The sequence below is a fragment of the Anomaloglossus baeobatrachus genome, chromosome 11, assembly GCF_048569485.1.
Source record: "Anomaloglossus baeobatrachus isolate aAnoBae1 chromosome 11, aAnoBae1.hap1, whole genome shotgun sequence".
Classification (NCBI taxonomy): Eukaryota; Metazoa; Chordata; class Amphibia; order Anura; family Aromobatidae; genus Anomaloglossus; species Anomaloglossus baeobatrachus.
In genome coordinates this window covers 24153307-24225138 of record NC_134363.1, presented here as the reverse complement: position 1 = coordinate 24225138, position 71832 = coordinate 24153307, and the positions used below count along the sequence as shown (strand labels likewise).

At 41.9% G+C, this 71832-nt stretch overlaps 1 protein-coding gene across 2 annotated transcripts; it reads left to right on the top strand.

The window, feature by feature from the left end:
- The first annotated feature begins 45685 nt into the window (after positions 1 to 45685).
- Positions 45686 to 55935, top strand: LOC142256511 (formyl peptide receptor 2-like). 2 transcript variants are annotated; one of them, XM_075328236.1, is made up of 5 exons: positions 45686 to 45777; positions 46009 to 46079; positions 46485 to 46638; positions 46831 to 46899; positions 52178 to 55935. In XM_075328236.1, exons 4-5 carry the CDS (start codon positions 46844 to 46846, stop codon positions 53154 to 53156), a joined length of 1035 nt encoding a protein of 344 aa, XP_075184351.1. In that variant the 5' UTR covers positions 45686 to 45777; positions 46009 to 46079; positions 46485 to 46638; positions 46831 to 46843; the 3' UTR covers positions 53157 to 55935. The 2 variants fall into 2 exon arrangements, with proteins under 2 accessions (XP_075184351.1, XP_075184349.1); XM_075328234.1 differs by lacking the exon at positions 46485 to 46638.
- Positions 55936 to 71832: the final 15897 nt, after the last annotated feature.

Genomic DNA, 71832 nt, shown 5'->3' with positions numbered 1-71832 from the left:
TTAATAGTTTTTTTGCACACATGCAATAACTATACATTTGATCTCCGTGATTTTCCTTTGCTGTCTGCCAACTTTTTATTGAAATATATATTTTTTTGTTTCTGAATCTTATCTTTAACTATCTGGAACATTGATAGAAGCTTCATTCCTCTCTTCAATCACCCATATCTGCATGGCTTAGTGGGAATTTAGAGAGTTACACAAAATGGACAATTCCCTAGGGGAACTGAATGTATTAAACTCCTTGGCATGTTATGCCCTGTTGCTTATCCTACCATTTTTTTTTTTTTTTAAAATAAGCTGTTGGGAGCTGTTGGGAATAACTTCTGATGCTGTGCTACATGGTCTTTGAACCATCCCCCCTGGGAAAACTGAATTTTTGGAAATCCTTGGACTAAAGCCTAAGTTTTAAAGTGAAACAACTGCCACTTCCACGGTGCTGCATGCTTCACAAACTGTGTTCTATTCTGCAGGCGATGATGCCTCCTGCCCCCAACCTGCTTTTGGTCAGATGCAATCATCATCAATGACATCAGCTTCGATGTCCCAGCGTGGAGTTCGTTTGTCCATAAAACATGCATTTCTGAATCATTTGAATAGAATTTGAATAGAGGGCCTGTGGTGTGGGAGCCGGTGGTGTTGGTGGAGGAGGAGGAGGAGGGCAAGGCCAACACCCAAATGGCCACATTGGCAATAGCACTGTAAAGTGTTATGGAGTACGTATTCCAACTTTCACACTAATGATATACGGGACGCAGAAAACTGGAAATGACTGCCATCCCTCCCCAATGTACGTTACTGGGCCCACCTGAGAGCCCTAAGAAGTCTGAGATTTTAGGACAGCCAGTGGCCCTTTCTGCATTTGAGTAGAAGGCCACTGGAGCCGGAGGTGCTGGTGGAGGAGGAGGAGGGCAAGGTCAACATCCCAATGGGCACATTGTAGCTGACCTTTTAAAGTGCTGTCACATATGTCCCAAAAAAGGAGGTGTGAGACAGACACCAATATAATGTATGAGTTACAGCCCTTTCTAATCAAAAAAGGAAAAATGTAAAAAAGAAATGTGTGAACATATGCTAAAGTGTTTTGTTTTTTTGGGAGGTCGGGGCTTGATTTGACATTTTATTACATTTATTAGGCCCTAGAAACTGTTTCTTAGCAGTTTCCCCTCTTTTACTTTGGATTGAGAGATGTTCTGGTGACTACGTAAACGCCACGTGCTGCTCTGACCACATTATTCAAAGACACCAGAAATGCAGTCAGGCACCTTCTACAGGCTGTGCCCGCACTGTGCAGCCTTTTCCTATCCATTTCAGCTTTTTTCTCAGTCCTCACAGGGCTCCGACAGGTTTAACGTAAAATTATTTGAGTTTCTCATAGACTTACATTGGGGGACGAATATTCCTGAATATTCGAATAGCGGCGAGGTAATCGCCAGATATCCGTCGAAGCAAATAATAGGGTATTCGATCATCCCTATTAATTAGTACTAAAGCATTGTAATGTCTTATTGTGTGGCATATCCCGCGCTATATGGTATAAAACGTAAACTTAGTACTGGCCACACACACTACTATGCGTATTCTGTAATTGAGGAGTGTGATAGCAGTATAATTCAGAGTTTCTGTTTAAGAAACTTACAAACTCGGTGGGAAAAAGTACAGTGACTGCTGAGAACCCATAACTATCAAACAATACTGCCTTCTTATCATCGCAGAGTATCACTAACATCCAATGGCAACCGGTTTGACTCTCGGCATCTGTATTCACGATGTATACAGCAGGTCTCTGAGCCACTCTATATGATAAAAAATCACAAGGATATACACAAGAAAATATAGGTTCTGTATAAGGATTGGACTGTAACAAGTTTGTGAGTTACAGGGTATCCATAATTAGATTTAATCAAATAATTCTTCCCTTCTGTGATTGATTTCAAGTATAGTTGACTTGAGGGCATATACGGTCATATTTACAATGTGTGGCATAGAAGAAAAAACAAAAAGCCAGCACTAAATGTGCACTTCAGCACTAAAAATTCCAAACTGTACTTATTATAAAAAGTTTTGAGATTTTTGGCAAAAAATTGCAATTTCTTGAGCTGCCTCGCCACGTCACGGCAAATCTCATTTGAGGCAGTACTACACTAAAATATTTTTATAAAATGTGCCATACGGCCTCACATATGAATAGTAGAACTGCTGTTAGCAGCACTCACCTGGTCTATTTCAATCCCGTACCCATGACTGAGTCATGGCTGTGGGCGGGACAGGTCCAAGCAAATGCTGCATGAAGTAAATAGCCTGTGGACAGGGCCTGATGACAATGTGAACAGTCACCAACCGCCAAAATCTAGACAGATGGAATACATCCCAAATTGGGGTGCATAGCAAGGTGGGGGTCAGCCACCGACCATTTCAATGAAGAAAAACAAAAAGCCAGCACTAGATGTGCACTTCAGCACTAAAAATTCCAAACTGTACTTATTATAACATTTTTTAAGACATCACATCACATCACATCACTTATCACATTACAATACATTGTAGACCCGTTGATGTGACAAAACTTAACTTGCTACAAATTTGGAGAAATATTTTACACTTCTAGTATCACTGCTAAGCCTATTAAACCTTCTTTAAAAATTGGTGATGATGTGAGAGTGTCACGATATAAAGCACCCATAGCAGTTCAGTCCACCAATTCCCGGATCACGCATACTACACGTCTGTCAGGACCCAGTTTCAAGCTCGCTGCTTGAAACTGGGTCCTGACACACGTTTAGTATGCGTGATCCGGGCATTGGTGGACTGAACTGCTATGGGTGATTCCCAGTGACAGTTCATATTTCTATCCCACCTGGACTCCCCTGATGATCTACACACCATGAAATGCATCGGGAGTGGGAATATGTGCTATTTTGTCACCATAAAAAGGAATTGTTGCTAAGGGGTATGAACAAATATATGAGGATCAGATATTTGTTATTATACTATCAACACCAATATTTCAAAAAGCTCTACAAAATTGCTGATTTGAGCGGAGATGTACGGGGTCATTTTATAAAGAAGAGCTGCAGAAAATAGGTGTGGATGGGAATCACATCTATCGAGTCGAAAAAATTTTGAGACAAAAATGTGTCAGCGGTGAGACAGTGTACTTGATATAAATGGCTCGTATCCATCAAAATTTAACAGCTTATTAAAGAAATTCATGTGATGGATGTACAAATCAAGGAGGAGGGATCATTATATGTTACTTTACCGTGACATGCATCTTCTAAAATATACCCCTTTGATGTCTAAACAAAAGACTCTCCCAATTCTACAATCAATGTGGCTCAGTATGTCATTTCTCAAAAATTATTATGCAATTTTTTTATATTATTCTGTAATAATTGTAAATTAGTTTTAATGCTCTAAATTATTATGTAATCACTGAAATGTATATGTGTATATTATTACATTCAGATTGGTGTATATAGTTGTAATACTTTTATATTGTTCGGTAATATTTGTTAATTAAAAAAATAATAATTTATTTTTGATCTAAAATATAATTGATTTTTGGTCTCAATAAACCTTTTAAAACTTATAATGTGTCTTTAATTTTTTACAAACAGTATAAAACACAGACTTTATACTCGGGAGTTATAAAAGGGGATTAATAACAGGGCAGTGGGTAATAGTATAATTGGCCGTATCCATAATATACCCAATCAAAATATTGAAATAATTGGGTATATACATAATATGCCCAAACAAAATCAATCATACAGTGTGAATAATATTATATTATAATCAAATTATTATATTAAACTATCAGAATTAAATGTAGATATCAAAGGTCAATAAAAAAAAAAAAACTTTGATAGCTAGGGTCATTGCACATGACAGTTTGATTTACTTTGATGAGAGTGAGGAACCTGTTAGATTACTTTTTATGAATCTTCTTGCTTCCACACTACTCATGTATAATAATATTGGTGATTCTACTGTGTGCCCAATGGCTAATACTGTAATCATGTAAGGTAGAGAGGACTCGGTGGCATTTTTCAGCGACTACAGCAAGCAAGATGAATTACAAATTATTAGTACCATATCTTTGAAAGGAAAACCTACAAACTTGGCCGAAAAAGAGGACAGGATATTCTGGACTACAAATCCATTAAAATCACACATAGAGAGCAATTGGGTTTCCTCTGGTTTCAGATTTTTGAAAATATTTCTTAATTCCATGATGACAAGAAATAATCTGCATCATGGGAAAAAAAACCATCACGAATACGCAATTAATTTGATTAAGATGATCTTAGAATAAAATGAAAAAGAACATATGAAAGTGAATTTAAAGCTGTAAAAAGTTAAAATTTGATTATTATCAAGCGTAACTGGGCAAACAAGAGACATCATTTCTCAATAAACTGGACAAAAAAGTAACTTCTTTAAAAAATGAAAAATTCTTGCGAGACAAAAAAGAGACTATGAAATGGGACAAGTGTTTAATTTGAATAATAATCATCATCATCATCATGGAAATATTAAATGCAGAGGAATAGAAGAAATACCACAAACCACAGACTAAATTTCGAGTGCCTCTGAGGAATGCCCTAGACCTTTGGCTTTGAGGATTAGTAAGGATTTTTCTCTGGATCCAATCTTTTTAGGAGATGGATCATGAGGGGCATAAGGAAGAATAAATACAATAAGAGGAAGAAAACAGAAGCAAATCACGTAGAGAAATTAACTTGGGAATCAGCAAAAAATAATTGATAAGTAATTTTACTACACACAGTCTGGATGATGGCGTAATTCAGGTCTAAAAAATTAACTGAACTTTTGTATAGCAGAAGATTTTGACTTTGTCGATTTCAGGATCAACATTTTCAAAGCTACACACAAAATGCATTCATGTAAAATCTTTCAAAGTAAAGTTAATGAGAGTAAAACATGATTTACTGGATGCGTTTGTAACATCTTGTAAGATGATAGAGTCCAATAATACTAATGAAAAGGTAAATGTAAATTTGATAGGAGATTAGGATTATTTTGAGTTTTCTGAAATTAGTTTCATAAATGATGAGAATTATTTCAACATACCTAAAATTAGTTTAACAAAAGACTAGAACCATCTCAATATACTTCAAATTAGTCTGGAAAAGGGAACTAGATTTTGAGACTAAGAACATTCAAAGCTACCTGGAATCAGTCTCAGGGAATCCATGGTGACCCCAAATAGCAAAGACGTGTCGTATAGTATTATGACTACATGTACATCAATGGATATAGTGAGGGGTAAAATTAGCACAAAGGCCTTAAAAATCATTTATATCCCAAAATATCTCTGACTAATTGTAGTGCATGAAAAACTCAGAACATGGAGGCTCTATAATAGAGAGACACAGGAACCCAAGGACGTAAGGCTCTGGAAACTGAGAACAAGAAAACTGTTGTGAGATCAGCTACGGATATAAGTGTGAAGGAAGGATGGTGAGCATGACAATAAAAAGGAATGCGTATTTTTCATGATATTCCCTTTTTGTGTTTTTTATCATAGTTTCTTTTTTCAGATTAACGGGCGCTGTAGTTGTTACAGAAGCCGGCAGATAACCCTCCTTGTGGAGCTTGTTTCTCGGATGACTTACAAGCTCCCGATCTTAAATTTTTGACATGCGCACTTCTATTTTTTCCCACGCTCTGAACTCTCTTCACCCCATCTCCGGCGCTTTACGCTGGCACTCCCACATCTTTGTTATACAGTCACTTGCACTGGTATTTTGACGTATCCTCCCTCACGGCTGCACTCAATAGTTTCTCTTTTCTCTGGTCACTTGGTTTTCAGCGGTGATTTCACTACATCTTTGGTGGAGACATGGTCTTTGCTCTCCCTTGATGTATTACTCTTATAAGAAATAAAAAAATACTCTAGTGGTTCGAGGCCGCCTTTGATTTGTGCTGAAATTATAGTGTTTTACCTCCCGCACCTTGGTTTTGTTCAAGACACATTAATTCACACATTTTTTTGTCCCAAAATTCCGTTTATTGCAATTCATTATTTTATGATACAATACGGTTATATTATTATATGTATTTTTGTTCAATTCTTGTCCACACTTTTGTACCACGTCATGTCCACAGTCATGTGTATGTTTTTTTTGTTTTGCTTTTCCCGCCGATTTTTTTAAGAAAGAGGTTGGTTTCTGACGTCACCATGACGGAATGTATATAGATCTTGCAGTCCTCGTGTTCTAGCAGATTTGATGTACTTTTTTCCTGTGTGTCCTGAGGAAGGGAGCAGAGACTCCAGAAACGCGTCGACCTAAAGATGAAATAAAGGAACATTAACTCTCTATGGTCAGATTGGTCACTGGCGCGGCCGTGCAAGCCCTACTTCATCACTCTCTGTTATCAGCCATCCTGGGTGCTGCTGCCTTTGGCCTGGAATCTATGCCTGCATAGTAGTTGTGACTTTCACAACTCCTTTTGGTGAGTGCAATTTATTTTTAGCACCCTAATATTACTCGGGTAAGACCCTATTGCGCTTCTCTTTTCCACAGTATTCACTTCGTTCTGTCATTTGGTTCTGGCGTGATCAGTTCCTTTCTTCTTGTGGATAACAGCAGCAGAGGGTCAGATACATGGATTACTTTAACCAGCGACTTACGTCCAGAGAAAAATTGATCCTACAGACTGTAGGATCTAATGAAAATCATAATATTGACTGGGATCTCGACCTACCCAATATTTACACTGAAGAGGATACGGTGACTTTGAATAAACTCTTTCTACGATTGGAGGACCTACTTAAGGAGGAACTAAGGTTTGGGCTTGATGCCAGATTTCTATCTATTTATATGGAGGAGAAATTATGCCCTAGGGGCTTAAGGGTTACGCATGACTCTCCTTTTCCCGCAGACCCCATTTTTTCATCAGAATGGGATGGGATTCTTAAGAATTGTATGCAGGCTATGTTACAATGCCTATATAAAAAAAGGACTTTGATTGCCAATGAGGCTACGGGTAATACTAATGAACTGTATAAGGAGCTTACTCGTTATGAGCTCCATCCTGAATACAGAATTTTGAACTCTGACATTAACACTAAGCTTACACAAATGGAACAGGACACCATATTCAGGAAGTCTAAGAAACTCCAGCGTGACAGGCAAGACATGATTACCAAAAAACCCTTGACTTCCAATACTAATACTACAGATAAGGGTCCCATGAATCAAAGACCTAGATTGAACAGCCAACATAGAAATTTCTATAATAGCAAATTCCATAATAAGAGATCTAAGTCTTTTTCCACAAATAAGCCCGTGTCTCACTCTAATGAGAGTAATTTGGTGGAAAAAACACAATCTGTCCATCAGGTGTCCACCCCTACTCTAGAAACACCTGTTTCCATCACCTCTGAAAAGGTTTTTCCCACTGTTTTGGATACAGAGGCTCCCGTGTTCATCAGTCCAGGAGAGGCGACTCTTGACCCTCTGGTCAAGGAGACCCCCTGTGTGGGCAGAGTGAGCATTGAATCCCGGAATTTTACTGAAACAAGATTGCAATTAGAGGCCCTAAGGCTACAGATTGAAAGGATCCAAAAAAATAGGATTCTGGACCTAGAACAGGACCTTCCTGATCCCATATTGGATAATAATGGAGGGTCTGATAAAGAGTTTATTGACCTGTTGGAACTTTCTACACACGATGAGTATGTCCTCTTACCTACCCCTCAGGGGTCTGAAGGGGTATCCACTCCTCTACTGCCAATTGCTCCCTCCTGTGTCAACCCTGGAAAAAATACTATTATAGTCGATAATTCCCTAAAAATTGATGCTTGTGTACCTTTTTTACCTGTGGCAAAAAACACCCAGGTTCATATAACCAATTTCCTGACTCCAAGGGGGGAGAAAAGAAAAAACATTTTAGAGGAACCAGAGCAGGGATTAGGGTCAAACAAAAAAGAGAAGAAAAGTCTAAATTAGTAAATAAAAATGATAACCTGGGAATCTTCAATTTATCTAGTCATTCTCTGTCCAATGGAGAACGTGATGTTCTCAGTAAAGGGCTTTCTTTTTGCCCTGTTTCTAATTCCAATGATTTTAATATATTTATAGACTTTCAAAAATTCATTAGAAAATTAACATTGACACGACATTTTCAGATTAATAAATTCAACCCCAGTAATAAGAGTACTATGATACCTGATAACTTTCTTCATACAGATCTAAAGTTGAAATCTAACTTCTACCCACTACATAGCAAAGGACACCACTTGAAAACTTTCAATGACCTAGTACTAGAGGACCTAAAAAATCTCAATTTGAGAGAGATTCCACTCAAGCCGAATCTGACCAGGGAGGAGAAAAAAGCCCTCTTGTCCCTTAAAACCAACCCCCACCTGATAATTAGGAATGCAGATAAAGGAGGGGGTATTGTACTACAAGACAGGACTGTATATATTCAGGAGGCTCTCAGAAATCTTTCTAACCCTGTACACTATGAGGTTGTTAATATTAAATCATATGAACAAGCAGTCCTTAATTATCGATCACTTATCCAAAGGGCAGCATCGTTAGGAATTCTTAATAAGGAAGAATTCAAGTTTCTAGATGTAAGAGATCCGAAAATGGCATTCTACTATCATTTACCGAAAATACACAAGTGCCTTGTTAATCCCCCTGGAAGACCGATCATCTCGGGTATCGGCTCTTTGACTGAAAATTTAGCAGATTATTTGGACCGTGTTATGAGGGTTCATGTGTTGAGTTTGAGAAGTTATTTGAGAGATTCCACACATCTCATAAATCTCATAAAAGACATTGGATGGAAAGAATCCTTTTTGTTTGTGTCACTTGATATAGCCTCTTTGTATACCAATATTGCTCATGACTTAGGTCTTGAATGCTTTAAACAGTTCCTATATATTGATGATAGGCTACCTTTTGAGCAGAAAAACTTCTTGTACGATGGGATGAAATTTATATTAGAGAACAATTATTTCACTTTTCAGGATGCTGTGTACCATCAATGCTGTGGCACAGCGATGGGCTCTAAAGTAGCACCAACTTTTGCTAACCTGTTTATGGGTCTTTTTGAACTATTATTTATATATAATTCTGAATATTTCAAGCATGTGATTATATACAAGAGATATATCGATGACTTATTCATAATCTGGGACAATTCAGAAAACAACTTACATTCTTTTTTGGAACGCATTAAAAACAATAATTGGGGTCTCACATTTTCGCCCACAATTAAGTCAGATAAGATAGATTTCCTGGATTTGACGATCATGCAAGAAAGAGGGTCGATCTACACTAAGGCTTTTTTTAAAAAGGTTGACAGTAACGGCTACATTAATTTTACCAGTAGTCACTACAATAAATGGTTGATAAATGTTCCTAAAAATCAGTTTCAGAGGGTGCGGAGGAACTGCACCCGGGATTCAGATTTCCAGGAACAAGCAGTTATCCTGAAAGGTAGATTTCAGGATAAAAAATATCCTTTGTCTGTGATCAAAAAAGCATATAATGTAAATAGAACGCTTAAACAGGTTGATCTCATTACAAAGACTAAAAATCCCGAGAATGAGGAGAAGAATTTGTCGTTTTCCTCCAACTTCTTAATGACATACAGTGATGACAGCAGTAAAGTGAAAGATATTATTTTTAAACACTGGAAAGTCCTTCTTAATGATCCTTTTTTAAAGGATATTATACCTTTGAAGCCTGGAATCACCTACCGTAGGGCCTCGAGTTTGAAAAATCATTTGGCCCCTAGTAGACTTAAAAATAATGATATGGTTATCACTACCAATAAATCCCTGGGGGCATATAAGTGCCTAGTAAAAAACTGCCTTTGTTGCAATATTATCCAGCATAGAAGGGTCTCTTTTGGGTCAGTTCCAGGGGGGACGGAGTTCCCTATCAAAAGCCATCTCACATGCCAATCGGATTTTGTGATTTATTTAATAGAGTGTGAGTGCAACAAGCGTTATGTGGGTAGAACGACACAGCCTCTCCATAACAGACTCAACTCACACAGACACAATATTAAAATAGGGTTTCTGTTACATGGTCTTTCTAGACATGTAACCCTGGTACATAAAGGTAAATCACGTTTAAGTATCACTCCCATTGAACAGATACCCCCCTTTGCCAATAATCGTATTGAATTATTGAACAAAAAAGAGACATTTTGGATCTACAAACTCAACACGTTGAAACCGCTGGGGTTAAATGAGGTGACTGATTTATTTATGAAAGGATAAAGCATCATACCCCTTTTCATATAATTGTAATTGTTTTTATGGTTTTTATTCTGGTTCAATTTTTATTTCTTATTTTTATCGGTATTTGGTTTTATGTGAGATGCATACATCCACTTTTGTACATATATCAAACCTCCTTGTTTTGTTATGATTTATTTTTCATACTTTAGAATTATCACTAGATTAGTGCACAACGCACTTTGAATACTTGTTCTCTAGATCCCTTCACTGACTTTTTGGGGCTATATGGCTCACTGTCATATTTTCTTCGGCCAGGTCTTGGGTCCACAGACCTGCTGCATATCTTTTTCTTTGTACTTGCGCACCACAAATTTTTCCCACGCTTTGAACTTGTTTCACCTCACCAGCTACTTATCTTTTTCATTAACATCAGCGCTGTGATAGTCTTTGGTTTCACTTACTGTTCGTGCACTCTAGTATGGAATTGTTGGGAGTATAGATATACATATGTGCATATGTGTATATTTGATATCTCTTCTTTTCTGAGTGTTCCGTTTTTCTAATATTCACCATTGGATTATAATTCCCCTTTTTTTCCCTTACACTCTGCATCAGATTGCTCCATATTGTGGAGGTTAGAGCCTTAGTCGTACAGACCTTTGTCTGTGGTTGAGATTGGAGGTTTGGATTTTATGGAACAACAGTTCGGGACTGTTTTAATGGCTTGTTACATATATATTTATTTTATTTTATATCTAGATATAGAATATTTGAAATACTTGATGTGGTGTTGATGCCATTCTCATATCTAATTAAATCCCTATAAATATAGATTAATAAATGATATTGAAATAATAATGTAATAATATAAAATTGAAATAATTGTTGGTTTGGGCCCTTCCCATTACAGTATTCTGCACAAAAACCCCCCATTTTTCTATCCACCTTTGGATAAGAATTTTTAATTATGTTTTTTGGATATTAATATTAAAAAACATTTCAGTCAGTTTTTTATCTTGTCTTAATTTTTTTATTATTTTTTTTATCTGGTCAGAATTTTGGGATGTTTTTATATCTCTTAATTTTATGCCAAAGTTTCCTATGAGCGATTATTTTTATTAGTTTTATATTGATGCATATCTAAAGATACATTTTTGTCTAGCGAGAATGCGTATTTTTCATGATATTCCCTTTTTGTGTTTTTTATCTTAGTTTCTTTTTTCAGATTAACGGGCGCTGTAGTTGTTACAGAAGCCGGCAGATAACCCTCCTTGTGGAGCTTGTTTCTCGGATGACTTACAAGCTCCCGATCTTAAATTTTTGACATGCGCACTTCTATTTTTTCCCACGCTCTGAACTCTCTTCACCCCATCTCCGGCGCTTTACGCTGGCACTCCCACATCTTTGTTATACAGTCACTTGCACTGGTATTTTGACATATCCTCCCTCACGGCTGCACTCAATAGTTTCTCTTTTCTCTGGTCACTTGGTTTTCAGCGGTGATTTCACTACATCTTTGGTGGAGACATGGTCTTTGCTCTCCCTTGATGTATTACTCTTATAAAAAATAAAAAAATACTCTAGTGGTTCGAGGCCGCCTTTGATTTGTGCTGAAATTATAGTGTTTTACCCCCCGCACCTTGGTTTTGTTCAAGACACATTAATTCACACATTTTTTGTCCCAAAATTCCGTTTATTGCAATTCATTATTTTATGATACAATACGGTTATATTATTATATGTATTTTTGTTCAATTCTTGTCCACACTTTTGTACCACGTCATGTCCACAGTCATGTGTATGTTTTTTTTGTTTTGCTTTTCCCGCCGATTTTTTTAAGAAAGAGGTTGGTTTCTGACGTCACCATGACGGAATGTATATAGATCTTGCAGTCCTCGTGTTTTAGCAGATTTGATGTACTTTTTTCCTGTGTGTCCTGAGGAAGGGAGCAGAGACTCCAGAAACGCGTCGACCTAAAGATGAAATAAAGGAACATTAACTCTCTATGGTCAGAGTGGTCACTGGCGCGGCCGTGCAAGCCCTACTTCATAACTCTCTAATAAAAAGGTAGTGGCAGGGGAGAGAAAGGCAAGAGAAAAAGGAACTGGAGAAGAAAGGAAACCACAAAAACTGGTGTTACTGAGAGGATGAGGACAAGGATAGGAGGAAAAGAATATAGGAAAGCCCAAAGAGAGACAAGTGTTCCTCTAGATTTCCATCTTTCCTAAGTCAGATGTGCGCTCATTTTTGCTCAAGAATTTTTCCTCAGTTTGTGTTTGTGACAGAGTAGTTTAGTGTTATCAACTGTTATTAATAAAGTCAGTTAAAGGACAAAACATGAAGCTAGAAGGAAAAATAAACTAACATGTACAGAAAATATACAATAAAGTTATATTGTGGTTACCATGAAAGTCAGAAACCGCTCCTGTCCTCATGTGAGGCACAAAATGAAGTCACTCGCTGCTGTCTGTACAATGGTGGAAGATCACACAGGAAATATCTGTACTGACTCCAGGTATGCTTTTGGAGTGGCACATGACTTTTCTGGAAGAGCAGATATTTCATTGGATACTCAGATAAGCCCATACACCAGCGGTCACCAACTTTTCTTACATCGACAGCCACATTTTAATTTGAGACATGGTCACGGACCATATTCTGACAAGAAACCCCAGAGAAGTGACACTCATAGTAAACCATTATAGGTATGATGACTAGAGATGAGCGAACCGGTCGCGGTTCGGCTCGAGGTTGGTTCGCCGAACGGACCTCCCGTTCGAGTTCGGTTCGTCGAACGTTCGACGAACCGAACTCGAACTGCATAGGAAACAATGGCAGGCAATCACAAACACAGAAAAACACCTAGAAAACACCCTCAAAGGTGTCCTAAAGGTGACAAACAACTCAAACACATTGGAAAGTGACAAGGACATATACTCATGCGAAAACAAAACAGCTGGACAAGGAAAAAGAGGAGGACACACAGATATAGGCATGGCACGCCCTTCTAAAATCATGTAAAACACCGCAAGGTGACTCCAAGCGGAGTCTCCCTTTTTTCCAAAAATTGGGCCACACACACACCCACCCCTTCAGTGGCAGCACTTGTGCCCCAGTTGTACACTTCACAGCTACATTTGCATCAAGCACATTCAAAAATACGCCATTCTTATCCGTCCCCAGGATGACACCAGGGTAGGTAGCAAAGTCTTTCCTGATCCCAGCTCTGTTCATCTTGGCTTCTTTTAAAAACACAGCAAGCAAGGGTTACTCCAAGCGGAGTCTCCCTTTTTTCCAAAAATTGGGCCACACAGACACCCACCCCATCAGTGGCAGCACTTGGGCCCTAGTTGCAAACAGGATGTTTTGATTTGCATCAAGCACATTCAAAAATACGCCATTCTTATCCGTCCCCAGGATGACACCGGGGTACGTAGATAAAGTCTTTGCTGATCCATGACTTGTTCATCTTGGCTTCTTTTAAAAACAATGTAAGCAAGGGTTACTCCAAGCGGAGTCTCCCTTTTTTTCCAAAAATTGGGCCACACAGACACCCACCCCATCAGTGGCAGCACTTGGGCCCTAGTTGCAAACAGGATGTTTTGATTTGCATCAAGCACATTCAAAAATACGCCATTCTTATCCGTCCCCAGGATGACACCGGGGTAGGTAGCAAAGTCTTTCCTGATCCCAGCTCTGTTCATCTTGGCTTCTTTTAAAAACACAGCAAGCAAGGGTTACTCCAAGCGGAGTCTCCCTTTTTTCCAAAAATTGGGCCACACAGACACCCACCCCATCAGTGGCAGCACTTGGGCCCTAGTTGCAAACAGGATGTTTTGATTTGCATCAAGCACATTCAAAAATACGCCATTCTTATCCGTCCCCAGGATGACACCGGGGTACGTAGATAAAGTCTTTGCTGATCCATGACTTGTTCATCTTGGCTTCTTTTAAAAACAATGTAAGCAAGGGTTACTCCAAGCGGAGTCTCCCTTTTTTTCCAAAAATTGGGCCACACAGACACCCACCCCATCAGTGGCAGCACTTGGGCCCTAGTTGCAAACAGGATGTTTTGATTTGCATCAAGCACATTCAAAAATACGCCATTCTTATCCGTCCCCAGGATGACACCGGGGTAGGTAGCAAAGTCTTTCCTGATCCCAGCTCTGTTCATCTTGGCTTCTTTTAAAAACACAGCAAGCAAGGGTTACTCCAAGCGGAGTCTCCCTTTTTTCCAAAAATTGGGCCCACACACACCCACCCCTTCAGTGGCAGCAGTTGTGCCCCAGTTGTACACTTCACAGCTAGATTTGCATCAAGCACATTCAAAAATACGCCATTCTTATCCGTCCCCAGGATGACAACGGGGTAGGTAGCAATGTCTTTCCTGATCCCAGCTCTGTTCATCTTGGCTTCTTTTAAAAACACAGCAAGCAAGGGTTACTCCAAGCGGAGTCTCCCTTTTTTCCAAAAATTGGGCCACACAGACACCCACCCCATCAGTGGCAGCACTTGGGCCCTAGTTGCAAACAGGATGTTTTGATTTGCATCAAGCACATTCAAAAATACGCCATTCTTATCCGTCCCCAGGATGACACCGGGGTACGTAGATAAAGTCTTTGCTGATCCATGACTTGTTCATCTTGGCTTCTTTTAAAAACAATGTAAGCAAGGGTTACTCCAAGCGGAGTCTCCCTTTTTTTCCAAAAATTGGGCCACACAGACACCCACCCCATCAGTGGCAGCACTTGGGCCCTAGTTGCAAACAGGATGTTTTGATTTGCATCAAGCACATTCAAAAATACGCCATTCTTATCCGTCCCCAGGATGACACCGGGGTAGGTAGCAAAGTCTTTCCTGATCCCAGCTCTGTTCATCTTGGCTTCTTTTAAAAACACAGCAAGCAAGGGTTACTCCAAGCGGAGTCTCCCTTTTTTCCAAAAATTGGGCCCACACACACCCACCCCTTCAGTGGCAGCAGTTGTGCCCCAGTTGTACACTTCACAGCTAGATTTGCATCAAGCACATTCAAAAATACGCCATTCTTATCCGTCCCCAGGATGACACCGGGGTAGGTAGCAAAGTCTTTCCTGATCCCAGCTCTGTTCATCTTGGCTTCTTTTAAAAACACAGCAAGCAAGGGTTACTCCAAGCGGAGTCTCCCTTTTTTCCAAAAATTGGGCCACACAGACACCCACCCCATCAGTGGCAGCACTTGGGCCCTAGTTGCAAACAGGATGTTTTGATTTGCATCAAGCACATTCAAAAATACGCCATTCTTATCCGTCCCCAGGATGACACCGGGGTACGTAGATAAAGTCTTTGCTGATCCATGACTTGTTCATCTTGGCTTCTTTTAAAAACAATGTAAGCAAGGGTTACTCCAAGCGGAGTCTCCCTTTTTTTCCAAAAATTGGGCCACACAGACACCCACCCCATCAGTGGCAGCACTTGGGCCCTAGTTGCAAACAGGATGTTTTGATTTGCATCAAGCACATTCAAAAATACGCCATTCTTATCCGTCCCCAGGATGACACTGGGGTAGGTAGCAAAGTCTTTCCTGATCCCAGCTCTGTTCATCTTGGCTTCTTTTAAAAACACAGCAAGCAAGGGTTACTCCAAGCGGAGTCTCCCTTTTTTCCAAAAATTGGGCCCACACACACCCACCCCTTCAGTGGCAGCAGTTGTGCCCCAGTTGTACACTTCACAGCTAGATTTGCATCAAGCACATTCAAAAATACGCCATTCTTATCCGTCCCCAGGATGACACCGGGGTAGGTAGCAAAGTCTTTCCTGATCCCAGCTCTGTTCATCTTGGCTTCTTTTAAAAACACAGCAAGCAAGGGTTACTCCAAGCGGAGTCTCCCTTTTTTCCAAAAATTGGGCCACACAGACACCCACCCCATCAGTGGCAGCACTTGGGCCCTAGTTGCAAACAGGATGTTTTGATTTGCATCAAGCACATTCCAAATCCACAAGCATTTACTCTCCCCAGGATGACACAGGGGTAGTAAATTCCTTCTGGATCCATGACTTGTTCATTTTGATGAACGTCAGTCTGTCCACATTGTCACTGGACAGACGCGTGCGCTTATCTGTCAGCACACACCCAGCAGCACTGAATACACGTTCAGAGACAACGCTGGCAGCTGGACACGACAAAATCTCCAAGGCGTAAATGGAGAGCTCTGGCCATTTTTCTATGTTTGAAGCCCAAAAGGAGCAAGGCTCCAGTTGCACAGTCATGGCATCGATGTTCATTTGGAGATACTCCTGTATCATCCTCTCCAGCCGTTGAGTATGTGTCAGACTTGTTGTCTCTGGTGGCCTTGCAAAAGAGGGTCTAAAAAAATTATGAAAAGATTCCATAAAATTGCTGTTACCGGCACCAGATACGGTCCTACTGGTACGGGTAGACTGGTGAAGATGACGAGACCGTCCCATGTTTGTCAAGTTACAACTGGGAGATTCCCTCCCTGCACCTGCACGGTTGTTTGGTGGAAAAGCCTAGCTAAGATCGAGTAACAGCTTCTGCTGATACTCCTGCATACGTGCGTCCCTTTCTATGGCTGGAATTATGTCACAAAATTTGGACTTGTACCGGGGATCTAATAGTGTGGCAATCCAGTAGTCATCATCACTTCTAATTTTGACAATACGACTGTCATGTTGGAGGTAGTGCAACAAGAAGGCACTCATGTGTCTTGCGCAGCCATGCGGACCAAGTCCACGCTGTGTTTGTGGCATAGAGGTGCTAACCGTTCTTTCTTCCTCTGACATCTCCCCCCAACCTCTTTCAACTGAAATTTGACCAAGGTCTCCCTCATCCGCTGAGTCTTCCATGTCCATGGACAGTTCGTCCTCCATTTCTTCATGTTCTCCTGCACCTTGCTCAACATTTCGCCTGCTACTATGCGCCCTTGTCGATCCCTGTTCCCCATGGTCCCATGCCTGCTGCGTTGGTGATGATGAACGTCTGGATCTTGGTGATGTTGTTGTCCCTTGCACATATGAATCCTCCTGTAGTTCCTCCCCTTCATGTTGTCCCACCCCCTGACTCCGAATAGTGTTTAGCGTGTGCTCCAGCATGTAAATGACTGGAATCGTCATGCTGATAATGGCATTGTCAGAGCTAAACATATTCGTCGCCATGTCGAAACTGTGCAGAAGGGTGCATAGGTCCTTGATCTGAGACCACTCCATCAGGGTGATCTGCCCCACCTCTGCATCTCGTTGGCCCAGGCTATACGTCATGACGTATTGCACCAGGGCTCTGCGGTGCTGCCACAGTCGCTGTAACATGTGTAGAGTTGAATTCCAGCGTGTCGCCACATCGCATTTCAGGCGATGAACCGGCAGGCCGAAAGACTTCTGGAGCGATGCAAGTCGCTCAGCTGCGGCGCTTGAACGCCGGAAGTGAGCAGACAGTTTTCGTGCCCTGTTCAGAAGGCCATCTAGGCCGGGATAGTGTGTTAAAAATTGCTGCACGACAAGGTTCAACACGTGAGCCATACAAGGTACGTGTGTCACCTTGCCCAGGCGAAGGGCCGCACCCAGGTTTGCAGCATTGTCGCACACGGCCTTACCAGGCTGCAGGTTGAGTGGAGACAACCATTTATTAAACTCGGACCGCAGAGCTGACCACAACTCCTCAGCTGTGTGACTCTTATTACCAAGACATGTCAAGCTAAAGACCGCCTGATGCCGTTGCGCTCGGCTGCCAGCATAGTAATGAGGCGTGCGTGATTCCTTCTGCGCAGTGAGAACGCTGGTGGCCTGACCAGGCAGGCTTGGGGCGGAGGTGGAGGACCCAGATGAGGTGGAGGATGCAGAAGCTGTGGCGGAACTTGGACAGACAGAGGATTGACACACAAGTCGTGGGGACGGCAAGACTTGTGCAGCAGACCCTTCACCATCTATCACCATAGTTACCCAGTGCCCAGTCAGCGACATGTAACGTCCCTGTCCATGCTTACTGGTCCAAGTATCGGTGGTGAAATGCACCCGTTCACACACAGAGTTTCTCAAGGAAGCGGTGATGTTGTGTGCGACATGCTGGTGTAGCGCGGGCACACCTTTCTTAGAGAAGTAGTGGCGACTAGGCATCTGGTACTGGGGCACAGCGACAGACATAAGGTCTCTAAAATCCTGTGTGTCCACTAGGCGGAAAGGTAGCATTTCGGTAGCCAACAGCTTACAGAGGGATAGAGTCAACCTCTTAGCTTTGTCATGGGTCGGAGGAAGTGGCCTTTTATTTGACCACATCTGAGGGACAGAGATCTGGCTGCTGTGTGTAGACGGTGTTGAGTAGGGTGTCCCTGGAAAAATGCAGGTTTGTGAGGAAAGTGCAGGCGGAGACATGATGTTGCCTTCATCCAACGTTGGTGCTATCGATGTCTGAGAGAGCTGTACACACTCACTTGTTTCCCCTTCCAAACCAACTGACGACCTTACAAGCAAACTGCCTGTTGCGGTTACAGTGGTGGAAGTTTTGCGTGGAAAAACAGGTGTGACAGCTGTCCCCACAGTCCTAGAAGATGAAGAGCGCGCGGATGCACTGGAAGGGGCGGGCGGTGGATGGTTCGCTCCGCTAGCCGGCATTGCAGCACGGTGAGCTTCCCACCGGGACTTATGATATTTATTCATGTGACGATTCATGGAAGAAGTTGTCAAACTGCTGAGGTTTTGACCTCTACTAACAGAATCATGACAAATGTTACATATCACATGAGTTGGGCGATCTTTTTCGATGTGAAAAAAGGCCCAGGCTAGGCAAGGCTTAGAGGCCATGCGACCTGTTGATCCACCCCGAATAATGCTCATAGGCAGAGTTGTGGCTGAGGATGCAGTTGTAGACGTGCTACCAGTGCTCCGACTCTGTCCAGGAAGGCGCAAGGTAACTTCGTCGTCGGTTGCATCCTCCTCCACCGCCTCTGTTGACCTCCTCGAGTGCCTGACTGGGGGTTGACAGTAGGTGGGATCTAGAACGTCATCATCAATTGTTGTGTTTGCACTCCCCTCCCCCTCAGACCAAGCCTCTTCTTGCCCTGACCGAATATTTAAGTTGTCATCCCAATCGGGTATCTGCGTCTCATCTTCATCAGTATGTTCCTCATTGTCTATAACCACAGGTGTTACAGTTTGTGACAAAGGGTCAACATTATGCTCAGAAACTTGGTCCTCACGGCCTGAATCTGAGTCACAAAGGTTCTGGGCATCACTGCAGACCATTTCCTGTTCTGTACTCACTGTAGCTTGGGAGCAGACCTCTGATTCCCAGGCTATAGTGTGACTGAACAGCTCTGCAGACTCAGCCATCTCAGTTCCACCATACTGTGCAGGGCTGATGGAGACTTCAGAGCTGGGAGAAATCAAGTGTGATTGGGATGACAACTCAGAGGAATGGTGTTTTTTGGATGCGGTACTTGAAGTGGCTGAGAGGGCACTTGTTGGACCACTTGAGATCCATTCAAGCATTTTCCTTTTTTGCCCATCATCTACCTTTGTTCCTCTTGTTCGTGTCCGTAAAAAAGGGAGCACATCGGATTGTCCACAATAAGTAGTAGACATCTTACTTTTGCTAGTAGATGGTCTATCTTCAGCAGATGATAATGGAGCTTTGCCACCTTCCCCACTGACAAAACATTTTTTGCCTTTTCCACCACGCCTCTTCCCCTTTCCACCAGCATCTGTCATTTTGCCACTCATGTTGATTGCGACAAGATTGTGGACTGAAAATGTGGTAGTAAAAATTGAGAGGTGGTGAAGATTGCAGTGGTGGTCTAGCTTTATTAACAGCAGAATAATAAAGAATAAATATCCCTGACAATGTAACTTAGTTATAATTCGTTGGAGTGTGCAACGCAGGCAGACGTGCTGCAAATGTCTTGGCACTAGTGGGACTATAGCAAAGTCCAATAGCCACGTATAGGATGCCACTAGGTACACTGAGTGTTTGCTAGTATAATGGCTTCGTTATAATTTGTTGTAGTGTGCAACGCAGGCAGATGCGCTCTGCAAATGTCTTGGCACTAGTGGGACTATAGCAAAGTCCAATAGCCACGTATAGGATGCCACTAGGTACACTGAGTGTGTGCTAGTATAATGGCTTCGTTATAATTAGTTGGAGTGTGCAACGCAGGCAGATGCGCTCTGCAAATGTCTTGGCACTAGTGGGACTATAGCAAAGTCCAATAGCCACGTATAGGATGCCACTAGGTACACTGAGTGTTTGCTAGTATAATGGCTTCGTTATAATTTGTTGTAGTGTGCAACGCAGGCAGATGCGCTCTGCAAATGTCTTGGCACTAGTGGGACTATAGCAAAGTCCAATAGCCACGTATAGGATGCCACTAGGTACACTGAGTGTGTGCTAGTATAATGGCTTCGTTATAATTAGTTGGAGTGTGCAACGCAGGCAGATGCGCTCTGCAAATGTCTTGGCACTAGTGGGACTATAGCAAAGTCCAATAGCCACGTATAGGATGCCACTAGGTACACTGAGTGTTTGCTAGTATAATGGCTTCGTTATAATTAGTTGGAGTGTGCAACGCAGGCAGATGCGCTCTGCAAATGTCTTGGCACTAGTGGGACTATAGCAAAGTCCAATAGCCACGTATAGGATGCCACTAGGTACACTGAGTGTTTGCTAGTATAATGGCTTCGTTATAATTAGTTGGAGTGTGCAACGCAGGCAGATGCGCTCTGCAAATGTCTTGGCACTAGTGGGACTATAGCAAAGTCCAATAGCCACGTATAGGATGCCACTAGGTACACTGAGTGTTTGCTAGTATAATGGCTTCGTTATAATTTGTTGTAGTGTGCAACGCAGGCAGATGCGCTCTGCAAATGTCTTGGCACTAGTGGGACTATTGCAAAGTCCAATAGCCACGTATAGGATGCCACTAGGTACACTGAGTGTGTGCTAGTATAATGGCTTCGTTATAATTAGTTGGAGTGTGCAACGCAGGCAGATGCGCCCTGCAAATTTCTTGGCACTAGTGGGACTATAGCAAAGTCCAATAGCCACGTATAGGATGCCACTAGGTACACTGTGTGTTTGCTAGTATAATGGCTGAGTTTAAAAAACTTGGAGTGTGCAATGCAGGCAGATGTGCTCTGCTAATGTCTTTGCACTAGTGGGACTATAGCAAAGTCCAATAGCCACGTATAGGATGCCACTAGGTACACTGAGTGTTTGCTAGTATAATGGCTTCGTTATAATTAGTTGGAGTGTGCAACGCAGGCAGATGCGCTCTGCAAATGTCTTGGCACTAGAGGGACTATAGCAAAGTCCAATAGCCACGTATAGGATGCCACTAGGTACACTGAGTGTTTGCTAGTATAATGGCTTCGTTATAATTAGTTGGAGTGTGCAACGCAGGCAGATGCGCTCTGCAAATGTCTTGGCACTAGAGGGACTATAGCAAAGTCCAATAGCCACGTATAGGATGCCACTAGGTACACTGAGTGTGTGCTAGTATAATGGCTTCGTTATAATTAGTTGGAGTGTGCAACGCAGGCAGATGCGCTCTGCAAATGTCTTGGCACTAGAGGGACTATAGCAAAGTCCAATAGCCACGTATAGGATGCCACTAGGTACACTGAGTGTGTGCTAGTATAATGGCTTCGTTATAATTAGTTGGAGTGTGCAACGCAGGCAGATGCGCTCTGCAAATGTCTTGGCACTAGAGGGACTATAGCAAAGTCCAATAGCCACGTATAGGATGCCACTAGGTACACTGAGTGTGTGCTAGTATAATGGCTTCGTTATAATTAGTTGGAGTGTGCAACGCAGGCAGATGCGCTCTGCAAATGTCTTGGCACTAGTGGGACTATAGCAAAGTCCAATAGCCACGTATAGGATGCCACTAGGTACACTGAGTGTTTGCTAGTATAATGGCTTCGTTATAATTAGTTGGAGTGTGCAACGCAGGCAGATGCGCTCTGCAAATGTCTTGGCACTAGTGGGACTATAGCAAAGTCCAATAGCCACGTATAGGATGCCACTAGGTACACTGAGTGTTTGCTAGTATAATGGCTTCGTTATAATTAGTTGGAGTGTGCAACGCAGGCAGATGCGCTCTGCAAATGTCTTGGCACTAGTGGGACTATAGCAAAGTCCAATAGCCACGTATAGGATGCCACTAGGTACACTGAGTGTTTGCTAGTATAATGGCTTCGTTATAATTTGTTGTAGTGTGCAACGCAGGCAGATGCGCTCTGCAAATGTCTTGGCACTAGTGGGACTATAGCAAAGTCCAATAGCCACGTATAGGATGCCACTAGGTACACTGAGTGTGTGCTAGTATAATGGCTTCGTTATAATTAGTTGGAGTGTGCAACGCAGGCAGATGCGCTCTGCAAATGTCTTGGCACTAGTGGGACTATAGCAAAGTCCAATAGCCACGTATAGGATGCCACTAGGTACACTGAGTGTTTGCTAGTATAATGGCTTCGTTATAATTAGTTGGAGTGTGCAACGCAGGCAGATGCGCTCTGCAAATGTCTTGGCACTAGTGGGACTATAGCAAAGTCCAATAGCCACGTATAGGATGCCACTAGGTACACTGAGTGTTTGCTAGTATAATGGCTGAGTTTAAAAAACTTGGAGTGTGCAATGCAGGCAGATGTGCTCTGCTAATGTCTTTGCACTAGTGGGACTATAGCAAAGTCCAATAGCCACGTATAGGATGCCACTAGGTACACTGAGTGTTTGCTAGTATAATGGCTGAGTTTAAAAAACTTGGAGTGTGCAATGCAGGCAGATGTGCTCTGCTAATGTCTTTGCACTAGTGGGACTATAGCAAAGTCCAATAGCCACGTATAGGATGCCACTAGGTACACTGAGTGTTTGCTAGTAAAATTGCTTAGTTTAAAAAACTTGGAGTGTGCAATGCAGGCAGATGTGCTCTGCAAATGTCTTGGCCCTAGTGGGACTATAGCAAAGTCCAATAGCCACGTATAGGATGCCACTAGGTACACTGAGTGTGTGCTAGTATAATGGCTTCGTTATAATTAGTTGGAGTGTGCAACGCAGGCAGATGCGCTCTGCAAATGTCTTGGCACTAGTGGGACTATAGCAAAGTCCAATAGCCACGTATAGGATGCCACTAGGTACACTGAGTGTTTGCTAGTATAATGGCTTCGTTATAATTTGTTGTAGTGTGCAACGCAGGCAGATGCGCTCTGCAAATGTCTTGGCACTAGTGGGACTATAGCAAAGTCCAATAGCCACGTATAGGATGCCACTAGGTACACTGAGTGTGTGCTAGTATAATGGCTTCGTTATAATTAGTTGGAGTGTGCAACGCAGGCAGATGCGCTCTGCAAATGTCTTGGCACTAGTGGGACTATAGCAAAGTCCAATAGCCACGTATAGGATGCCACTAGGTACACTGAGTGTTTGCTAGTATAATGGCTTCGTTATAATTAGTTGGAGTGTGCAACGCAGGCAGATGCGCTCTGCAAATGTCTTGGCACTAGTGGGACTATAGCAAAGTCCAATAGCCACGTATAGGATGCCACTAGGTACACTGAGTGTTTGCTAGTATAATGGCTTCGTTATAATTTGTTGTAGTGTGCAACGCAGGCAGATGCGCTCTGCAAATGTCTTGGCACTAGTGGGACTATAGCAAAGTCCAATAGCCACGTATAGGATGCCACTAGGTACACTGAGTGTGTGCTAGTATAATGGCTTCGTTATAATTAGTTGGAGTGTGCAACGCAGGCAGATGCGCTCTGCAAATGTCTTGGCACTAGTGGGACTATAGCAAAGTCCAATAGCCACGTATAGGATGCCACTAGGTACACTGAGTATTTGCTAGTATAATGGCTTCATTATAATTAGTTGGAGTGTGCAACGCAGGCAGATGCGCTCTGCAAATGTCTTGGCACTAGTGGGACTATAGCAAAGTCCAATAGCCACGTATAGGATGCCAATAGGTACACTGTGTGTTTGCTAGTATAATGGCTGAGTTTAAAAAACTTGGAGTGTGCAATGCAGGCAGATGTGCTCTGCTAATGTCTTTGCACTAGTGGGACTATAGCAAAGTCCAATAGCCACGTATAGGATGCCACTAGGTACACTGAGTGTTTGCTAGTAAAATTGCTTAGTTTAAAAAACTTGGAGTGTGCAATGCAGGCAGATGTGCTCTGCAAATGTCTTGGCACTAGTGGGACTATAGCAAAGTCCAATAGCCACGTATAGGATGCCACTAGGTACACTGAGTGTTTGCTAGTATAATGGCTTCGTTATAATTTGTTGGAGTGTGCAACGCAGGCAGATGCGCTCTGCAAATGTCTTGGCCCTAGTGGGACTATAGCAAAGTCCAATAGCCACGTATAGGATGCCACTAGGTACAGAGTGTTTGCTAGTATAATGGCTGAGTTTAAAAAACTTGGAGTGTGCAATGCAGGCAGATGTGCTCTGCTAATGTCTTTGCACTAGTGGGACTATAGCAAAGTCCAATAGCCACAGATAGGATGCCACTAGGTACACTGAGTGTTTGCTAGTATAATGGCTTAGTTTAAAAAACTTGGAGTGTGCAATGCAGGCAGACGCGCTCTGCAAATGTCTTTGCACTAGTGGGACTATAGCAAAGTCCAATAGCCACAGATAGGATGCCACTAGGTACACTGAGTGTTTGCTAGTATAATGGCTTAGTTATAATGAGTTGGAGTGTGCAGAGGACAAGAGGGTACAGTGCCAGGATTGTGGGGCTCTGGGTAGAGGAATGGAAGCCTGCCTTTCTATTCCCTCCTAATGGTGAAATGCAGGGAGGAAATCCCTGACCTGGGCTACACAGACGCTGTTGCTGTTTGCAGGACCTGTCACCTATGGCTCTCTGACCCTGCCGGTACGAGCCCTTAAAAGGACTGCTAGAATGTGCTCTCCCTAAGCTGTCTAACGCTGTGTATGCAGCGCATACAGCTGTATCGGCGATAGGACAAAGGACGGAACTGCGACAGTGATGTCTGACACCAAAGACGCAGAAGGCAGATAATGGCGATCGTGAAGAAAATGTCCGGTTTTATAATGCAGGGACATGTGACATGCAGATCCTATCACACATGCCGTTGCTTCTCTGCCTCAAAGTCCACTTAGGTGTGTGTGTGTCTGTGATTGGCTGACATGCTGGCCAGCCCCACAAGACGCGCGCGCTTAGGGAAGGAAGACAAGAAAAAAAAAAAAAAAATGGCGATCGCCATTATAGAAACAGCAGTGATCTGAAGGCGCTGTTCACGCACACTATACACTGAAATGTGATAATAGTTTGATTCACAGAGTGACTTACACTATTACAGCAGAAACCAAGCTAAGATTTAGCTGTTTTTTGGCTGCTAGAACCGTTCTCGAACGTTTCTAGAACTATCGAGCTTTTGCAAAAAGCTCGAGTTCTAGTTCGATCTAGAACATGCCCCAAAATCACTCGAGCCTAGAACTGGAGAACCACGAACCACGAACCGCGCTCAACTCTAATGATGACAGTCAAAACATTCCCCACAGAAATTACGCTGAGTTCTTGTGCCTATACTGTATAGGCAGGATAATGAAATCCAATTGTTCCAACTTTAATCTGATTTGGTATTCTTCAAGATTCCCTCTAACAGTATCATTCTATCTTATTCTTCTATTTTTATTTCTCTACCTCATAATCCAGTAAGAATATGCACAACCATATTTTCTATACTATGAGGGACTACTCTTATATGTCACCCTGTGGAGATCTCTTAATTTTTAGATGCTAGACTAAGTGTTACGGTTGCTGTGGCTCTGGAGACTATGTCCGGATTTCTTGCTACTGCACATGTGCAAGCGCTGGAGACTAAGTCCTATCTTGGAGCCATTGCATATGTGCGGGTGACATCATCGCTGACATGAAGTCACATGTCTCTGACACCTTCTAAGCTGATTGGCCACTGGTCATGTGCTTGTGACACGTGGTCACATGTCTCTGACACCTTCTATGCCGATTGGTCGCTGGTCATGTGCTTGTGACGCTTTGCTCGGTGATAGGCCAGTGAGACGTCATTGCTGTCATTCTGGCAGCGGATTGGCTCTGGTGTCCTCCATCTTGGATGAGGCACAGAGTCTATATAAGACCCTGACGCACGCTGCCCGGCGCTCAGTCCTCTTGGTTCATGCATGCGAGTAGACGCTCTGTGCACGTTCCTCTAGCCATCTCTCTGTCTATGTTAGGTGAGCGCTACCGGCAGGGTAGTGTTCTTATACCTTACAGCTTCGGCTGCAGTCCGTATCCTTACCTCTTAGTGGAGCGGACATAGGCAGGTGCCTGAGGCACATGGTCCGGCTGGGCCTTGTGATTCTACTCATAGGTGGACGTTGCCGCTAGGGTAACGTTCCTTATACTGCGTCTGGCAGTTGTTTGTATCCTCGCACACTAGGGGAGTGAACAGAGGTAGGAGCTTTGTGCGGCTTATGCTGCTGTCCGTCTCTTTTGCACCACTAGAAGAGCGGACCTAGGCAGGTGCCATATCTAGTGGTTCGTGTCCTCGCACACTAGTGGAGCGAACGCAGGTAGGAGCTTTGTGCGGCTTACGCTGCTGTCCGTCTCCTGGCACCGCTAGAGGAACGGACCTAGGTAGGTGCCATTTCACACTCACTGCTTTTGTCTCTGTGATCTTTAACAGAGACCACTCCACACACCCTTCAAGTAAGGGAGGAATTGCTTTTTTTTCTAATTATATTCCTCTGTGAGTATAACAGAGGTATTGCACTCTGCACTTGTGCTATCATTATTTACAGTGGCACACTTATATACCCCTTATCCTCTACCATAGTCTGCAGCAGAGTCCTTGCACGGTGGACCCTGACTGTCTGACATTCCATTAGGTTTTATTATCAGACAGCCCCCCGTAACATTAGGACAGAGCCTAGGGTCTGGCAGTTATGGCAGAATATCAGCAGTTACATCGTTACATACAAGTACTTGAGTCGCGGCTCCAGAGTATAGAGGATAAACCTCAGACCATGGTGACATCTGCACATGATCCTCAACTTGCTCTGCCAAACAGATAGTCTGGCGATGCCAGATCATGTCGTGGTTTCATTAGTCAGTGTCAGATACACCTAGAGGTCAATTCTTCTCGCTTCTCTACGGAGAGGTCCAGAGTAGGCTTTATCATCTCCTTACTTCAGGACAAAGCCTTAGATTGGGCGACTCCCTTATGGGAGCGATTTGATGTGGTTACTCTGAGACATCAAGACTTTCTTAAAGATCTTAAAGCGGTATTCATGGGTCTGCAGTAGAGCTGAGCGCGGTTCGAGGTTCTCCAGTTCGCGGTTCGAGTGATTTTGGGGGCTGTTCTAGATAGAACTAGAACTCGAGCTTTTTGCTAAAGCTCGATAGTTCTAGATACGTTCGAGAACGGTTCTAGCAGCAAAAAGCAGGGCTTTTTACAGCTACAGTGTGCAGGAGCCATCGCTGGCAGCCTGCCAGAAGCTGGTAACCAAGATAAACATCGGGTATCCAAGCAAAGCGCTTTGGTTAGTAACCCGATGTTTATCCTAGTTACGTGCAGGAAGCCCACACTTCCCCGCTCAGCTCACTCCGCCCCCTCCTGCACGCGGCATGTACACACACACTCACACTCACACACACACTCACACTCACACTCACCTGTCCCCAGCCATGCAGTCCACGACACTGACGTCCTCAGCGCCACATGACCCCGCTAGGCTCCACCCACTTCGCACTCTGCCGCCAGCACACATGGCTCCGCCCACCTGGCACTCTGCACGCACGGTCCCGCTAGGCTCTGCCCGCCTGTCACTCTGCACGCATAGTCCCGCTAGGCTCCACCCACCTGGCACTCTGCACGCACGGTCCCGCTAGGCTCCGCCCACCTGGCACTCTGCACGCACGGTCCCGCTAGGCTCCGCCCACCTGGCACTCTGCACGCATGGTCCCGCTAAGCTCCGCCCACCTGGCACTCTGCACACATGGTCCCGCTCGGCTTACCTGCAGTGATGAAGTCCCGACCTCAGCGCTGTCACTGTCCTCCATGGCCGCCGCTTGTCACATCACCATCTCTCGCTTCCGACCCGAGACTGACTAGCGGTGATGTCACGGGCCTCTCGCGATACTTTGCTGTGAAGGTCATTGAACTCAGTGACAGGTGCTGTCAGCAATGCAGGAGATCAGCGCAGGTAATGTACCTCGCTGACAGAAGCACTTGTCATGCCCTGCAGTGACCTGGGCTGACCCATTGATGTTAGCTCAGGTCACTTCATTGCTCTCCCAGCCAATGGGGAACATCCTGCTCTTCATTGACTGGGACAGTGTGGATCGTCATGGCAACCCCTTGGATTACACCAGACCTGGATTTGTTTTTCTTTCTAATAAATTGGTTAAAGAGGGAATGTATTGGGGAGTGTTTTTTTCAAATAAAAATGTGTTTGTCGTCTATTTTTTTTTTTACTGACTGGGTTGGTGATGTCGGGTATCTGATAGACGCCTGACCTCACCAACCCCAGGGCTTGATGCCAGGTGACATTACACATCTGGTATTAACCCCATATATTACCCCGTTTGCCACCGCACCAGGGCACGGGATGAGCTGGGGCGAAGCACCAGGATTGGCACATCTAATGGATGCGCCACTTCTGGGGCGGCTGCGGCCTGCTATTTTTAGGCTGGGGAGAGTCCAATAACCATGGACCTCCCTAGTCTGAGAATATCAGACCCCAGCTGTTTGCTTCACCTTGGCTGGTGATCCAATTTTGGGGGGACCCCTACGTGTTTTTTTTTTTTAATTATATATTTAATTTAAAATAACACCGTGGGGTGCCCTCAGTTTTGGATTACCAGCCAAGGTGAGGTTGCCAGCTTTGGTCTGCAGGCTGCAGCCGTCTGCTTTACCCTAGCTGGCTAAAAAAATAGGGGGAACCCTACGTCATTTTTTTTTTTTCATTTTTTTGGCTAAATACAAAGCTAAGCACCCCTTTGTGCCACATGAAAGGCACCAAAGGCTGCAAAATTACAAAATGCAGGAGAGTGGGACATTATGTGTCTTTCTGCCATTATAATGACAGAAAAAACTGATATGAAGTGCACAAGCACAAGAAAATCACCAGAGCTCTCTACGCTGTGAAAAGCAGTAGAAAATGGCACTGGAGTGAACATGTGACCGCCTCATGTAGGATGAAGCTATGGATCCTGGGTAAATTATTTATGCATTTACCCTCCTTCAGTTTTTTTGCAGTACACAAAAAAAACGGAAGGCACACAGATGACAAACAGCTGACATACGGACCGTCTAAGGAACGGAAACGGATGCCACACGGATGCACCCGTGAAAAAAAACGGACTGTTTTTTGCAGACCGCAAAAATGGATCGGTCATGTTAATGTAGCCTTATTATGATCTGCCGTTTATAAACAGCAGGCAGAAATAAGTGAATAACACCCCCCAGTGTCAGAAAATCTCCGGGATTTTAGGACGGTTTTTCCGGTCCCCGCTCACGTGATCACAGGTATACACTGTACACCGATGATCACGTTACAGTAAATGACAGCGCCGGTAAAAAATTATTTATCACCCATCTGGCATGAACAAACATGATAAATCTCCTCCCCGGTCCCCTCCGGTCCCCCGGTATCGCCAAAGTGCCCCCCCCTAATGCCCTCCCAGAAATCCAAGATGGCCACGCACACAGCAGCGCGCCGGCCGCATTCACCCTACTCCTCTGATTTCTGTCGCATGTGCCATGACACATGTGACAGAAAACTCCTCCCCAGGCCCTGCCAGGTCACCCCCTATAACCCCACCGGTGTTCCCCGGTGTCCCACGGTACCTGTGCAGCGTTGATCCCCCCACGGCCCTCTCCTTTACAATAGACACTGCCGCATGCACAGAGCGGCTGTCAGCTCAGCTTCTTGTGTTCAGACACAGTGAGTGGTGGTTATGCATCTGTAAGCTAAATGGGCGGCACGGTGGCTCAGTGGTTAGCACTGCAGTCTTGCAGCGCTGAGGTCCTGGGTTAATTTCTCACCAAGGACACCATCTGCAAGGAGTTTGTATGTTCTCCCCGTGTTTGCGTGGGTTTCCTCTGGGTTCTCCGGTTTCCTCCCACACTCCAAAGACATACAGCGCTATGGAATTAATAGTGCTATATAAATGAGTAAATTATTATTATTACTGCAATGCCCTGCTCATGAGGTAAGGAACATAATTGATCAGGAGAGCTATATACTACATTTCCAAATGGAGGGATTTGCTTTTATAGTTTCCCTGCTGAATGACTACCAAACATGAGAGTCCATTATACGCCACAAGAAAACACATCTAAATAGCGAGCTCTGTTGTTAAGTATTAATTCAGCTGGATAACTTGACTTAATGGGGTATTCCATCTCCAAGATCCTATCCCCAATATATAGTAGGTGGAATAGCAATAATATCAGCAAATACCAATATTTGGAAATGTAGAATAGTTTTCTTGATTAGGCATGCCCTTACCTCATGAGCAGGGCATTGCAGCTTTGGTAGCAACCATTACGACATGGATTCTGCTGCTGTGGACCCGGGGAGAGTGAGTGCAGATTCATTGCACCCACACTCCTCACATGAAGGGTCCGCACTCCTAGAAAATGGGGGATTCGTTCCCTGAGTGTCTCCCCCCCATATTCTAGATGGTCCAGAGTCGTCTTGGGACCCCTTTATTTTTTTCTTACAATAAATTGGTGAAATAGGAAATGTTTTGGGGACTTTTTTTTTAATGATTTATTAGCGATATACCACTAACTGAAAAAAATACGCCTAAAATATACCTTTTAATTAACACTAATTTAAAAGAACGTGATTGTGTATGATAAAATACAGACACTAGCAAATGCCACCATATGGGAGGACGGGAGAATCCTTCACGGACAAAATTCAGTTGTTCTCCCTAACTCTATGTCCCATACACACAACTATTTTTTAGGATATACCACCCGTGTGCAATGCACATCATCTCAAAATAGGGAAACTGATAAAGCAGGATATATCATCAACCCCTTATATCACAATTTAACCCCTTCTGGGTATATCCGCAGCCCATCAATCCAGTGACTCACATAGTATACAGCAATAGTAACTCGCTGTCAACCAACCACCGTCAGAGACGCCTAGATAATAAAAAAATGGAACAATCTCACCACGGTGTTGGTGTTGTTGTCTTGGAGTCAAAACATCCTCCTACTCTGGTCACTGTTTGATCATCAGATAAGTGGGTCATTCCTGGGTCCCCCGGTTTTTTCCAGGTACTTCATAGGGTCCAGTTTTTTACCACCTCTGACTAGTTAAAGCGCTCCACTCTCAACGCGTTTCCCTTCTCATCAGGAGAGCGGCGTATATGGATCCAGAAAGTGTCCTCACATCAATGGACACATGCTATCAAAAAAGAACAAAAATCAGTTTTTCAAACACTCTACACATTGGGCTAGCGGTGTTCATCTCCCACTATAGCCTACTTACTGCGGTTCTGGCCTCCCACGTGTAACGACAAACACAGCCATAACCAGTACGCTGAATAATGGGTATTTAAAGCCGCCGCCGCGGCGTGTGACGTCACATCCGTCCATCGGTCACGTGACCGGAAATTACGTGCGTCACCCGATGACGCGTGCGCGTCACCACACAGCATGGTGGAACGCATCCCATTGCGCCTGCGCGGTCGCATTGAGAGCATTCGTTCCTCACATACCTCAAATTTATTAACCCCATCTTTCATAACTGGGTAAATGGTGCCAGGAATACGGGACAACTCCCTAAAATACCATGCAGTAATGGGAAACCCGTTGCAGTGTGATGCACATCACATAGCAAACAGGTAGTCCAGAAGGGATACAGCAAACCAGCATTTACCTATAAGGCAAGGAAAAGCTCAATTTCTGTGGTAAAAACGGAAACAAAAGAAAAAAACCCAAAAGAAGTCAGTTGTACAAACAGATGCTTAAACCCACAGGAACAGAAAGCTGCTCAAAATTAAATACATAAAATGACATTTTTTCAATTTAGGTTGGGGACAAAACCGGGTTATCTTTACCTCCAAACAGATATGGCAAAGGCACAGCCGGGCCAAATACGCAGAAAATGGAAAACAGAAACCCTTCACCATACTAACTTCTAGTCTAAGAGAACTCACAAGGGCTCATTCCTACCTATCATGTGGGGGTCGGCACCCTAAAGAGACGGTGATTGGCGCCCCCACTCGGTCGACGACTGACCCTCCTAATCACTGGGCCTAAACACTACACAAAGGGTGCAAAGGACAGTGTTTCATTCAAGCCCCTTGGTTTTGTGGTGCCCAGCCAATAAATCCATTTGGTTTCTTGTCTCAGAATGCTTTTATCCCAGTCCCCCCCCCTTGCTGGTACTGGTATAAGATCAATTCCCTGGAAGGAGATGAATTTGGGGTCTCCCTTGTGTTCATCATTAATATGCCGTGCCAATGAGGTGTCATTTTTTAATCTAATGTCCCGGAGGTGTTCTCCTATTCTTCTTCTCAGTTCCCTCTTAGTTTTTCCTACATATTCCTTATTACACCTGCATGTCGCCTTGTAAATGACTCCTCTGGATTTACAATTGATAAAGGTCTTAATTTCATACTGTTTGTTCATTACATTCGAGAAAAAATGCCTCCCAGTTTTTATAAAGTTACAGGCTATGCAGCTCCCACATCTAAAGCAGCCATTCACCTCACTTGGAAGCCAAGTTTTTTTATGACTGTTGTTTTTATCGGAGGTAGAAAAATGGCTATGTACCAATCTTTCTTTTAACGAGCGTGCTTTCTTATAGGTAACCGCTGGATAATCTGTGATCAGTGGAGCAATATCCTCATCCATTTTCAAGATGGACCAATGTTTTCTGAGTATATTATGTATCTCCTCTGCACCATTGTTGTAAGTTGTGATGAACCTGATGGTTTCCTCTTTTTTATCCTTTTGTGATGGAGTATTCAGGATTTTGGTTCTATCCTTACACCTTACTTCTGAAAATGCCTGATTTATAACCTTGCTGGGGTATCCTCTATCTTTTAAACGATCATTTAGGTCTTTTGACTGTTTTAGAAATAGCCCCTCCTCTGAGCAGTTCCTCTTCAATCTTAAGAACTGCCCTTTCGGGATGCCCTTTTTAAGACTTGTGGGATGCCCACTCTCCCACCTCAATAGGGAGTTTGTCGCGGTGGGTTTTCGGTATGTGCTTGTGACAATCTCACCACCTTCGTTTTTCTCTATCAGCACATCCAGAAACGGCAGTTTTCTATTATTCACCTCAAAAGTGAACCTAAGACCCAAGGTGTTAACATTAAGTGTCGATACCATCTCCGAAAGTTCAGTCTCTGTCCCTCTCCACAACATGAAAACGTCGTCGATAAACCGACACCACAAGAGAATTTTTTCTCTATTCATCACAGACTCCTCTCCGAACACCACAGTCTCCTCCCACCAGCCCAGGGTTAAATTTGCATACGATGGGGCACTAGGATTCCCCATCGCAGTCCCCCTGAGCTGGTGGAAGAAGGATCCCCCAAACAGAAATGTATTACATTTCAGGCCATAGTCCAATAGTTCCAAAATGAACTGGTTGTGGCGTTCAAACTGCCTACCCCTTTTCTTAAGAAAGTAGTCAATTGCCCTTAGCCCTACATTATGTTCAATTGAAGAGTATAGGGATTCAACATCTATACTAACTAGTAAGGTGTCATCATCAATCGTCACATCTTCCAGTTTTCTTAAAAGATCAGTGGTGTCCCTTAGGTATGAGTCCAGGGCCAACACAAAGGGTCTCAAAATTTTGTCAATGTAAAGTCCTGTATTCTGAGTAAGACTGCCTATCCCCGATACAATGGGTCTCCCCTTCAGAGGTTCAAGACCCTTGTGGATCTTGGGGAGGCAGTAAAATGTGGGGATAATTGGAAAGGATGGAAACATGAAGTCAAATTTGGTTTTATCAATCAGATTATCGGTTATGGCTCTAGAGAGAATGTCTTTCAACCTTACAAGGTATTCACCTGTGGGATTTTCCCTAACTCTCTCATAACCATCTTTATCATTTAGAATCTTAAGGCACATTTCTTCATACTGGCTGACATCCATTATAACAATGTTGCCCCCTTTATCTGATTGTTTAACCACGATCTCATTATTCCTTTCTAGACCTAACAAACAATCCATCTCAACCTTCGTCAAATTATATCTCTTCCTATGTGTGATTTTTAATGATTCCAGATCCCTGGTCACCAAATTACAAAAAACGTCAATAGATGTTGTTTCATTCAAAATGGGTGGCATCTTATTACTCTTTAGTTTAAGGTCCGTGAAGGGACCTTTTCCCTCAACATTTGGATTGGGGTCTTCTAGACTGAATAATAACCTCACATCATCTAATATCTCTAAGGGGATGCCCTGTTCTTTACAGATTTTTTTATTTTCATTACAAAAGAATTTTTTCCACCTCAACTTTCTCACAAAGAGATTCAAATCCTTTATGGCCTCAAAAAGGTTGAAATCTGAGGTTGGTACAAAAGATAGCCCTTTACTCAGCACTGTCATTTCGGGGGCTGACAGTACTTTTTTAGATAAGTTTATGATCTGAGCGGCTCCACCTGGGGGAATAGAGAAAAAATTCTCTTGTGGTGTCGGTTTATCGACGACGTTTTCATGTTGTGGAGAGGGACAGAGACTGAACTTTCGGAGATGGTATCGACACTTAATGTTAACACCTTGGGTCTTAGGTTCACTTTTGAGGTGAATAATAGAAAACTGCCGTTTCTGGATGTGCTGATAGAGAAAAACGAAGGTGGTGAGATTGTCACAAGCACATACCGAAAACCCACCGCGACAAACTCCCTATTGAGGTGGGAGAGTGGGCATCCCACAAGTCTTAAAAAGGGCATCCCGAAAGGGCAGTTCTTAAGATTGAAGAGGAACTGCTCAGAGGAGGGGCTATTTCTAAAACAGTCAAAAGACCTAAATGATCGTTTAAAAGATAGAGGATACCCCAGCAAGGTTATAAATCAGGCATTTTCAGAAGTAAGGTGTAAGGATAGAACCAAAATCCTGAATACTCCATCACAAAAGGATAAAAAAGAGGAAACCATCAGGTTCATCACAACTTACAACAATGGTGCAGAGGAGATACATAATATACTCAGAAAACATTGGTCCATCTTGAAAATGGATGAGGATATTGCTCCACTGATCACAGATTATCCAGCGGTTACCTATAAGAAAGCACGCTCGTTAAAAGAAAGATTGGTACATAGCCATTTTTCTACCTCCGATAAAAACAACAGTCATAAAAAAACTTGGCTTCCAAGTGAGGTGAATGGCTGCTTTAGATGTGGGAGCTGCATAGCCTGTAACTTTATAAAAACTGGGAGGCATTTTTTCTCGAATGTAATGAACAAACAGTATGAAATTAAGACCTTTATCAATTGTAAATCCAGAGGAGTCATTTACAAGGCGACATGCAGGTGTAATAAGGAATATGTAGGAAAAACTAAGAGGGAACTGAGAAGAAGAATAGGAGAACACCTCCGGGACATTAGATTAAAAAATGACACCTCATTGGCACGGCATATTAATGATGAACACAAGGGAGACCCCAAATTCATCTCCTTCCAGGGAATTGATCTTATACCAGTACCAGCAAGGGGGGGGGACTGGGATAAAAGCATTCTGAGACAAGAAACCAAATGGATTTATTGGCTGGGCACCACAAAACCAAGGGGCTTGAATGAAACACTGTCCTTTGCACCCTTTGTGTAGTGTTTAGGCCCAGTGATTAGGAGGGTCAGTCGTCGACCGAGTGGGGGCGCCAATCACCGTCTCTTTAGGGTGCCGACCCCCACATGATAGGTAGGAATGAGCCCTTGTGAGTTCTCTTAGACTAGAAGTTAGTATGGTGAAGGGTTTCTGTTTTCCATTTTCTGCGTATTTGGCCCGGCTGTGCCTTTGCCATATCTGTTTGGAGGTAAAGATAACCCGGTTTTGTCCCCAACCTAAATTGAAAAAATGTCATTTTATGTATTTAATTTTGAGCAGCTTTCTGTTCCTGTGGGTTTAAGCATCTGTTTGTACAACTGACTTCTTTTGGGTTTTTTTCTTTTGTTTCCGTTTTTACCACAGAAATTGAGCTTTTCCTTGCCTTATAGGTAAATGCTGGTTTGCTGTATCCCTTCTGGACTACCTGTTTGCTATGTGATGTGCATCACACTGCAACGGGTTTCCCATTACTGCATGGTATTTTAGGGAGTTGTCCCGTATTCCTGGCACCATTTACCCAGTTATGAAAGATGGGGTTAATAAATTTGAGGTATGTGAGGAACGAACGCTCTCAATGCGACCGCGCAGGCGCAATGGGATGCGTTCCACCATGCTGTGTGGTGACGCGCACGCGTCATCGGGTGACGCACGTAATTTCCGGTCACGTGACCGATGGACGGATGTGACGTCACACGCCGCGGCGGCGGCTTTAAATACCCATTATTCAGCGTACTGGTTATGGCTGTGTTTGTCGTTACACGTGGGAGGCCAGAACCGCAGTAAGTAGGCTGTATTGGGAGATGAACACCGCTAGCCCAATGTGTAGAGTGTTTGAAAAACTGATTTTTGTTCTTTTTTGATAGCATGTGTCCATTGATGTGAGGACACTTTCTGGATCCATATACGCCACTCACCTGATGAGAAGGGAAACGCGTTGAGAGTGGAGCGCTTTAACTAGTCAGAGGTGGTAAAAAACTGGACCCTATGAAGTACCTGGAAAAAACCGGGGGACCCAGGAATGACCCACTTATCTGATGATCAAACAGTGACCAGAGTAGGAGGATGTTTTGACTCCAAGACAACAACACAAACACCGTGGTGAGATTGTTCCATTTTTTTATTATCTAGGCGTCTCTGACGGTGGTTGGTTGACAGCGAGTTACTATTGCTGTATACTATGTGAGTCACTGGATTGATGGGCTGCGGATATACCCAGAAGGGGTTAAATTGTGATATAAGGGGTTGATGATATATCCTGCTTTATCAGTTTCCCTATTTTGAGATGATGTGCATTGCACACGGGTGGTATATCCTAAAAAATAGTTGTGTGTATGGGACATAGAGTTAGGGAGAACAACTGAATTTTGTCCGTGAAGGATTCTCCCGTCCTCCCATACGGTGGCATTTGCTAGTGTCTGTATTTTATCATACACAATCACGTTCTTTTAAATTAGTGTTAATTAAAAGGTATATTTTAGGCGTATTTTTTTCAGTTAGTGGTATATCGCTAATAAATCATCAATTTCTCCATTACCACGTCCAGTTTGCTATATTTTGACTGTTTTTTCAAATAAATTTCTTTTGTCGATTTTTTTTTTGTTAGTACTGACAGTTTATGATGTTGGGTATCTAATAGACGCCATGACATCACAAACTGCTGGGCTTGATCTCAGGTGACTTTACAGCTAGTATCAACCCGATTTATTACCCCGTTTGCCACTGCACCAGGGCACGGGATGAGCTGGTTTGAAGTGCCAGGATTGGTGCATCTAGTGCATGCGCCACGTCTGGGGTGCCTGCGGCCTGCCATTTTTAGGCTGTGAAGGCCCAATAACTATGGACCTTCCCACCCTGAGAATACCAGACCACAGCTGTCCGCTTTACCTTGGCTGGTGATCCAATTTGGGGGGGACCCTACTTTTATTGTGTAATTATTAATATTTATAAAATAATTATAAAAAAAGAGCATGGGGGGACCTCCACATTGGATCCCCAACCACGGTAAAGCTGCCAGCTGTGGTTTTCAGGCTACAGCGGTCTGCTTTACCCTAGCTGGCTATCAAAAATGGGGGGACCCAACGTCATTTTTTAACTATTTTTTAAATAGAAAAAATTAATGGGCTTCCCTGTATTTTGATTGCCAACCAAGGTAACGGCAGGCAGATGGGGGTAGCAACCCATAGCTTATATCCTATTGGTTCGAGTTCGGTTTGTCGAACGTTCGCCGAACTGAACTCGAACGAGACCTCCGTTCGACGAACCGAACTCGAGCCGAACCATGGCTGGTTCGCTCATCTCTAGTCTGCAGGTTACCCATGATGCGGCCCTGAGACTCTTAGATCTATCTCAGGGTTCATTATCCACTAGTTCTTATGCCATTGCTTTTAGAACTCTGGAGGCAGAACTAGATTTGCCAGAGAAGGCGTTGAGTCCTATCTTCTGGAGAGGGTATGCAGGCTATGTCAAGGATGCCCTTGCTACTCTTGAGGTCCCCGCTTCTCTGGAGGACTTGATCACAGTAGCAACGAGGATCGACGTACGCCATAGGGAACGTAGACTCGAAGTCTCTTCCTCACGCCCTAAGCATCGGGCTATTCCAGTTGTTGAGGATCCACTACCATCTTCCTCAGCATCTGAAACATCTCCCACTCCTATGGAGTTAGGTCATACGTCCTCCAGACTATGCAAGTCTGGTCCTCCTATATGTTACGCATGTCGTCAGGCTGGGCACTATGCCAACAAGTGTTCTAGTCGTCAGGGAAACTCCCAGGCCTAGTAACCATTAGAGGGGGGTTACTAGAGACGTCTTCTTCACCCTCTAAATGTAGTAGCCCAGGTCAGCTCTCATTCTCTGAGAATACATGGCCTATTATGGCTTTTGTGGATTCCGGAGCTGACGGGACTTTTGTGTCGTCAGGATTTGTAAAGAGACACAATATTCCCTCTATCATGTTAGAGGCGCCTATTCCTGTCCGTGTTGTTAATGGGACTATGTTGTCTGACTCCATTACATTGAGGACAGTTCCCTTGCGCCTTTCCCTGCCTCAGGGTCACATAGAGGAGATTTCTTTTCTTGTTTTGCCTGAGGGTATAGAAGACATCCTTCTGGGTCTCCCATGGCTTCCGACTCATGCTCCTCACATTGACTGGGAGTCCGACAGCATTATTAGTTGGGGTTCGAAATGTCAGTCCCGATGTCTTCCCTTACCACCTAAGGTCGTTGCGGTTGCATCAACTGATCTCTCTCCCATACCTACACCCTATTTGGATTTCGCTGACGTGTTCTCCAAACAGGGTGCTGAGGTTCTTCCACCCCATAGGCCATATGACTGTGCCATAGATCTTATCCCAGGTTCGGTTCCACCTAAGGGCAGGGTTTACCCCCTGTCGATACCTGAGTCAGAGTCCATGTCGACCTATATAAGAGAGAGTTTAGAGAAGGGGTTCATTCGTAAGTCCGTCTCTCCCGCGGGAGCTGGGTTTTTCTTTGTTCGGAAGAAAGAGGGTGATTTGCGTCCCTGCATAGATTACAGGGGTCTCAACGCAATCACAATAAAGAACAAATACCCGTTACCTTTCATTTCGGAGCTCTTTGACAGACTGAGGGGAGCTCAGGTTTTTACGAAGTTGGATCTGCGGGGTGCGTATAACTTGGTACGAATTCGAGAGGGTGACGAATGGAAGACCGCTTTTAACACCCGAGACGGTCACTATGAATACCTCGTCATGCCTTTTGGTTTATGTAATGCACCCGCAGTATTTCAGGACTTCGTAAACGATGTGTTCAGGGATTTACTGTTATCCTCCGTCGTGGTGTATCTGGACGACATCCTGATTTTTTCTCCTGATCTGGACACTCATCCTCAGGATGTCGTTCGTGTCCTTTCCCGTTTAAGGGAGCACTTTTTTGTTTGCTAAACTCGAAAAATGTGTATTCGAGCAGTCATCCTTGTCTTTTTTGGGCTACATTATCTCACAAGAGGGTCTGGCTATGGATCCTGCAAAGCTCTCTGCTGTCCTGGAATGGTCCTAACCTCATTCCTTGAAGGCGGTGCAACGCTTCTTAGGATTCATAAATTATTACAGGCAGTTCATACCCCATTTCTCTACTTTGGTGGCCCCTTTGGTGGCCTTGACTAAGAAAGGTGCTAATCCAAAAGTCTGGTCTACTGAGACATCTCAGGATTTTGAGGCAGTAAAAAGACAGTTTTCAACTGCTCTTGTTCTTTAAAGACCCGATGAGAATAAGCCCTTCCTCTTGGAGGTTGATGCCTCTTCAGTGGGTGCTGGTGCGATCTTGTATCAAAAGAACGGTGCAGGTAGAAAAAGGTCAAGTTTCTTCTTTGCTAAAACCTTTTCACTGGCAGAGAGAAACTATACCATTGGGGATAGGGAACTGCTCGCCCTGAGATTAGCCTTGGAGGAGTGGCGTCACTTGCTGGAAGGAGCGAAACATCCTTTCCAGGTCTATACAGACCATAAGAATCTGACGTACTTACAAACCGCTCAGCGTCTGAATCCTCGCCAAGCCCGCTGGTCCTTGTTTTTCTCCCACTTTCACTTCTCCATCAACTATCTGTCTGGGAGTAAGAATAACAAGGCAGACGCCCTGTCTCGCTCTATGGTTTCTACCCAGGAAGAGATTGACGAACCTCGTCTTATCCTTCCCTCCAGGGTTTTTCATACGCTCCCCTGTGACGTTAGACCAAATCCCACCGGGCAAGACCTTTGTGCCGTCTGAACGACAGAATGATATACTGTCTTGGGTCCACACCTCAAAGGTGGGTGGGCATTTTGGTATTAGGCGGACATGAGAGTTACTGGAGAGGTGGTATTGGTGGCCACACTTAGCCAGCCACGTCAAGAGATATGTCGGTTCCTGCTACTCGTGTGCTCGCAACCGTCCATTACGGCAGAGACCGGCTGGGCTCTTGCATCCTTTACCAGTGCCAAATAGACCATGGGAGGTGATATGCATGGACTTTGTGGGTGATCTTCCGTGTTCACAGGGACATAGATTTGTGTGGGTCATTGCGGACTATTTCTCCTGGATGGTTCATCTCGTACCGTTATCGAGAATCCTGTCTTCCAGGGTACTAGCCAAACTATTCCTCAAGCATGTCTTTAGGCTTCACGGGATGCTAGATCATATCATTTGTGATAGAGGCCCGCAATTTGCTTCCCATTTCTGGCGAGATCTTTGTAGCCTTCTGCAAATTGAGTTGAATCTCTCTTCGGCATACCATCCGGAGACTAATGGTTTGGTTGAGCGTACCAATCAATCCATGATTATATACCTTCGACACTTTGTTGCTGAGAACCACGATAACTGGTCCTCCCTCCAACCCTGGGCAGAATTTGCCCTTAACAATTCGCTGGCTGAGGCCACTGTGCAGACACCATTCGTACTCAATAATGGGCAACACCCTAGGGTACCGATACCGTTTCCCGCTGCTGCACCTTCTCCTCTTGTGGCCGACTGGGCAACTAATGCCAGAGAGGTTTGGGATCGGGATTTTGTGTGGCTCTCTGCAAAACACGTGAAACTTAGAGTGAGCTCTGTCAAATTTGCTCCTCACTTCCTGGGTCCTTATGAGGTTCTTTGACAGGTAAATCCTGTAGTCTACCAATTGAAGTTACCCGTCCATCTTAGGATCCATGACAAATTCCATGTTTCACTGCTAAAGCCGGCTATTTTACCTCACGCTCGTGAGGTGCACTCTCCTGCCTCTGATTAATCTCGCTCTAGCTATGAGGTACGAGCCATAGTTGGTTCTAAGATGGTTAGAGGGCGCAGGTTCTTCCTGATAGATTGGGAGGGCTATGGCCCGGAACATCGCTCTTGGGAGCCTGAGGAGGCTGTCCATGCTCCCAACTTAGTTGCCGATTACCTGAGTCGCCGGGAGGGGGACCCTTGAGGGGGAGGTACTGTTACGGTTGCTGTGGCTCTGGAGACTATGTCCGGATTTCTTGCTACTGCACATGTGCAAGCGCTGGAGACTAAGTCCTATCTTGGAGCCATTGCACATGTGCGGGTGACATCATCACTGACACAAGGTCACATGTCTCTGACACCTTCTAAGCTGATTGGCCACTGGTCATGTGCTTGTGACACGTGTTCACATGTCTCTGACACCTTCTATGCCGATTGGTCGCTGGTCATGTGCTTGTGACACTTTGCTCGGTGATAGGCCAGCGTGACGTCATTGCTGTCATTCTGGCAGCGGATTGGCTCTGGTGTCCTCCATCTTGGATGAGGCACAGAGTCTATATAAGACCCTGATGCACGCCGCCCAGCGCTCAGTCCTCTTGGTTCATGCATGCGAGTAGACGCTCTGTGCACGTTCCTCTAGGCATCTCTCTGTCTATGTTAGGTGAGCGCTACCGGCAGGGTAGCGTTCTTATACCTTACAGCTTCGGCTGCAGTCCGTATCCTTACCTCTTAGTGGAGCGGACATAGGCAGGTGCCTGAAGCACATGGTCCGGCTGTGCCTTGTGATTCTACTCGTAGGTGGACGTTGCCGCTAGGGTAACGTTCCTTATACTGCGTCTGGCAGTTGTTTGTATCCTCGCACACTAGGGGAGTGAACAGAGGTAGGAGCTTTGTGCGGCTTATGCTGCTGTCCGTCTCCTGGCACCACTAGAGGAACGGACAAGGGTAGGTGCCATTTCACACTCACTATTTTTGTCTCTGTGATGTTTAACAAAGACCACTCCACACACCCTCCAAGTAAGGGAGGAATTGCTTTATTTTCTAATTATATTCCTCTGTGAGTATAACAGAGGTATTGCACTCTGCACTTGTGCTATCATTATTTACAATGGCACACTTATATACCCCTTATCCTCTGCCATAGTCTGCAGCCGAGTCTTTGCATGGTGGACCCTGACTGTCTGACATTCCTTTAGGTTTTATTATCAGACAGCCCCCCGTAACACTAAGTGCTAATGCACCAAGCTTTCAGGTTACTGTGAGTTACATCTTGGGCTCACAAGTCCCATGTGGCTCCTGAGCTACAAGTTGGGGAGTCCTGCTCTAGTAATGATAAAAGGGCTCAGATAATAGTCCAGAGCACTAAAACGTCCTAAAAAAGTTACCTTTATCAACATCCATGCTCTAATGAAGGAATAGGCAAGGGAAGCCCAGATATTGGTGATAAAGCAGCCACCATCCTACCACTACCAGAGAACTACATAACTAGAGAGCAACTGGAGACAACTGTGGACTGCACACATAGAAAAGAAAGAATGTAAGAGGAATGGAGAACATGAGAGTGATGTGCGGAGGTTGGGTGAGAGGTGTTGATTTTCCAGATTACGGTCTACAAAGATGACCCATTTGTTACATGGTTTAACTTGTTAAGCTCAAGAAGAAATAGTAAATGTGGTGAATCAATGAATGATCACTAACCGGCTCTCACCTGTATTAGACTTTCATATTGCTTTACATGGAGGATTGTATCAATAGGCCGAGCTTGCTGCCACTATATAGACTCATCTGGAGATATGTAGGTAAGGTATAATGTAGAGCAAGAAAGGAAAAGGAAACTGATAAAGTGGTTTGATAATTAAAAAACATTCCCTCACGCTAGGTTGTTTTTGTTCGTTTCGATGCCATATTAGAAATTCGCATCAAGGCAGAAAAATACAAAATACATTTCCAAGTGTTCACTGTGATATTCCAATATGTATAGATTTTACTAACAAATACTGTCCATTTGTAGTATATGAGATGAGACGCTGCACAGACTGAATTCAGCACAATTTATTTCTCCATACTGGCAGAAATAAGGAAAAAAATCCTGAGAAGACAAATAACAATGTATAGAGTCAGAAAACATTTAAAAGACTACGAAGTTCTCAGGTATATACACTGGAGATCAAGATTAGAGAACAATGTACTGTATGATCACTTGATTTTTTTCAGAAATAATGTAATCTACATTGATCAACATTTGAAGATTTTTTTTATAAAGGGTGCACGATGTCACTAGAACAGGGTATTACAACAGATCTAAAGGTTTATCAACATAAAACCTTAATTTTGCCCAAAAGGTGCTGATGATAATTAGAGAACAACAATGACTGTAGCACAGAGGAAGAATATCAGTAAATGTTCTGCAGGTGACAAGTCACAATCAGTAAAACGTGCACCGGCCGTCGCTGTGAATTACTTCAGCACATCTGCAGCCACAGGACATCACTAGTCTCTCACACGGCTCTGGTGGGATTTTGGTCCATTCTTCTTCCAGTCTCTTCCACACTTCTATGACTGTTGTGAGTTTCTTAGCCATAACTTTGTCACCAAGTATTTTCAAGAGGTTTTCAATTGGGTTTAGATCAGGACTCTGGGCTGGGGCCATTTCATTGATTTAATGTTTTTTGTTTCAAGGAAATGCTTTACCTGTTTTGCTGTGTGACAGGTCACATTGTCCTGCATGAAATTTGCTGCTGCTTGAGTGATAAACACAAGTAAGGAACCACGTGTTGCAAATAAGGTTCTAATCAACACTTGCATTAACTCTGCCATGTAGCTGTTTGAGAGGTCCAACACATTTTGTGTTCAGTCTTTCCACAGTTTAACAAACATAATGTTTCCCATCAGACCCAAATCAGTGAACCTTGCTTTCTTCACTAAAATGAACTGTGGACACTTCTCCTCTGTCCACACAACATGCTCCTCACCAAAGGTGAGTTTAGCCTTGTAATTCTTTCCGCTAATGAGAGGTTTGGTCACTGTAGAGTGGGCTTTCAGTCCAAATGCACTTAAACGTTGTAACACTGTATGACAAGACAGATCCTTACCCTGTTCAGTGCTGAACTGCTGAGCAATTCTAGCTGCAGTGTTGAAATGATTACCCATGGAGATTCTCCACATTATCCTGTCCTCACTTGCATTATTCTTTGAAGGTAGACCAAACTTCTTGGAGGACTAGAAAGCATTTGTGATGTTAGAACGATGAAATATTCTCGAAATCACAGACTTTCTCTTGCTTTTGCTGATAGAGTCACGCCTTTGATCTTCATCTAGACAACCTGCTGCTGAAGGGTTTCAGTCACTTAGGAATGGCACACTATTTTTGCAAAGTCAGTGCAAACTGGAAAGTTAGGAGCCAGTTACATAGGGTTTGTCGGATAATTAAAGAATTAGCACCAAGAGCCAGATTAACACCAATATCTTGCAGATATCTGAAAGTATTCTCTAATTTTGATCAGTGTCTTTTTCATTTATCTGATTTACATTTATATTATGGGCTTTATAATAAATTCAATTTATGAAATAAGCAGAAAATCCTGCGAGTTTCCTCATGTTTGGATGTAATCACATAGGACGACACAATGACCGCAACATTTAGGATTTTGTGTGTTGTTTTCTCATTTTCATCTTCAGTGTATCTAGTACCTAAGTGCATTAATATTTACATGATTTTATCACTAAATTCAACAGGAACAAACACTTTTGTATTGAAGTTTTCTCATAATGGACTCAAAGCGCAAATAATTATATGAGTCAAGGAAAAGCATTAAAAATGATATGTATAAAATATGTATAAACCAAAACATCCCAATATTTCAATAACAACTAAATAAATGGTATAATCAATAATTATTTTCTACTTTGATAATTATTTGCACTTAGTGGAAGTGTCTGATGGATTCGGGGGCGGAGGATGGAACATATATACAGGAGCAATGCTGGTTATAGGCAGAGGATCTGCAGCTCTCACTGACCAAAGAGAAGAGATCCTAGAGAAGAAGGAAGGAAGGTAATGAAATCTATCTATCTATCTATCTACCTATTATCTATCTATCTATCTATCTATCTATCTATCTAACTATCTATCTATCTATCTATCTATCTATCTATCTATCTATCATTTATTTTTCCTATTAGATTTGTATTTATTACTGAACAGCAAGATATCATACCAATGTTGTGCTCCTTATGGATTTCTTACAGTGAATTTGGTCATGTTTTTACTTTTCATTGTTTTTAGAGAGGAACACGACCCTATAATCTGTGTGTAGAGAGGAATGTGCGGACAGATTCCCTTTCAGGCGTCTCCAGGTAGATATTAAGCTGATGGGTTTGGGTGTTATATCTCGTGTGATGAGTGATAAGGATATAATTGTAGTAAGTCTATCCACAGCACATAATGATTTCTTTATCCAACTCTCCTTGGAGACATACTTGTGGCACATGATATAGGTAGATTTGTGGCAAATTGTCCATGCACTGCCATATAAAATAATAAAATATTATTAATAATTAATTAATTAATTAATATCTATATTTTCCTTATTTTGCGCAATGCTAATATTTCTGGATGCTGTCAGTCATAAAGTACTATACTGTGTGCAGCTCATCTTCCTCCAGTCGGCTTTATATTTTCCCCATAATAGTGTATAGGTGGAAATAAATGTGATTAATGTAACACAATAATTCCCAGTCACCATCCTCTGCCGTTTCCAGCGCTGCTCCAGTCTACTCCACCATCATGTGACCGCAGTTCTGTCCTGCCGGATCACTCAGCGTCTTCTGTGTGGAGCGGAGGGCACTTTCAGTGTTAGTCTATGAGACTCGGAACAAAGTAAAGAAAGCTGGAAACAGCAAAAGATGGAGACTGGTAAGTAATGTAATATATTCTCTACCCACATTACTGATTGCTGACTGAGGGGACAGTAAAAAAAAAAAATGGCAGAAATACAGCAGTGATCGTTAATAAAATTCCACAACTTCTACTGCACAGACACGATGATCACATGACAGTCTGTATTATTATTATTATTATTATTATTATTATTTACTTTTCTTGTAGGTGAATTCTCAGAATGGATCCTGATGATGATAATCTGACCGCATCTAATACAACTCAGGAAGATGACTGGTAAGTTAATATTCCTAATTCCTTATTTCTGTGAGATATCAGTGCAGACTCCATTCACATCTATATCCGAGCCTCTGCCCCGATTACATCAATATTCATAGGGATAAATCAGCTCCACCTGCAGCGCTATTATTCCTACCACAATGATGGAAACTTGAGTTAACCCTTTAAACCCCTCTACACGTCAGTGTCGTCCATCAGGAGTCAGTGGTGTCTGTGGAGCAGAGGATTCGGCTGTGTATTGTGACTCCTGTATAATAACTGCATATTTTACTGCATCAAAAACGCAACAACTTACAGTTCCAGTGTGTGTTGTTTATTCGGCATAAACTGACCTGTGTTGCAAATTTTAAAACCATGGGTCTTCCTCCACCTTTCTTATTCTATTTGTTAGATTTGTAGGCGGTCTCCTTATCTTGCTATTGCACCTTTTACACTTGTGCACAAGTTTTACATTTACTCAAGTTTGGATTTGGTCTACTTCTGCACTCTGTCCATATCTTGGCTACATTTGTTTACCTATCTCCTCTCTGGTTCCTTATGACCAATGAGAAATGGTCTGACGGCCATTCAGTGACCCAGGTCCAAACTGTCCCTAGCTACAGAACTAGAAAACAATTTTAGGCTATATAGTAAACATTTAGGCATGGATGTAGCTTCGGTTGTTTAGGCTTCATGTCTTCTTTTATATGTTTGTGTCTTTATATGCGCATAATAGCATTATTCTATATGGAGGACTATGGGGTCTGCATTATTTTTTTATGGAGAATTATGGGTTGTTCATATTATAAATTGAAGACTATGGGATGCATTATTATAGATGGAGGACTATGTGGTGTGAATTATAATTTATGGAGGAATAGGGTGGTGCTTTATACTATATGGAGGACTATGGGGTGTGTATTATTCTTCATGGAGGACTATGAAGGGTGTATTATGTTATATGGAGGACTATCAGCTGCATTTTATTATATGGAGGAATATGGGGTCTGCATTATTTTTTATGGAGAATTATGGGGTTTGCATAATGTACTGTAAATGAAAGACTATTGAGATTAATTATTTTAAAGGAGAACTATACTATATGGAAGATTATGAGATTGTGCATTATATGATATGGAAGGTGTTTGTTTTGCCCTGCTTCTTTGAGGGTGGACGGACCAGCAACTAACACATCCGCATAGGGCATTGTTGTGAAGGTCATCCGAGTGGGTGCTAGTGTGGAGCTCCCTCTGAAGGCCAGGAAGGGTAATGAAGCTGAGTTTGAATCTGTGATTCACACAGGTGATGGAATTAATTGGGAATCCAGAAAATCATATTGCAGATCAGCCTAGTCTATTTAGGAGAGCATTTTTGTGCCGGTGATAAATGTTTCCTGCCTGCTTCTGAAGATGGATGGGAGTTTTCCCTTCTGTTTCTCTCATTTATTCGGTGCCTATATCTACTCCAGATAAGTTTACTGTTTCTGTGCTTAATTGCTGGATTTGCACTTAAGAGTTTTTCTGCTTATTCAATTTGGTCCTGTGTTTGGTTTCTTGTATGTGAGGATCTGTCTTTCTGTTTTTGTGAGCAGGGTAGTTCCTCCAGCAAAAAAAGGGAACTGGCTCCCTGTACATGATTGGAGTATTTGCACTTTAGATTATTATTTGTTCTGTGATTTTGTTTCTTCCCATTATATCTGCAGTTCTGACTAAAGTGTCTGGCACAAGAGTACCTGATATAGTGGGGGAGAGACCCAGTGGTCTCAGATCTTTTTTCCTATCAGGAGATTGGTATTTTTTGCAGGGTTTTTGCTGGCTGCAATCAGCTATCTGTCCTGTCCTGTTTTATCTAGTAAGTCGGGCCTCACATTTGCTTATATATATTTTCTATCTGTGTATTGTGTGTTCTTACATCACCGTCATCTACATGTTGGGGGCTTGCTATTCCTTTGGGGACTGCTCCGAGGAAAGTTAGGATTTCTCATTTCTATCTTTGAGGTGTAGCTAGTTTCTCCGGTAGTGACGAAGTGTCTAAGTGTGTTAGGAACATCCCACTGCTACTTCTAATGTTGTCCGATAGGGAATTGCAGGCAGCTTAGTTTCCAACTACTCCTGTGGGTTTTTTTTCCTGATTAATGGGATTTTTAGTGATTGTCCACAGTTATCAGATCATAACAGGGCACGCCTGAACTACCACAGCCGAAATGGTAGTATGGCTCATTTTCTGTAGATCCTATCACTCGTCCATTTTTCCATGGACATCTATTATATATAGTTGTGAAAAATAGTATTTACTCTGATAGCAATAAGAATATTCCTTTTACATATTATGTGCATTATACCTTACATGGATTTTCCTCATGTTTACATACATTTGGGAGACAGAGCAATATACATTAAACTGTTGTTAAATCTGCACATGCACTTTAATTTTCTCTCAATTTAACCTTTTTGATAGCATATTTGTATAAACCATACATATCTTAGAGTGATGGGCAATATGTATTATACTACAGTTGGTTCAGATATGCACTTTATTTTTCCTATGAGAGACTAACTTTTGCCTCCTTGTATATAACTGTATGGTCAATATTTATCATTGACACAAGGAATGCGACACATGAATTAGATCCCACTGTGTCTAATGACTCTATAAAATATAAAATAACACATGAAATAGATCCATCTGTGGGTAATTACTCTATATAATATATAATAAATAAAATAGATCCTTCTGTGTGTAATGACTCTATACAATATATAATACACACATGAAATAAATCCCTCTGAGTGTAATAACTCTATATAATATATAATACACACGTGAAATAGATTCCTCTGTGTGTAATGATTTTTTATAATATTTAATAAACACATTAAATAGATCCCTCTGTGTGTAATGACTCTATATAATATATAATAAACACGTGAAATAGATGCCACTTTGTGTAATGACTCTATATAATATATAATAAATACATGGAATAGATCCCTCTGTGTGTAATTACTCAATATAATATATAATAAACACGTTAAATAGATCCCTCTTTGTAAAATGACTCTATAAAATATATAGTAAACACATAAAATAAATCCCTCTGTGTGTAATGACTCTTTATAATATATACTATATACATAAAGTAGATTCCTCTATGTGTAATGACTTTATATAATATATAATAAATACATGAAATAGATCCCTCTGTGTGTAATGACTCTATATAATATATAATAAACATGTGAAATAGATCCCTCTTTGTGTAATGACTCTATATAATTACACATGAAATAGATCCCTCTGTGTGTAATGACTCTATATAATATATAATAAACAGATGAAATAGATTCCTCTGTGTGTAATGACTCTATATAATATATAATAAACATGTGAAATAGATCCCTCTTTGTGTAATGACTCTATATAATTACACATGAAATAGATCCCTCTGTGTGTAATGACTCTATATAATATATAATAAACAGATGAAATAGATTCCTCTGTGTGTAATGACGCTATATAATATATAATAAACATGTGAAATAGATCCCTCTGTGTGTAATGACTCTATATAATACATACGTGAAATAGATCCCTCTGTGTGTAATGACTCTATATAATATATGCGTTTAACTTTTTGTATTGAATAACTGAAATAAATTAACTTTTTGATAATATTCTAATTTATTGAGATGCTCTTGTAACTAACTCATGGGTGTCTAAATATTCCGGTAATTCTTTATCATTGTGGTATTCTTCCTTTTTAACAAATATGTCTTTTTATGAATTTTTAATAACAATATAATATTTTAATCTTTATCACACGGCTTTGATTTTTGTGGGAGCTGATGTTGTTTTCCTGCAATTGGATAATTATTGAATATGGAATCTTTATTGGTAGGATATATTCTCTTTATTTATAAGGACATTTGTATGTATACTGTCTGACTTGTGCAGCCGCAGATTAGTGATCATGACACAACCTCCATATCACACACATCAGAGCTAACTGCTTTGTATATCTGAGTATGGGCGCCTGTATTACACACCTGGTTGAGTTCATGTCTTTGTTATTTGTACATATAAGAAGTGTTCTCTGACCACAGCCTTCTTTTTACCCTTCATAAAGCCGCACTGCAGGTGGCGACCTATGTGGGATGATTCTCCTCCCCATTATTTCCTCCAGGTTCTGGCTCACACCTCTTCTGCCTTTGGTTGGTGTGTTGCTCCCTCTATGTCTTTCTTCCATATTGTGGTCGCACTCTTCTAGACTTTGTATATTCATTTATTGCTTTACATTGTGTTGCACTTGTTCTTCTATCTCTCCTATTTATTGCTCAACTATTGCTACGATAATTTTGTGGCTGCGCCACCCATATATTCAACTCCAAGAGGTGGAAGCTGATAGCATTGTCCTATGTTTGTTTTTGCTCCTATTATTGAGTGATTTCTTCCTAATCCATGTGTTACCACACTTTATACCTATCACTAGGGATGATTGAATACCTCAAATATTCGGCTTCGCGAATATTTGCCGAATAAGTCGCCACTATTCGACTGTTCGCGAATATTTGATGTGCAATGTAAGTCTATGAGAAACCCGAATAACAACTATTTGTAAAGATTCGGGTTTGCCATAGACTTACATTGCACATCAAATATTCGCATAGAGGCCACCTATTTGTCGGATATTCGCGAAGCCGAATATTTCAGGTATTCGATCATCTCTGCCTATCATCTTTATGGCTGCACACAGATACTGATGATAACTTTCTGATCTGTGAGGTTATACTGTATTTAGACACTTTATTATTGTAGTAACCTCTTTCATCACAAGTGTTTTACATTCCCTCCTTTATTATAACATCTACAGTATATTGTGGTTGAATTGTATTTTATTGTCATTTTCATACTGAATCGCCATTGTAATTAGCATTCTCTACATCTCTTATTTTATATGTAAGCCTTTACTGGTTCATTGAGGATTCAGGTTATCATAAGCATCATGGGGCAGGGCCGCCGGCTGCTTCAGCATCGCTGTACCTTGTATCACGTCTGCAGTCACAGCACAGCCGCACATTACAGATTGTCATCAGACCGTAAGGGATTGTGATGACAGTACAGTGCGGCTGAGGCACCTGGAGGACGTGCAGCACTGAGCAGTTACTAAAGACCGGCCCGGGGGGCATCTCCCTTTCTACCACTTCTCTCCCTGGGTGAGGCCACCCCGGCAAGCCAGACATTTACGAAAACATAAATTGTTAACTTTCCTAACGTCTACCCTATCATGTCTCCTCAGGTCATCTGACGGTTACTACTTTTATTATTACAAAAACATTTTACCCAAGATGTCAATTACATTATTCAGCATTGTTTTTGCTCTCGGGATTATCGGTAATGGATTAGTCATCTGGATTGCCGGATTCAGGATGAAGAACACAGTCAGTGGCGTGTGGTTCCTCCACCTGGCCATCGCGGACTTCCTGTGCTGTGCGTCTCTGCCTCTGAGAATTTATGAGTGGGTTATATTGTACTCAAACATCTCATACGGCCGTTTCTCAATAATTGCAAATTGCACAGCAAACTTTTTTCTCTTTAATATTAACATGACCGCCAGTGTTCTCCTCCTGACGGCCATGAGTATTGACCGCTGGGTGTCCGTCATGTGGCCATTCTGGGCAAAAGTCCATAGAACCTGTAATGTGGTGATAATCTCTGCAGCGATCATCTGGGGGCTGAGCCTCATTGTAGCGGGTGTACTGTATTACGTGTATAGATACCATGTAGGTTATCTAGATGAATGGTGTCTATATTATGGACATCTATATCCTTATAACCGAGAGTTACGTCACACCATGCAGCTGATCAGATTCGTTATAATGTGTGTGATCCCTTTCCTCATCATCGTCACTTCTTATGTCACCATTCTCTACAAGATTAGAAAAAGTAAGAGATCCCAGAGATCTCAGAGATCCTCCAGGATCATCACTGCTGTTATATTGTGTTTCTTCATCTGCTGGTTTCCATATTACATCTGGCCACTGATACCCGGGTATTATATTTTAGATTACTTTGTATTCTATATAATACAGACCATTATCTCCAGCCTGGCTTGTGTTAACAGCTGCATGAATCCAATCATTTATGTATTTATGGGACCGGGTTTCCGACAAGGTTTCTTCAGATCCATCCCCGCCAGGGTAGAAAGAGCCTTAAGAGAACATCCTAATGACCTGAGCAGGGAAGATACAGGAAATTCTCGCACTACTGATGTGTAATATATATCCCTGTTATCTCCTGTACGTGACACCTATTAACCTCTTGGAGTCTTGCCTATTTTTTATTTTTTCACTTTCTTTCCTTCCTCCTCTCATTCATGAACCAGAACATTTTATTTTTCATCCTCACAACCTAATGAGGGATTGTTTTTTGCAGAATAAATTCTCATTTTTAAAGTCGTCCTTCCTTTAACCATATAATGTGCTGAAAATCAGGTGAAAATAAATCTTAAGTGAAGTGAAATGGTTAAAAAAAAAATCTGTAATTCCTCTATATTTCTTTGGGTTTAGTTTTTACTGTATTGTTACCCGGCAGTGCGATTCCCCCAGACATTACATCTATGGTGATTACAGATGAGCGGATCGATCTACGGGGGAGGGAGTTAGTGTCACATTTCCTGTAATTTACTTGAATTTAACCCCTTCACGGTCCTGTCAGTTCTCTCTTTTTTTTACTTTTTTCTCTCCTTTTCAAAGAGACATAACTTTTTTATTTTTACATCAATATGACCATATGATGGCTTAGTTTTTGCAGGGCAAGTTGTACTTTTGAATTACTCCATTCATTTTACCAAATAGTTTACTAAAAAATGGGAAAGAAAATTGTAGTGAAAAAAAGTGCAACTATACATTTGTTTTTATTATTATTATTTACCATGTTTACTATATAATAAAACTAATCAGGCAATGATTCCCCAAGTCAGTACAATCTCGGAGATACCAAACATGTATAGATTATTATTTAATTGGTGAAGTAAATATAAAATTGTATGCCCCCCCCCCAAAAAAAAAAAATAAAAATCCAAGAACAGTATCGTTTTTACTTTTCGGAATTTGGGGCTGGGATGCCTTTTTTTAACCCCTGATCTGATACCATTTTTGAGCCTGCATCAAAGTCAAGGATGCGACATTAGACGTACCAGTAAATGCAAAGTCGTAAAATGGTTAATGAAAACAATGAAATGGTAGTCGGATAGAAGTATTAGTCTGCTCTGCAGGTAATAGAATCAAGAAATCCAGAGACTGTATTCAGAATTGGACAATGCAGTTTATTTTCTACGTGTTTCGATGCTTAAACAGCTTCTTCATCAGGTTCTCTTGATCCGATCCTGAATACGAGCTCTGGATTTCTTGATTCTATTTCCAGCAGTGGAAACTACTACTCCTATCCTCTTACTATTTGGTTTCCATGGTGGGATTTCCCTACCAGAGCGTTCTGCAGCAGATGTCATACTTTGCCTCCTCATTTGTAGGTTAGACAACCCCAATAGGTGAGCAATTCTCTTACTCCTCCCCTGGATTAATCTCCACCGGATAAGACCCTATTGCTCTTGGTGTTCCCTTCTCTTAATGAGAACAATTTTACATTTTATCCGATCTCTAAATAAAGTATTAAATAATCACAGAGAAACGTTCTTCCTCAGTCCTGGAGAAGTAGTGGATAGCCGGAGGTCTCTGACGTCGCTTCAGATACGGTATTATTTCTTATTATGGATCCATGTGATTTATAAATTCTTCCTCTGCCTTCAGTTCAGATTTAAGTCCAGCATCGCCCGGTGTTTCCTCTGTCACCCTTTATAGATCCTCGTGAAATTGTTCCTCTTATTGTCCCCAAAAATGTAATAAATGATGGAGATGTCCAATTTACCTCAAAATGGTATCAATAAAATTGTCAGCCTAAAGCACAAATAGCAAGGTTCACATCAAATTTTCTACCGATTTGATTGTTCTGATCTGGAGAATCCTGTTTTCAGATCACTTTTTGCTATTTATCGATCACCACAAAAAAAAAAAATTCTCCAACAAATATTTAATATTATTTCTTTTATACCATTTACATATTTTTTCCTTTACATTAAATGCTACAATTAATGTTGTCGGTCAAAACCAAAACTGCTTCAACATAATAAGAAAAACCTTGATCCTCAAAAACAAGTTACATTGATGGAAAAATAAAAAGTTCTGGGTTTTTGAAGAAAAGGAGGAAAAAACAAAAACTCAAAAACACAAAATCCAATGTTCTTGATAGAGATAACAGATGTGACAATGTCTATATGATTAGTTTTTAACGTCACAATTTTCAAAAAGGAGAAAGGTGACATTTTAGTTTATTATTTAAAATAAAAATTGTTTATTTTATTCCTTTAGTTTAGATTTCGCTACATAATGTGATCCTGCGATGACTTATTCTTTACACTGCGATCACATAGTATTACAGGATATTGGAGAAATCTCGGCCTCTTCTGAAGATCAAACAGTGACTGATCCTCCCAGGAGAAGCAATATGGCAGCGATGGCGAGTGACGTCCCATAATCATGTCACCTGGGAATATTCACTGCACCAAATGCCAAAGTCACACACCCCACATTTGTGTGTGTATATATATATATATATATATATATATATATATATATATATATGATAACTAATATAATTATGGATATAACATTATGTATAAAGTTGTGTTTCTTCTGGAGGTAATATCATCTCAGACATTTATACATTATTCACAGGATGGGGGACCCCAAATTCCAGTGTAGATGTTGGTCCCAAGGTGGGACGTATCCTGCACCATGAGAATATGACATTACCTATATAAGTTACATGCTTTTCTGCTCTCGTGTTATAATGCTCTACCAGATATAATCTTATGTACCTGTAATCTAAAATGTATTTCATGAAAGTCAAAAATAATATCATGAGCAAATGTATCAAATATATAAATAAGTTGCAAGTATAAAAATATCATAATAAAGAAAAGTCAACAATAAAAAGTCATCAATTAATATCAAAGTCAACTTTTTAACCTGACAATGTAAAAATTCTAAACATTTTTTAATGTAATATCCATTCTACATTATGTTCTGAGTGATGTGATAATTAAATAAAAATAAATAGATTAAGCTAAAGTTGAATTCTTCTATTCCACATGAATTTTACTTAGAAATGTAATTAATTGAGAGTTTATTCTCTGAGTGTAATGTCTTATTACTATATAAACAAAGAAAATTCAAGTGGGACTCACTAATGTAAGAGAATATTCTTTATTTCTTAAATGATAAAATCCATCAGATGACAGCTGTTTCGCTACACAATGAGCTTCATCAGGTCCCCACCAGAGCAATTTCCTTAACCTACAAATACATCAGTGTAACAAGCCATTTCCAGAATACATTATTAGACATTTCAAATTATGATGAATTCTCTTCCCCCGATGAAGCAACTTTACTACAATCACAAGATGTATGCCGGGAATGACTGTGGATTGGGAAAGCAGTGAATATGCATGAGAGATAATGATCAGACCAAGAAGTAGACTGACAGTCAGGGCCAGAAATATTTGGACAGTGACACAAGTTTTGTTATTTTAGCTGTTTACAAAAACATGTTCAGAAATACAATTATATATGTAATATGGGCTGAAAGTACACACTCCCAGCTGCAATATGAGAGTTTTCACATCCAAATCGGAGAAAGGGTTTAGGAATCATAGCTCTCTAATGCATAGCCTCCTCTTTTTCAAGGGACCAAAAGTAATTGGACAAGGGACTCTAAGGGCTGCAATTAACTCTGAAGGCATCTCCCTCGTTAGCCTGTAATCAATGAAGTAGTTAAAAGGTCTGGGGTTGATTACAGGTGTGTGGTTTTGCATTTGGAAGCTGTTGCTGTGACCAGACAACATGCGGTTTAAGGAACTCTCAATTGAGGTGAAGCAGAACATCCTGAGGCTGAAAAAAAAGAGAGATAGCAGACATGCTTGGAGTAGCAAAATCAACAGTCGGGTACATTCTGAGAAAAAAGAAATTGACTGGTGAGCTTGGGAACTCAAAAAGGCCTGGGCGTCCCCGGATGACTACAGTGGTGGATGATCGCCGCATACTTTCTTTGGTGAAGAAGAACCCGTTCACAACATCAACTGAGGTCCAGAACACTCTCAGTGAAGTAGGTGTATCTGTCTCTAAGTCAACAGTAAAGAGAAGACTCCATGAAAGTAAATACAAAGGGTTCACATCTAGATGCAAACCATTCATCAATTCCAAAAATAGACAGGCCAGAGTTAAATTTGCTGAAAAACACCTCATGAAGCCAGCTCAGTTCTGGAAAAGTATTCTATGGACAGATGAGACAAAGATCAACCTATACCAGAATGATGGGAAGAAAAACGTTTGGAGAAGAAAGGGAACGGCACATGATCCAAGGCACACCACATCCTCTGTAAAACATGGTGGAGGCAACGTGATGGCATGGGCATGCATGGCTTTCAATGGCACTGGGTCACTTCTGTTTATTGATGACATAACAGCAGACAAGAGTAGCCGGATGAATTCTGAAGTGTACCGGGATATACTTTCAGCCCAGATTCAGCCAAATGCCGCAAAGTTGATCGGACGGAGCTTCATAGTACAGATGGACAATGACCACAAGAAAAAAACAGCCAAAGCTACCCAGGAGTTCATGAGTGCAAAAAAGTGGAACATTCTGCAATGGCCAAGTCAATCACCAGATCTTAACTCAATTGAGCATGCATTTCACTTGCTCAAATCCAGACTTAAGACGGAAAGACCCACAAACAAGCAAGACCTGAAGGCTGCGGCTGTAAAGGCCTGGCAAAGCATTAAGAAGGAGGAAACCCAGCGTTTGGTGATGTCCATGGGTTCCAGACTTAAGGCAGTGATTGCCTCCAAAAGATTCGCAACAAAATATTGAAAATAAAAATATTTTGTTTGGGTTTGGTTTATTTGTCCAATTACTTTTGACCTCCTAAAATGTGGAGTGTTTGTAAAGAAATGTGTACAATTCCTACAATTTCTATCAGATATTTTTGTTCAAACCTTCAAATTAAACGTTACAATCTGCACTTGAATTCTGTTGTAGAGGTTTCATTTCAAATCCAATGTGGTGGCATGCAGAGCCCAACTCGCGAAAATTGTGTCACTGTCCAAATATTTCTGGACCTAACTGTATTTGCTTTCTTTGCAGCCCCCTACTTCTTACTAACACCAGCCCCCCTAAACCTTACTAACACATACGTTTTTCCTCCCATTCAATTCAATGGTGTTGGATATGTTTGTCACACTGTTCAGTAAACACTGGTAAAATTGACGAACACGAACTGAACTTGTGGAGGTGGCACTGAGCTATAGCTTGTTTGTTCAAACGTAATAAGAATATCTGTGTATTTAACTAAATCAAAATGTAGATGTAGATGCAAAATTATCTGTCTGTCTATGTAGCCATTGCACAGACCTATAGTATAATTTAAAGTTGTATAGTCATGAAGGGGTTAACCAAAGATAATAAAGCCAAAATGTGAAGCTACAAACTCTTATCAGTAGTGTCCACACAGAAAGAATGTTTTAATGAACATCTGCGGGGAGAAATAGGGGAGTGACACTCCCATAAACTCTGTGTATCATTTTCAAGGCCGAAGGTGCCTTCTGTAATAATTAAGTTTCTTTCAATATAATAATGAGCTCAGTGGGTATTACTGACTCAAGGAGAGAGCATGTTGTCTGTGTGTTCTTTGTCTTATATACATTGATATATATCGGCACTGGTATACAGCATTAATGGGGCACCGTCTCTGGATCCTAAATGAAGGCTCCATTAGCAGTCTTGACCCAAAATTCCTCCCTTGACAGTTTGGCGCACCAAAGTGGAGCTCCTTCAAGGACGCATTACCGACCTGGAGATACCGATGGTTTGGACGTCGTGGACTGAGATCTCCCTCTCCTCCAAACAGGCTGATCACCTCCGACCCCACGGGTAAGTGTTACATACTGTGTATTCACTACCGTTGTGGTTGGTTTTGGAGAGGAGGGAGTGACGGGCTGTGTGTCCATATCGGTGTTAAAAGGTACCTGATTGTGACTCAGGGGTGGTGCCCGCTGGAGCTCAGAGCACGATCCCAGCCCTGAGGTGTGGATCGAGTGTCACATGGGATCCAGAGGACGGTTGTTAGGGCAGGAAAGACGGTGATAGCTGGATATAGCTAGTTAGACTGACCCGGTCTGTAATTAAAGACGCGGGGGGGTTCCCGTGGCTGAAGATAGGGATTAGGATATTAATTTTGATACAGTTGACCAAGTCCGGATGGAATACCTTTTGTACCCCTCCTCCATATCACGAGATACCCTTATTAGGGGGTTCCCGTGGCTGAAGATAGGGATTAGGACATTAATTTTGGTGCAGCTGATCAAGTCCGGAGGGAATACATTTTGTACCCCTCCTCCATATCACTGGATACCCTTATTACTATATAGCTGAGGAGTTGCCAGCTAGTATAGAGGTGTAGCCTTAGGTGCCGGCCGGACTCTAACGTTCACTGCATAGTTATATTAGTGTAATCCAGACACCACCAACATAGCAAAAATGTTCAGACAGAGGAGACCGAAAGCTGAGAGGCCTGAAGGTTCACAGAATGTGTTAGAGCTGGTTGCAGAGAGAGAAGGGAAGAAAGCTGTACGCCATGCCTTGGAGATGTTTAAAATGTTAGAATTACCAAAAGGAGGTCGGTTACAACCGTCACTATGGGCAACAGCATTGAAAGCAAAAAAGGGCAAGTTAAAAGACAGGAGATTGTTGAATGATGCAGAATTGTTTGGCAGAATATCGCAGGCATTGCTATCAGAAAGATATATTGAGGTTAAAGATGAAGATGAGCGAGGAGATGTTGTGTTTTACTGTATGTTACCCTAGTCTGAGGACAGATCTGAGGGTCCTCCGATAGGTTGTTTAGTTGCTGCCCCACAACCTGATCCCCATTCTATTCCCCATCCCGGAGATATTCACAGATGCTGCAGTCACTAGACAGCATCCCTTAACCCTTTCCACACCCATACCCATTTTCCCTCCCATACCTGCAATGCCGTCTCTCCCCATACCGGCCAGTCTGCCGTCACACTCCCCAATTACCAATCCCCTCCCCTTGGATCCCCCTTTTTCCCTTAGGACACATAGTGAGCCTTACCCCGAACCTGACGAGGAACAGCCCTCATTTAAATGTCCCCTTCAACCCCACCCAGTCATCGGCATTAATCCCCTGCCTGCCAGATCCCGAAATTAACCTTATGCGATTTTATAGGAAGATGCTACAGGTCCATCAGTTATACTCAGCTGCCCGGAAGGACCTTGTTAATCTCACCAAAGTAAAAGCAGGAGACAGTTTTTGGCCCTTAATGGAGCCCCCAGGCACTGATGACACCATTTTCCAAAGTGGACAACAGTATTGTGCCGCTTTAAAAAGATGGGCTCAAGATCAATTGGTATATACAAATGTGCTGGTGCAGCCCCCGCCACAGCCCATGCCCCAACAAAGTCCAAACCCCGTATACGTAGCTCCCAATCAACAAAGCCAGCAACAGAATTGTTGGCGTTGTGGTCAGCCCGGTCACTATCAAAGAAAGTGTCACACCCCCAAATCTCAGTGTTTGGCCAGGTACCCTCAAAACCGTAACCAAAACTTGCAACACATAAATTTATAATAAAGGTGTTCCCTGTAGATTCAGTAATGATCTACCTGAAGCCTGGTGTGCTTTTTCCCAGAGTATCACAGTATCCCTTTAAATCAGTCCCAGGAGATTTCCCAAGATACTGCCCACAGTCCGGCTGCACCCAGGAGTCTGCCCCAACCTTCCCTAGTGACACAGGGGGGAGCCTCGGACTGCTTGCTTTTGTTGCAGTGATTTCCAGTCCCAAACTACCTGCTCTAATGATGCTCTCCATTCCACTCCATCAATCTTAAGGTTTCTATAATATATGTTTCTGTAGTACCTTTGTTTCTGCTGGCTGACACGGTACAGAAATATATTTTATATATTTCTATAGTGAAAGTTCTGCCCATGGTTTTTTTTCTTGTATCTGTTTTTCCCACCAGCTGTTCTAACATCGCGCATCCTGAAGGAGTCAGGGGGGGCATAAGTCAGTGCAGGGATGTGTGGGAGTATTATCAGTAAGCTGCTGCTAGTCACAAGTTGTAGAGAGCAGAAAAAAAATAAGGAAGTAGAGAAAAGTAAAAAAAAAAAAAAAAAAAAAAAAAAGGAAAAAGGTAGCTTCAGCAGATTTACAAAGCTGTTTCTGTCTTATGTACTAACCAGTGCTTTTTCCGGCTGGTGGAGTGGATTTTGTTTAATCTTTAGAGTTCAAAATTTCATAGGAGATTATCAATAGTATTCTGCTGCTATTTAAATAATTAAATTAATTTTGCAGGGAAAAGTATATTTTTAAAATATACAAATTAGGTTTTCGTTTTTATGGTTACGTTTTTGTTTTTTATTATTTTTGCATACAAACTGCCAATATTGATTATTTTCCTTTTTTTTGTAGATATAGAATATCTATGAACCCTGTTGTAAGGTTTCAAAATTTTCCAGTAGAGTATAAGTTATATTTATTTGTTGGTTAATCTTATTGTTTACTGTTATAGATCTATATATTTTGCCAAAGTAGTATATAAAAAGGGAGGAAGTAGATATCTATTGCATTTTTCCAGCAGTAGACATATTGGATAGGCTTTAAAGCAGGCTTTAAAGCTGGCCTTTCTTTTGCAACAGTTATGTCATGTTTATTGGATTATTATGAATGTAGGAATATATGTCTGTTATAGGAATGATCTAATCTATATTTCTTTTAGTTTTTGTTTTTATAGATGGAACAAGATGATGGTTGATTCTGCACTGGATATGCTACAATTTGCACAACATGAGGTAGTCTAAATTTAGGCCACTTCCTCCCCTCCTATCGGTACGAAAGGAAGTGATGTAAGTGCCTCTCTAGATGGGTGGAGCAGAGGTAGGTAAGATAGTCAAAATGTATGTAGGATGTAGATCTTTCCTGTTGTCAAATAAGCTAGGTATGACGAAAAGAAAGTCTAGATCTGAGCTGATGGAATCGGATGGAGATCCCCGCACAGGTGCAGCGGACCAAGAAGCAGTAAACGGGCCTAGAGTTGAGGAGTCCTTTACCATGCATAAAGACCATGCCTCGGTGACACCGGTCACGTCAGTGACTTCTGTCACTCCTTGTGTTCTTAAATCCCTACAGGATCAAGTGAACCAATAAGGAGTGGAGTGCGCGACGCAGGGAGCCGGCTGACTGAGGAAGGTCTGTGGATGAAGGGCGGTAAGCTTTCTCTGCCATGAGATCTCTTCTTAATGATGGCCCAAGTAACATGGACTAACATCTGTGAAAGTTAGATATCAGTGTGCGCTTTGGTGACGCCAGGGTTCAGTACCCAGGTAGATAAACTCACCCGGTCTTGTAAAACACGATTTTGAAACAATGAAGAAAACTGTAAAGAGTCCGTAGAAACACCCTGCACCTGCTCTACCCATTCTTAGAGACTGCAAACTGATTATAGATGTTTATCATGAGCACGTTGCATGCAAGTCTGTGCGTGTTGTGTAGATTTCTTTCCAGGTCTGGTCAGAGGCTTTCCAGTGCAGAAAACGACGTCATTGCTGGAAATCCACATAATGCAAGTGGTATGTAAACAAACAAACAAACTGATAAGTTGGAAATCAATGCGTGTTGTGTTTCTCTTTAGTAATAAACAGGTTCCAATGTAAAATGTTTTTCTTTGGTCTAGCGCAAACCATGTATAATTTTCATTTGATTGACTAATTAGAGAAATAAACAAGTCTATTTTCTAATTCCAGATCTTAAATCAGAGTTAGTAGTATATGGTTTTCGGTCAGGAGACTGATTAAGAAATTTCGATAAAGCTCAACGGCAGGACAACATAGATTCACGCCCCGCATTGCAGAAGGGTCGATCCACCGAAGCTGCACTGAGCGTCCTGCTTATATTTATCCTTTACAAAAAAACCTGTACAGTCCCAAACCATCATTGCCGAAACAGTTAGAAGAGAGGACTTAGAGAACCTTGAGACATGGGAAAGTCCAACTACAAAGGGTGAGGACTCGCCTAGGGGTCCTTGGTCTCAAACCGGTGAAGAAATCCCATTTCCCTCTCCACCCATGCCTCAACGTTCAGTCAGGCAGGATTTCCCAACAGATCTTTCTTCCTCTTTTCCTAAGGGAACATAGTACCCTTAGTATTTGGAAATGGCAGAAGTAAGTCAAGGGGGACTGTTGAGGGTACGAATTGAGTAGTCGAAAATACTTAATTCAGCCATTTCATAGACCCAAAAAATGTGGTTTGGTTAATGTAATCTAACCATTTACAAATGTTTTTGTTTCCTACAAATTTCAGTGATTTTCCTTAATACAAAATGCTAGATATGGATTCTCTCATCTCAGGAAAAGTTTTAGAAGAGCCTATCCCATCAGGCTGATGTCTCTCCGGCCTAGTCTGCTGAGCACTGGCAGTGACACGCGAGTTGACGTCACATCTCAAAAACTAATGGACGCGACACAACCGAAGCAGAAAGCGGCCGCTATTCTACCCATTATCCCAGAAGGTTTTTCCAAGTCTGCACCACAAACTGTTCACATGAAGTCTCATCATGTTTTGTTGTTTTTTTTATCAAGAGCAGATTATCCAGGTTCACAAAGTGGCCCTAAGTGGACTAGCACTGACTAAGCATCCTCCTTTTTGTTTCATATCCGGAAAGAAGAACCATGGACAATTTCCAAATGTCCTTTTGTGTTTTTTTTTTTAATTATGTGCTAATTTTTAAATAAGGTTTAGATTCAATTTTTCTTAATCAGGATAATGTGCCCTAATGAGAGTAATAACGCCAATTCTAATAGCCCCTATAAATCATAGAGTTATGTTTAATAAATAAAAATAAGTATTTAAGGGGGGAGCTAAAGCCTGTAGTGTTAAATTAAACAACAATCCCATAGAAAGCCCGCATATATAGATATAGATATAATTAAAGTCCCAAAAGCAGTAGGTCCCAAATAAGTCCCAAATAATAAAATATATCTAAATGGGGAAAATTTTTAAATTTAAGGTTAATAATATTCACAGATATTTTATTAAAGGGGGGACTGTGGAGGTGGCACTGAGCTATAGCTTGTTTGTTCAAACGTAATAAGAATATCTGTGTATTTAACTAAATCAAAATGTAGATGTAGATGCAAAATTATCTGTCTGTCTATGTAGCCATTGCACAGACCTATAGTATAATTTAAAGTTGTATAGTCATGAAGGGGTTAACCAAAGATAATAAAGCCAAAATGTGAAGCTACAAACTCTTATCAGTAGTGTCCACACAGAAAGAATGTTTTAATGAACATCTGCGGGGAGAAATAGGGGAGTGACACTCCCATAAACTCTGTGTATCATTTTCAAGGCCGAAGGTGCCTTCTGTAATAATTAAGTTTCTTTCAATATAATAATGAGCTCAGTGGGTATTGCTGACTCAAGGAGAGAGCAATGTTGTCTGTGTGTTCTTTGTCTTATATACATTGATATATATCGGCACTGGTATACAGCATTAATGGGGCACCGTCTCTGGATCCTAAACGAAGACTCCATTAGCAGTCTTCAATGCAAATTCCTCCCTTGACAAACTCAACCATCTCTATTTGCGACTGAGTAGTTAATTGTTATCAACTGTTATTAATAAAGTCAGTTAAATGGCAAAACAGGCAGCTAGAAGGAAAAATCATCCAACATTTACAGGGTTACACTATGTCTACAGAAAAGAGACAATAAAGTTATATGGTGGGTACCATAGAAGATAAAAACTTCTCCTGTCCTCATGTTCAGCACAGTATGCAGAGAAGAAGTCACTCGCTGCTGTCTGAACAATGGTGGAAGATCATACAGCAGATATCTGTACTGACTCCAGGTATGCTTTTGGAGTGGCACATGACTTTCCTGGAAGAGCAGGTATTTCATTGGACACTCAGATAAGTCCATATGCCAGCGGTCACCAACTTTTCTTTCTCACATGTCAACTGATTTGAACAGCTGACATATGCGGCTATCAGGCGCAGGTGGATTCTCAATACACCTGTGCCTGTTAACCCCTTGGATCAAAATGTCACATGTATATGGCCGCAATGGGGAAATTGCCTTTACCTGCCGCCATTGGAGGCCCTGTGATGTGATTACGTGTAGTCGATGGTTGCCGTGGTAGCACAGGGTCATGTGATGACTCCTTTCGCTATCATGACTAGAGTTGAGCGCGGTTCGCGGTTCGTGGTTCTCCAGTTCTAAGCTCGAGTGATTTTGGGGGCTGTTCGAGATCGAACTAGAACTCGAGCTTTTTGCAAAAGCTCGATAGTTCTAGATACGTTCGAGAACGGTTCTAGCAGCAAAAAGCAGGGCTTTTTACAGCTACAGTGTGCAGGAGCCATCGCTGGCAGCCTGCCAGAAGCTGGTAACCAAGATAAACATCGGGTATCCAACCAAAGCGCTTTGGTTAGTAACCCGATGTTTATCCTAGTTACGTGCAGGAAGCCGACACTTCCCCGCTCAGCTCGCTCCGCCCCCTCCTGCCCGCGGCATGTACACACACACACACACACACACACACATACACACGTACACACTCACACACACACATACACACACACACACACACACACACACACACACACATGGTCCCGCTCGGCTTACCTGCGGTGATGAAGTCCCGCCATCCCGACCTCAGCGCTGTCACTGTCCTCCATGGCCGCTGCTTGTCACATCCCTTCTCTCGCTTCCGACCCGAGAATGACTAGCGGTGACGTCACGGGCCTCTCGCGATACTTGGAGTGAAGGCGCCGGTCATTGAACTCAGTGACAGGGGCTGTCGGCAGTGCTGGAGATCAGCGCAGGTAATGTACCTCGCTGACAGCAGCACTTGTCATCCCCTGCAGTGACCTGGGCTGACCCATTGATGTTAGCTCAGGTCACTGCACTGCTCTCCCAGCCAATGGGGAACATCCTGCTCTTCATTGACTGGGACAGTGTGGATCGTCATGGCAACCCCTTGGATTACACCAGACCTGGATTTGTTTTTCATTCTAATAAATTGGTTAAAGAGGGAATGTTTTGGGGAGTGTTTTTTCAAATAAAAATGTGTTTGTCGTCTATTTTTTTTTATTACTGACTGGGTTGGTGATGTCGGGTATCTGATAGACGCCTGACCTCACCAACCCCAGGGCTTGATGCCAGGTGACATTACACATCTGGTATTAACCCCATATATTACCCCGTTTGCCACCGCACCAGGGCGCGGGATGAGCTGGGGCGAAGCACCAGGATTGGCGCATCTAATGGATGCGCCACTTCTGGGGCGGCTGCGGCCTGCTATTTTTAGGCTGGGGAGAGTCCAATAACCATGGACCTCCCTAGTCTGAGAATATCAGGCCCCAGCTTTCTGCTTTACCTTGGCTGGTGATCCAATTTTGGGGGGACCCCTACGTGTTTTTTTTTTTTAAATTATTTATTTAATTTAAAATAACAGCGTGGGGTGCCCTCAGTTTTGGATTACCAGCCAAGGTGAGGTTGCCAGCTGTGGTCTGCAGGCTGCAGCCGTCTGCTTTACCCTAGCTGGCTACAAAACTAGGGGGAACCCTACGTCATTTTTTTTTTATTTTTTTTGGCTAAATACAAAGCTAAGCCCCCTTAGTGCCACATGAAAGGCACCAAAGGTGCTCCACTTTTTCTCCACTTTTTCTCCATTTTTTCTCCACTTTTTCTCCACTTTTTCTACATTTTTTCTCCACTTTTTCTACATTTTTTTCTCCATTTTTTCTCCACTTTTTCTTCACTTTTTCTCCACTTTTTATCCATTTTTTCTCCACTTTTTCTCCACTTTTTCTCCATTTTCTCTCCACTTATTCTCCACTTTTTCTCTACTTTTTCTCCATTTTTTTCTCCATTTTTTCTCCACTTATTCTCCACTTTTTCTCCACTTTTTCTCCATTTTTTCCTCCATTTTTTCTCCACTTATTCTCCACTTTTTCTCCACTTTTTCTTCACTTTTTCTCCACTTTTTATCCATTTTTTCTCCACTTTTTCTCCACTTTTTCTCCACTTTTTCTTCACTTTTTCTCCAATTTTTATCCATTTTTTCTCCACTTTTTCTCCACTTTTTCTCCACTTTTTCTCCATTTTTTTCTCCATTTTTTCTCCACTTATTCTCCACTTTTTCTCCACTTTTTCTTTACTTTTTCTCCACTTTTTCTCCATTTTTTCTCCATTTTTTCTCCACTTTTTCTCCACTTTTTCTCCACTTTTTCTCCATTTTTTCTCCATTTTTTCTCCACTTTTTCTCCACTTTTTCTCCACTTTTTCTCCATTTTTTTTCTCCATTTTTTCTCCACTTATTCTCCACTTTTTCTCCACTTTTTCTCCATTTTTTCTCCATATTTTCTCCACTTTTTCTCCACTTTTTCTCCACTTTTTCTCCACTTTTTCTCCACTTTTTCTCCACTTTTTCTCCATTTTTTCTCCATTTTTTCTCCACTTTTTCTCCACTTTTTCTCCATTTTTTTCTCCATTTTTTCTCCACTTATTCTCCACTTTTTCTCCACTTTTTCTTCACTTTTTCTCCACTTTTTCTCCACTTTTTATCCACTTTTTCTTCACTTTTTCTCCATTTTTTCTCCACTTTTTCTCCACTTTTTCTACACTTTTTCTACACTTTTTCTACACTTTTTCTCCATTTTTTTCTCCATTTTTTCTCCACTTATTCTACACTTTTTCTCCACTTTTTCTCCACTTTTTCTCCATTTTTTTCTCCATTTTTTTCTCCACTTATTCTCCACTTTTTCTCCACTTTTTCTCCACTTTTTCTCCATTTTTTCTACACTTTTTCTCCACTTTTTCTACACTTTTTCTACACTTTTTCTCCATTTTTTTCTCCATTTTTTCTCCACTTATTCTCCACTTTTTCTCCACTTTTTCTTCACTTTTTCTCCACTTTTTCTCCACTTTTTCTCCACTTTTTCTCCATTTTTTCTACACTTTTTCTACACTTTTTCTACACTTTTTCTACACTTTTTCTACACTTTTTCTCCATTTTTTTCTCCATTTTTCTCCACTTATTCTCCACTTTTTCTCCACTTTTTCTCCACTTTTTCTCCACTTTTTCTCCATTTTTTTCTCCATTTTTTCTCCACTTATTCTCCACTTTTTCTCCACTTTTTCTCCACTTTTTCTCCACTTTTTCTCCATTTTTTCTCCATTTTTTCTCCACTTTTTCTCCACTTTTTCTCCACTTTTTCTCCATTTTTTCTCCATTTTTTCTCCACTTTTTCTCCACTTTTTCTCCACTTTTTCTTCACTTTTTCTCCACTTTTTATCCATTTTTTCTCCACTTTTTCTCCACTTTTTCTCCACTTTTTCTCCATTTTTTTCTCCATTTTTTCTCCACTTATTCTCCACTTTTTCTCCACTTTTTCTTTACTTTTTCTCCACTTTTTCTCCATTTTTTCTCCATTTTTTCTCCACTTTTTCTCCACTTTTTCTCCACTTTTTCTCCATTTTTTCTCCATTTTTTCTCCACTTTTTCTCCACTTTTTCTCCATTTTTTTTCTCCATTTTTTCTCCACTTATTCTCCACTTTTTCTCCACTTTTTCTCCATTTTTTCTCCATTTTTTCTCCACTTTTTCTCCACTTTTTCTCCACTTTTTCTCCACTTTTTCTCCACTTTTTCTCCACTTTTTCTCCATTTTTTCTCCATTTTTTCTCCACTTTTTCTCCACTTTTTCTCCATTTTTTTCTCCATTTTTTCTCCACTTATTCTCCACTTTTTCTCCACTTTTTCTTCACTTTTTCTCCACTTTTTCTCCACTTTTTATCCACTTTTTCTTCACTTTTTCTCCATTTTTTCTCCACTTTTTCTCCACTTTTTCTACACTTTTTCTACACTTTTTCTACACTTTTTCTCCATTTTTTTCTCCATTTTTTCTCCACTTATTCTACACTTTTTCTCCACTTTTTCTCCACTTTTTCTCCATTTTTTTCTCCATTTTTTTCTCCACTTATTCTCCACTTTTTCTCCACTTTTTCTCCACTTTTTCTCCATTTTTTCTACACTTTTTCTCCACTTTTTCTACACTTTTTCTACACTTTTTCTCCATTTTTTTCTCCATTTTTTCTCCACTTATTCTCCACTTTTTCTCCACTTTTTCTTCACTTTTTCTCCACTTTTTCTCCACTTTTTCTCCACTTTTTCTCCATTTTTTCTACACTTTTTCTACACTTTTTCTACACTTTTTCTACACTTTTTCTACACTTTTTCTCCATTTTTTTCTCCATTTTTCTCCACTTATTCTCCACTTTTTCTCCACTTTTTCTCCACTTTTTCTCCACTTTTTCTCCATTTTTTTCTCCATTTTTTCTCCACTTATTCTCCACTTTTTCTCCACTTTTTCTCCACTTTTTCTCCACTTTTTCTCCATTTTTTCTCCATTTTTTCTCCACTTTTTCTCCACTTTTTCTCCACTTTTTCTCCATTTTTTCTCCATTTTTTCTCCACTTTTTTCTACACTTTCTCTCCACTTTTTCTCCATTTTTTCTCCATTTTTTCTCCACTTTTTCTCCACTTTTTCTCCACTTTTTCTCCATTTTTTTCTCCATTTTTTCTCCACTTATTCTCCACTTTTACTCCACTTTTTCTCCACTTTTTCTCTACTTTTTCTTCACTTTTTCTCCACTTTTTCTCCACTTATTCTCCACTTTTTCTCTACTTTTTCTTCACTTTTTCTCCACTTTTTCTCCACTTTTTATCCACTTTTTCTCCACTTTTTCTCCATTTTTTCTCCACTTTTTCTCCACTTTTTCTCCACTTTTTCTCCACTTTTTCTACATTTTTTCTCCACTTTTTCTCTACTTTTTCTTTGGTCGGTCTACCCATTAGCTCTGCCATGCATACTGTAGCTCTACACCTACTGCACATGTTACTTTATGATTGACATCTCTTTCGTACCAGAGCTGTCTAAGCCTACTCTGACCCCATATTTGTTATTACTATATTGTCCTTGTACTGTATTATGACATTTGTATCATGTGTTTCATTTCTTGCTGTGTTGCAATTTTTTTGCTGCATCCCAATTGTACCTCTACATTGTTCGAGTTTATGTTATTGTTCTCTCACTCTTATGTGATACTGATTATTGTCATTTTTCATGATTACATGCAGATAAGTCCAATCTGACGAAGGCTCAGGCCGAAACGTCATTTGTAACTTGTTTTGGACAAAAACATATATGCTTATGAAAAAAAATGTTTTTCTTAATACGGACCAATAAAGAGTGATTTTGCATTACTATCCATTGTGACTTACTGACTTAGTCTGGGAGATTTAGAGTGTCGAGGTTACTCACTAATTTTATCTATTATTTCCTCTGAGCACCTATATACCAGTGAGCAGAGCTTCCTCTACAGTAGTTCTCCTGATTAGGCATGCCCTTACCTCATGAGCAGGGCATTGCAGCTTTGGTAGCAACCATTACGACATGGACTCTGCTGCTGTGGACCCGAGAAGAGTGAGTGCAGATTCATTGCACCCACACTCCTCACATGAAGGGTCCGCACTCCTAGAAAATGGGGGATACGTTCCCTGAGTGTCTCCCCCCCATATTCCAGATGGTCCAGAGTCATCGTGGGACCCCTTTATTTTTTTTCTTACAATAAATTAGTGAAAGAGGAAATGTTTTGGGGACTGTTTTTTCAAATAAATTTCATTTGTCAATTTTTTTTTTGTTAGTACTGACAGTTTATGATTAGTGATGAGCGAGTATGCTTGTTACTACTCGGTACTCGCATGAGTATCACTGTACTCGGGCTACTCGGCGGGGACCGAGTAATCTCGCGATACTCGTGCTGTACTCGTGGTCTTCATTTCTGCATGTTGGCGCTCTTTTGAGAGCCAGCCCTCATGCAGGGATTGGCTGGCAGACCACTGCAATGCCACAGCCCTGTTAGTTGTGGAATTGCAGTGATTGGCCGGCCCGCACAGCGTGACCGGGCCTTTATACCGGCGGGCGCGCTGTGCTCTGCTCACAGCCATCCAGACAGTCAGTGCAGGGAGAGTGTCGCTGCTTCAGGGAAAGGTTTGCGGCCCTTTATAGCTATTTCCGTAGCAGGGCTGCAAACAGTGTGACCAAACGTCCTTTTCAGGACTATTCTAGTTGTATACAGGCAGGCAGGGTATAGCCAGGTCGGAGTACAGTAGCAGAATCCTTCTCAGGACTATTGTAGTTGTATACAGGCAGGCAGGGTATAGCCAGGTCGGAGTACAGTAGCAGAGTCCTTCTCAGGACTATTGTTGCTATATACAGGCAGGGTATAGCCAGGTCGGAATACAGGCTAGTGACCAGAAGAGTCATTGTCAGGACTATTGTAGCAGTATACAGGCAGGCAGGCAGGGTATATAGCCATTCCTAGTGGTGACCGTATACCAGCCTTCATCATATCTGGGGCTGGTGTACACAGTCTAAAACAGTCCTGATAGTGTCAGACTTCTCAGTAATTGTCGCTCCTAAAAACCTGTTAGGTTCTTAGTGCGTCCGTGCTTGCATTTAAAAAATGCACGTGTGTGCCTGTCGGTGGCAGCGTACAGGTGCACTTGTGTGCGTTTTTACCAAACTATTATATAACGCACAAGTGTAGTGTATAATACACGTCAGTCAGCAGTGGCTGATAGTGTCAGAGTTCTCATTAATTTTTGCTCCTAAAACCTGTTAGGTTCTTAGTGCGTCCGTGCTTGCATTTAAAAACCGCACGTGTGTGCCTGTCGGTGGCAGCGTACAGGTGCACGATTT

Coding starts and splice junctions, on each gene's coding strand:
- LOC142256511 (XM_075328234.1), top strand. CDS start 46,844: ATGGATCCTGATGATGATAATCTGACCGCATCTAATACAACTCAGGAA. Junction 46,900..52,177: donor ACAACTCAGGAAGATGACTG/GTAAGTTAATAT, acceptor ATGTCTCCTCAG/GTCATCTGACGGTTACTACT.